The following is a 72089-nucleotide window of genomic DNA, read 5'->3' as shown; positions in this document are numbered from 1 at the left end:
CAGTATATTGCAATATAGTGCATACTGCAAATAGAAAACTACAGTATGATTATACAGTAACTATTTCTAGCATATCTTGGGTATCCTCATGTGAGCTTATGCTGCAGCCGCTCTTACATTGAAGGAATAGTGTTTCTTCGTTAAGCTGACTGGGAAATCAGTCTTCCGTACCCCACAGTATTTAGTATGAAAGGGACAGTGAAGTATACACTTCCCTATTCCTAGAGGTTAGAAAACCCCTTTTTTCAGTTGGAATTCCTTCGAAAAGCAAATTACTATTACTTAATATTGAGGGGAGGTACCAGCATTTGCTTGCAAGGGATACACAAGTATGTGTCTCCTACTATCCCTTTATAGCTTGCTATCCTAAGCTATTCTGTTAAGATATGACTTTTGATTTATTGGTTATCAGTGAGATAATCAATCGTATACTCATTTTGTTTTCCTTTCTTTACAGGAGGAACGCCATATGTCATGTGTTGCAGTCTTCTGCAAAACTAAGAGTAAGTGCTTTTACGGACATAATGCATGCAGGTTTCATGCCCCCTGCAATATTATTTCCGAACACCTGCAGTATTGGAACCCGCAGGCCTGCAAAATATGTCGGGCCCTATTGTCCGAAGGTTTCAAGAATCCCAAGTCGGTGGAGACTAGGGATGCAACTCATTTCAAACTACGCAACTGGGTGAGATGCTTCCATAAAATATCTCCGGGACCTTACCTGCCTAATGACAAGATGCGTAGGTTACTATTTCCAACAGCGAGTAAGGAAATAGTGGTACCCCAGACACGAGGTACATTTCCCGATGGCCAGATAACCTTCGGGAGGGAGGGCAAAAAGCGCCCACGGGAAGAAGGGGAGAATGTCGGGTTGGAATTGTCTCCGTCGCAACAGGCTCATGAGCCAACGACATCGATATCCCCGCCTTCTATCCCTCTTTTAGATGGAATGAACCAGTTATGGGCCCAAGTCAAGAATCTAGTAGAAAATTTGTGCAAACAGAGCACAAAGCAGGAAGCGAAATGCAAGGTAGAGCTTGGTAAAGCTCCACTTGTCGCTCCTAAAGGGTCGTACAAAAGACTCGTAGATCAAGACCTTCTGACATGCTCCACAACCAATCCCTGGAGGTTTGCGGAGCTAATGCCGATTTTAAACGGCAAAATCTACATCTCGGAGAAGATGGGTGCTGTTCCTTTGGACAAAATCCAGTTCTGGCCAAGCTTTGACGCTTTCCCGAACTGTTTCATTAGACTGAAGGATGAACCAACATCAGAAAAAGGAGCAAAATCAAAGGAGGTTATGATTCTTGACAATGATAAAGCACAGGCTATCCTATCAAGCAGCATAGAAAAGGCGGGTTACTCTGTGTCGAAGGTATCCACACCGGGTAACAAGCACTCTTCCTTTCTTGCTCCTGTGTCAATTTCATTCCCCTTTACGGAGAAGGCTTTCGAATATGTCACTGAGGCAATAGAGACAGGTAAACCGCGTCCTACACTCAAGGAGTGCGAGCCTCTGTCACTAGCATTTCCCAGTCAGGAGAAGAACTGGAAGGAGGCCCATTTCACCTTTTCAGTAGGAAGACTTGAGGCGGATGTCGCCAGTCGACAATTTAAGGAAAATCTTCAAAAATTATCTGAGTTTCTCTTACAGGACGAACAAGAAACAAAGGAGAGACTTGCAGCCTCCTTATCTCTACAGAACTACATAGAGTTCTGTTCGGCTCATCAAGATACCCCAGACATGCTTAAGGTTTTAGCCAAAATACATATGGCTACTTTGGTAAAAGACCTTTATGCCTTTATAAAGGCTAGAAGAACATGTAGGGAGTTTGTGTTAGCTAACGCAACGGCAAAACACGATACAAGAAAGCTAATATCTTCCAACATCTGGGGTAAAGACCTCTTTCCAGACGAGGTAGTCAAGGAAGTGATTAAGAACACCTTCACGGAGAAAGTAGGACTTCTCCAAAAGTGGGGCATCCTTTCCAAAAGAGAATCTTCTAAGGTTGTGGGTCCCCAACCTAAAAGAAAGATGGAGAGGTCTGGACATCCATTTCGAGCGGTTCAACAACGATCCACGGTTGTAGTGACCGAGGTGTTACAGACAGATGGTCGAAAAGAGATTCCTACTGATCAGTCGAAGCATAGAAATGCTTCTAGTAGGAGGGAGATTCCTTTAGGATCGCTGGACCTTCGATCCTTGGGTCCATGGCCTAATCAAGATGGGACTAAGTTGAGAGGTGGAGATATCTCTACCACCATTTCCTCTACTCCTCCGATTATCCAAAACCCTCCTGGAGGAGTTTACCTGAGAGCTCTAGAATATACAGGTGGTAAGGAAACTTTAGTCCACCAAATTCCAGGGAAGGCCGTTGTGTGTTTACGAGAAGGACTCAAGAAAATTCAGAGTCATTCAGGACTTATTACCACTCAACAAGTCCAAATAAAACAACGAGTCCAGGAGGTTTCTCCTCCTGAACATAAGGACCCAGCTGCAAAAAGGGTGCCTATAGTCTTACCAGACCTGAAAGTCGTCTATCAGCAGCTTCCAGTCAATCACCCTTTCCCCTCCGATCTAGGATTCAAGTTACGCAAAGTAACGCACTTCCTAGGAAAGATACTCGTCAGACTAGACAGAGTCCCAGCTGCCTTCATAAAATTGGCAGACACAGTCACGCAATATCTAAGCCTAAGAAAGCTTCAGGCAACAATGTTCCTGGACAAGAGGCTGGGGTGGACAGCACCCAAGGTGGCTGGTCTATGAACATCCGAAGAAATGATCCGGTCCCCAGAACATCGTGGATGAAAGATAAATTTCAGATTCCCAAAACGAGAACTGGGAGGAACCCTGTTCTCTCTCCAGTTCGCAATAAAGGCAGGCCCTGTGCTAAGAGCACGGCTGCAAGATGTGCTGGGAACCTGGAGAAATCAAGCATCAAACGCTCAAAGAGGCCTAAAAATACTGATAGCGGTCCTTCCTTAATCGCTTCCCTAACAAAGGTCAAAGCCCGAAAATCCCAAGACCATGTTGGTCCAGTCATGAGTAGGGAAACTCTCTCCAAGCAGATCAGATTGTCTACAGCTGATCTGGGACTCCGAAGCGATAATGAGATGCTGTAATCGACGATGCTAAGAAACGTCTCATACAGTTTAAGTGTAGTTAGCCATCCCTTACCTAAAGGGATGGCACCTGTCAGCAGTTCACATACAAACAATCCACAATGTGATAGTGGATGCTCTATTCAGGCTCAGGCCGATAGAGTTAGAATGGTCCATGGACGCAGACCTATTCTCTCCCAGATGGGAATAAGTCCCCGAACTGTAATCCGACCTCTTCATTACAAGCGCTGTCTAGGAACTACCTTGATACGTAGCCCCATACGAGGATCCTCTAATTTAAATGATAAACATCATGTCTCTGAAATGGAAGGGATAGACTTAGGATTTCCAGTTCATCCCGTCTAATTACCTGCTGAGAGTCCTCAACATGCTGAGATCCTTCCAGGCAGGACAACTCCAGAAGGTTCAGAGATTAATTGCCTTCAATTTATTATAGAGAACCCAAAACCTTCATTGCATGATTTTCTTGCCCTAGCGGTTAAGAAAAGATTTGGGATCTCAAAAGGCAATATAGAATTCTTAGAGGAATACAAGTCTGAGTCAACTAGAAGACAATATGAGTCATCATGGAAAAAGTGGGTTGCTTTCATAAAGACAAAAGGACCGAGAGAGATTTCAGTGAACTTCTGCATGTCCTTCTTTATCCATCTTCATAACCATGGTTTGGCGGCCAACACGATAACTACGTGCAAGTCAGCCTTGACTAGACCTTTTCTATATGCCTTTCAAGTAGACTTGGCGAATGAGATCTTTAATAAGATCCCGAATGCATGTGCGAGACTTAGGCCTGCTGCACCCCCAAAGCCCATCTCTTGGTCTTTGGACAAGGTCCTACATTATGCCTCATCCTTGAGCAATGAAGATTGTTTGCTTAAGGATCTAACCCAAATGGTTATTTTTCTGTTCGCTATAGCCTCAGGGGCTAGAGTTAGTGAAATAGTGGCCCTTTCTAGGGATGAGGGCCACATTCAGTTCTCAGAAACAGGAGAACTGAATCTCTTCCCTGATCCATCCTTTCTCGCTAAGAATGAGCTATCCACTAAAAGGTGGGGTCCCTGGAGAATCTGCCCTCTGAAGGAAGATGTCTCTCTATGTCCGGTATAGTATCTAAAGGTCTATCTTCGTAGAACTTCAGACGTCAGGGGAGGACAGCTCTTTAAAGGAGAAACCTCTGGATCAAATTTATCCCTAAAACAACTGAGGGCAAAGCTCACCCACTTTATTAGTAGAGCGGATCCTGACAGTACTCCCGCAGGTTATAATCCGAGAAAGATTGCTTCATCACTGAACTTCTTTCAGAGTAGTTTAAAAAGAGATACTTTGAGCGTCTTCGTTCATACACTGGATGGAAATCATCCAGAGTGTTTTACAAACACTATGCGAAACAGGTACATGAACTGAAACACTATGTAGTGGCGGCAGGTAATGTATTAAAACCTGCCCCCTAATTACTGTTATAGACAGTCAATGGTTTGGACTTCAAATGTCCTCGCACATATACTGGGTGAGAATCATCCACAGTGTTCTACAAACACTATGCTAAGCAAGTCTATGATCTGAAGCAGTATGTGGTGATGTCGGGTAGAATACTTAACCCACCGTATAATTCTACGATGAACAGCTAATTGACTGGGACTGTCAATTAAAGGGAGAAGATGTCATCCCTCTTAGGGTGTGATCTCCTTTGATCAAGTGTTACCAAGGTGACACTAGCTCTATTCAAAATCCCAGGTGTGGAATTATACAGATGGCACTAGTGCCGGTGTACGTAGTACACAGTGCCGATAAAAGTAACCAGTACAGGAATTATGAAGAGAATTTGTTTTATAATTCTCTTCAATCTGAGAGTGGCACTCATCATTTCTTGCTTTCCAAGAAAGATAATCTCTGTACAGGTTACATGTTTAGTTCCGTTATCATGCTACATTCGTTTTACTTACTAGTAAACGTCTATTAGAATGTAATTGTGTCCTAACTCGCCCGACAATTGCATGTTTATAGTCCAGAGTATGTACTTATATATATTTGTATGCTCACAAACAATGGAATTAAGAAACACTGTTAAGTATTTGGTAATTTTCACAAACTACGAGACGGTTTGTTCATCTGGTGTATTCTTATGTTTGTCCATACAATGTATGCTTACCTTGAGACCCCCTCCCCCTTTCTACCGTCAAGAATGACTTCCCTGTAGGGGGCAGGAAGCACTAACATCGGAGATGATTAGTGATAATGACGGATAACGGTAACGTCATTTGTTTCGATTGATCCAAATTATCATAGAAAGGTTGTCCCAAGGTTAAGGCACTGATGAAAATCCACAGATACATTAATGCTCTGGTATACTTCCATCAGGACGACATGGCTTGAGCCCAAGAAACGGATTTTGAGCGAAGCGAAGAATATATTTTTGGATGAGATCGCCATGTCGTCCTGATGGACCCACCCTTCTTTCTTAAAAGAAAAGATCTTCACAGTTCCCTCCCTGACATTCTGTATCTGTAGCTCCACGCTCAATGCTACAAGGAATGTCTGCCATCCTGGGAAGGGCGCTGGGGTGGTGGTCAATAGTAGTACGGGAACGGGGGTAACCTTGTTACGGCCGCCTTCTATTCTTTTGCCACGTCCCCCTCGAAGCGTTAACGCTATTTGGGGTAGAGATTGCTATGTGACGTGTAGAGAATGCGTCCTCTAATATTATGCGATATCCTTGAGAAAATTTTAAGGATATTCGCTCCAGGAGTTAGAATTCTGGAACCTGAAGGTTAATTCTCTGGGAATATCACTGTAGTATATAATATATCCTTTTGAAGCTACCTTAGGAACTTCCATTAGGAACTTCCATCAGGACGACATGGTGATCTCACCCAAAAATAGATTTTTCACTTCGCTCAAAATCCGTTATGTGTGTGTGTGTGTGTGTATGTTTATAGATCCATCAAAAAGAGAGATGGATCTATTATAACAGCAGAGGATGAAGAAAGGCAACGTTGGAGGGAACACTTTAGTGTGGTCATGAATAGGAGATACTAAGGGAATAATCTGATAGATATACCTGAAGCTGATGAAGACCTTGATGTGTCCATAAAGGAATTATGTGCTTTTGAAGTCGAAGCTAAAATCCTCAGGAGATGGAAAACCCCTGGTTACGATGGAGTACCTGCTGTGGTGATGTTGGCTGAAAATGAAGTGGCTCCCAGAAGACTTAAAAGATTACTTTGTAGAATGTGGCCTGAAGAGTCAAAACCTGATGAATGGGAGTTAGGAGCGTTCGTGGAAATGGCAAAGAAAACTAACACCTGACTGATTGCAATAATTACAGGGGCATCACACTTACGTCAGTTTTCATTAAAACATATAGCAAGCTTATTCTAATATTCTAAAGAGAATAGAGAGAGAGGTTGATGAATAGCTGAAAGATGGACAAGCACGCTTTAGAAAATATAGAAGTTGTACAAACCAAATTTTCAATTTGAGACATGTACAGTAATGCGTAGAATATAGAAATACACTTTTGAGAGCATTTGTGGGCTGTGAAAAAGACTTTGATAGTGTGCACCGACCAGTTTTGTGGAGAATCCTGTTGTATTATGGAATTCCTGTTCATGAGCATCATAAGTGCAAAGTTAATGTTAATGGAGTTCCTGTCAAATGAATTTCCAGTGAACAGTGGCGTACTCCAAGGGAATGGTGTCACCTATGTTCCTCATCCTCCTCGTGGATTTTGAAATGCATAAAACAATTCGAGATGGTGGAGAAGGATTTGGCTGGATTCGTAATAGGAAATTAGCAGGCCTAGATCTAGTATGCTGATGATGCTATCCTTATTATAGCAGAACACCACAGGATTTCCAAAGCTTGTTTACCAGATTGCATGAAATATCACACGAGGTTGGGCTCAAGATATATAGAAGAAAGACAGAGATGATGAGAACAGAATGTGCAATAGAAGATGAAATGTTACTGGAAGGAGAAAGAATTAAAGAGGTAGAATCATTTAAGTATTTGGGAACAATGATCTCCAATACAGGGCTTTAGAATTGGAGTATAATGAAAGATTGAAAAAAGAAAAACTAGGTTAAGTATAATTTGGAAATCAAATCACCTGAAATTACATATAAAAATCAGACAATATATATCAGTTTCGCAAGCCGTAACTGGGAACAATGAAAGAATATCAAAGTTATAATCAATAGAAACACAGAAAGACAGAATAGACTGATATATCATGCAAGGAAAAATGTAAAGAATATAAAGTTTTCAGTAAGCTAATTCATGGTGATGATATTTTCCAAAGACGATATACTGCAGGTATATGAATGGAATAGTTTTTAGAAAATAATGTAGTCTAGTCAATAGTGGATTTAGATGTTAAGAGTAGTTTAAAAAGTTTGGTGTTAAGGGTATTCAAGTTATAATTAAAAAGGGCAATTAGAGATTTCAGACCTCCGCCAATGAATATTACCAACGGCTAACTAAAGTCTAAGGACATCACCTCCCACTTTTGATATACTGACTGTACAGTAGATAGTGAAAAGAGCAATATTGATCCAGAATCATGATCTTGATCCGTATCACCTCCAAAATTTCATGGTTTCTTCCGATGCATAATATCTATCCGTTGTTAAAAATTGGTAAAACTATAATATGTCAAGTTGTTTGACGTAATTCTAGAATTGTGAAAAATGCAAATCCTCATTTAGAATCCGGATCCGGCAACCGATCATCTCCAAAAGTTAATGGACTCGTCTATGGCCTAACATCTATCTGTGGTGGAAATTTCGTCACAATCCGTCAATTTATTTAGACCTATTCTTTAAAGTTGTGAAAAATGCAAATTCGGATGATCCCGATCTCGATCATCTAAGATTTAATGGGGTCGTCCATGACCTAAGTTCTATCTGTGTTGAAAATTCCGTCAAAATACGTTGAATAGTTTTGACGTAACCCTGTCCACAGACACAGATAGATAAATAAATAAATAATGCTGTCCACAGACACGCAGACAAATAAATCGATAAATAATAAATAATCCTGCCCAAAGACTCACAGACAAATGAATAAATATATAATAAATAATCCTGTCCACAGACACAGACAAATAAATAAATAAATGATAAATAATCTGTCCACAGACTCACAGACAAATAGATAAATAAATAAATATTGGTAGTAGGTTGGCCAGGGCACCAGCCGCCCGTTGAGATACTACCACTAGAGAGTTATTGGATCCTTTGACTGGCCAGACAGTAATGCATTGGATTCTTCTTTCTGGTTACGGTTTATTTTTTTCTTTGCCTACACATACACCGAATAGTCTGGCCTATTCTTTACAGATTCTCGTCTTTCCTCATACACCTGACAACAATGGGATTATTAAACACTTCTTCACCCAAAGGGTTAATTACTGTACTGCAATTATTCAGTCTACTTTCCTCTTGGTAAGGGTAGAAGAGACTCTTTAGCTATGGTAAACAGCTCTTCTAGGAGAAGGACACTACAAAATTAAACCATTGTTCTCTAGTCTTGGGTAGTGCCATAGCCTCTGTACCATGGTCTTCCACTGTCTTGGGTTAGAGTTCTCTTGCTTGAAGGTACACTCGGGCACACAATTCTATCTTACCTTTTTTCTCTTCCTTTTGTTTTTTTGAAATGGTGTGTTTGGGCAGGCTTAATAGAAGGGCCATGGATGCCTGGTGGTTTATCAAGAGGTTATCTTTTCCTTATCTGATTCTTTTTCTTCTCAAAACCCTCCTTACTGTCCTCCCTTCGGTTGAAGTGGCTATCCTGGAGGGTATTTAGCCTTGCATGGTGTATTGGCTCCTCCATGTTGACCAGTTTTTCCGACTTTTTACTATAGTCTATGGGTTTGATCAATCACTTCATTAACAGTTCTGTACATATTGTTTTTGTTATAATTCTTGTTAACCTAGTTTTTAAGTATGATGTCTCTTTTTTATTACTATTAATTCTTATGCTGTCTGGAGACATTGAGCAAAATCCAGGACCAGTACGTCCTAGATTTTGTCAATGTCGTCTTCTGTATTGCAATATTCAAGATCTTCATGCAAATATTCAAGACCTTACAGTTGCGTCCAGACAGTATGATATTCTTTTGTGCTCAGAAACTTTGGTTTCTAATATGAGGCACTCATATGAGCTCCTTATATCTGGTTTTAAGAAGCCAATAATGTTGAAACATGATGCCATCCCTAGGGCCAGGGGAATGGTGGCGTATATTAGGACCGAATACCCTTCTTCTCGTAAGTCCTGCTATGAATGTGGATGTCATGAGATTCAGGTAATAAAAGTTAGTGGCAGTCATAACAACTTTTATTTGAGTTCGATCTACCGGAATCCAGACATGGATGATTCTATCTTCGATTGTCTTTTTACAATTATGGCCAAGATACAAGAAGATGATAGAAAGGCTTCTTTTGTCTTTGTTGGTGATTTTAATGCTTACCATGGGGAGTGGTTAAGTTCTATCTCTCCTACCGACCGCCATGGCTTAAGAGCTTTAGACTTTGCCTCTGAATCAGGCTGTGAGCAAATCATAAGTGAAGCTACTCACAGGTCTGGTAATTGCTTGGATCTCGTATACACTGACTCCCCTGTTGTTATAACTAGTAAGGTTGGTTCTCCAGTCCGGACATCTGATCATGCCTTGATTTCATTAGTAGTGAAGACTGAGCAGCCTGTCCCTGATGTATCATATTCTTGTAAAATTTATATGAAATCTCAAGCATACTGGAATGGGATTTTGCATGATCTTTTGTACTTGAATTGATCACAATTATATAGTAGTGTTGATCCTATTGTCCCTTTGAATGAGAATCTAGTCAACATTATTGATAGGCGTATCCCTTCTCGTGTGCTAAGGTACTGAGTGAAGGACAAACCATGGTTCAATGATGATTGTAGACGTGCTTATTTGGAGAAGCAGGAGGCCATCTTTGGAAGAGTAGCAGATCAGATTTGACCTGGAATAACTATACTTAGCTTAGAGATTTTGCTCAGAATGTTTATGCCTCAACTGAAAAGGAATACAATCGAACCATAAAAGAAACTCAAAAAAATAAATGGGGGTCTACCCTTAAATCTGCACTCTTTAGTGTAGATGCAACAGTTCCTCCTTTACTTAAACCAGATGGCTCAGTCACTCACTGTCCAAAGGAAAAGGCAACCCTTTTCGCTAGTGTTTTTTGACAGTAGAAAGAGTAATGAAAAACTTGAACTTCTCATTCCTGTTTTCCTGAGGCTAAACTAACTAGTTTAGCTTTTCGATCTCGTGAAATAAAAGCTTTGTTGATGGATCTTGATGCATACGGAGGTGTAGACCCAACTGGTATTTTTCCTTTGTTTTTCATCAAGACAGCAGATTTCTTGGCTCCAAAGTTATCTGTTATTTTGCGCAAGTTAGCAAGAAGAGGATCTTTTAGCACTTGTTGGAGAATTAGAATGTTACTCCTCTATTTAAATGTGTTTGTGGTAGCTCAGGTCCAATTGATTACCACCCAATTTCCATAACTCCCATATTACCTAAAGTTTTTGAACGTCTTCTTGCAAAACGTCTAAATAGGTTTGCTGAAGGTAATCATCTATTCCTAGTTTGTAATTTGGTTTTCGTAAAAGCTATGGAGCATGTGATGCCTTTCTTACAATCTCCTATTCTGTACAAAAATCCCTTGGTTTTGGTCAGGAAATTCGTATGATTGGCCTTGATTTTAGTGCTGCCTTTGACCGTGTTAATCATGAGGCCCTTGTTTTCAAACTGAAACAGTTGGGATTGGGTGGGCAGTTTCTTAGCATTATTATTGATTTTTTAAGTAATAGATCTCAAAGAGTTGTTGTTGATGGGCACCATAGTGATTATAGGAATGTGATATCTAGGGTAGTGTTCTTGGCCCATTACTTTTCATACTGTATACATATAACAAGTGGTAACAAGCTTGTTGCATTTGGAGATGATGCTACTCTCTTTCCATCGATTCCATCCCTTGAATGTAGATCTGGGGTTGTTGCTAAATCCCTTAATAAAGATCTACCTAAAATTAGTGCATGGTGCAAATTAATGGGGTAAGAAGTTGAATCCTAACAAAACTCAAAGTATGATTGTAAGTAGGTCAAAGACGGTGGCTCCTCAACATCCGGATCTCAGTATTGATAATGTTTCTTTAACTTTGTATGACTTTTAAAATTTTAGGTGGGATTCTCGACAGCAAATTTACTTTTGAGAAACATATTAAGTCTGTGTTTTCTTCTATTGCACAAAAAAATTGGCCTATTGAGAAAGTTGTTCAAGATTTTCGGTGATCAATCTATTCTGAAGAAGTGTTTTAATTCTTTCATTCTACCTTAATTTGAATATTGTTCTCCTGTCTGGTCATCAGCTCCTGATTCTCATCTTAACTGGTTGGACAGAAACTTGCGGTCAATTAAATTTCTTATTCCTGATCTAGATATTAATCTCTTCCACCGTCGTTCAATTATTTCATTATACATGTTGCATAAGATTTTTCATAACTCTGACCATCCTTTACATTCAGGTCTTCCCGGGCAATTCCATCTTGTTTGTAATACTAGGCATTAGTTACAGTAATTCTAATAGTCAGGCCTTCTCCATCATGAGGCTCAATACTACACAGTATTCTAGAAGTTTTATTCCAGCTGTGACCAAGTTTTGGAATGATCTTCCTAATCGGGTAGTTGAATCAGTAGAACTTCAAAAGTTCAAAGTTACAGCAAATTATTTTGTGTAGAACAGGCTGACATAAGTCTTTTTACAGTTTGTATATGACATAGGTTTGATACTGTTTTTAGAATAATTTATTGTTAATTTGTTCTCATCTATTATTTATTTCCTTATTTCCTTTCCTCAGAGGGCTATGTTTCCCTATTGGAACCCTTGGGCTTATAGCATCTTGCTTTTCCCACTAGGGTTGTAGCATGGCTAATAATAATAATAATAATAATAATAATAATAATAATAATATAATAATAATAATAAATAATCATGTCTACGGACAAACAGACATATAAATAAATAGATAAATAAACCGACAAGATTCTAAAACCCCCTTGGCGGAGGTAAAAATAAAAAGACGATGACTAACAGTAGAAACACCTAGAGAAACTTTGAGGCCAATCTTTTAACAACACGCTGGATCTGACCATAGATATCCTATTTTAGATACCGCGAGGCCCATGTCTGCCAATGGTAGCGCATACGTGAAAATCGGCTCCATCTTGCCACGGGAGAGATGAGCGGTGGCTAGCATGGTAATGCAATGTAAATAAAAGTCGCACGCACAGTTTATTGTAAAATATGTGCAAACCGATTCGAGATTTACCTAGCTTCTATTTTTATATGTTACACTGAATAAATCTAAAGCTAGGTAATATCATCTATCGATGTATATATACATTTATATTTATATATATGCATATATAAACATACACATTACCTAAATATTTGTATATTTACGTATATATTTGGAAATCAAATCGCCTGAAATTACATATGAATTAGGTTAGGCTAGGTTAGTAGGTAGTAGGTTGGCCAGGGCACCAGCCACCCATTGAGGTATTACGGCTAAAGAGTTATGGGGTCCTTTGACGGGCCAGACACTACTACATTGGATCCTTCTCTCTGGTTTCAATTCACTTTCCCTTTGCCTACACATACACCCAATAGTCTGGTCTATTTTTTACAGATTCTCCTCTGTCCTCATACACCTGACAACACTGATATTACCAAACAATTCTTCTTCATCCAAGGGGTTAACAACTTTACTGTAATTGTTCAGTGGCTACTTTCCTCTTGGTAAGAGTAGAAGAGAAAAGCTATGGTAGGCAGCTCTTATAGAGGACACTACAAAATCAAACCATTGTTTTCTAGTCTTGGGTAGTGCCATAGCCTCTGTACCATGGTCTTCCTCTGTCTTGGGTTTGAGTTTTCTTGCTTGAGGGTACACTCGGGCACACTATTCTAATTTCTCTTCCTCTTTTTTTGTTAAAGTTTTTATAGTTTATATAGGAAATGTTTATCTTAATGTTACTGTTCTTAAATTATTTTATTCTTCCTTGCTTCCGTTCCTCACTGGGCTATTTTCCCTGTTGGGCGGGCCACTGGGCTTATAGCATCTTGCTTTTCCAACTAGGGTTGTAGCTTAGCAAATAATAATAATAATAATAATAATAATAATAGTGGCGAGAGCGTCGGTGACGTCATAGCTTCTCGGAAGTGTTTGCCTGTTTATCTAGATCTTGCTTCACTTAGGGCCAGCTTCTTTTGTCCAGAGAAATGAATTCCACATGAAAATCTTTAAGACTCTATTTCAGATTTGCCATTACCATAAAAGAAAACCTTTATGGTACAACCCATGAACATCAATGGTGGGCTACCATTAAATCTGTACTAATTGGTGTAAACGTAACAGTTCCTCTTTTGCTTAAACTAGATGGATCTGTCACTCACTGTCCAAAGAAAAATGCAACCCTTTTAGTTGATGTGCTTGACAGTAAGCAGAGTAATGGGAAATTTGATCTTCCTCATTCCTGTTTTGCTGTCACTAAACTAACTAGTTTAGCTTTTTGATCTCGTGAAATTAAAGCTCTTTTGACGGACCTTTATGCCTATGGAGGTCTAGACCCAAATGGTAATTTTCCTTTATCTTCTATAAACATTGCAGCTTTCTTATCTCCACAGTTATCTTTTATTTTGAATAATTTAGTTATAAGAGATTCTTTTAGCACTCGTTGAAGAATTGATAAATGTTACTCCATCATTATTATTATTATTATTATTATTATTATTATTATTATTATTATTATTATTTGCCGAGGTACAACCCTAGTTGCAAAAGAAGGATGCGATAGGCCCGACGGCTCCAACAGGGAAAATAGCCCAGTAAGGTAGTAGGTTGGCCAGGCACCAGCACCCGTTGAGATACTACCGCTAGAAAGTTATTGGGTCCTTTGACTAGCCAGACAGCACTACATTGGATCTTTATCTCTAGTTATGGCTCATTTTCCTTTAGCCTACACATACACCGAATAGTTTGGCCTATCCTTTACATACTCTCCTCTATTGTCATACAACTGATAACACGAGATTACCAAACAATTCATCCTCGCTTAAGGGGTTAACTACTGCAATGTAATTGTTCAGTGGCTACTTTCCTCTTGGTAAGGGTAGAAGAGACTCTTTAGCTATGGTAATCAGCTCTTCTAGAAGGACACTCCAAAATCAAACCATTGTTCTCTGGTCTTTGTATAGTACCATAGCCTCTGTATCTGGTCTTTCACTGTCTTGGGGTAGAGTTCTCTTGCTTGAGGGTGCATTCGGGCAAACTATTTTGCCTTATTTCTCTTCCTCTTGTTTTTTTTTTTTTTAAGTTTTTTATAGTTTATATATGAAATATTTATTCTAATACTGTTACTGTTCTTGAAATAATTTATTTTAATCATTAATTACTTTTCTTGTTGTTTCCTTGTTTCCTTTCCTCAGTGGGCCATTTTCCCTCTTGGAGCCCTTGGGCTTATAGCATTCTGCTTTTCCAACTAGGGTTGCAGTTTAGCAAGTAATAATAATAATAATAATAATAATAATAATAATAATAATAATAATAATAATAATAATAATAATAATAATGATAATAACAATAATAACAATAATAATAATAATAATAATAATAATAATAATAATAATAATAATAATAATAATAATAATAATAGGGAAAAGAATTAATGAAACTACAAAAGAAGTAATTAGAAATTAAAAGCAGATGTTTTAAGAACAGTAACATTAAAAAAAGATTTTCATATGTAAACTTTAAAAACTTAAAAAACAAGAGGAAGAGAAATAAGATAGAACAGTGTGCCTGAGAGTACCCTCAAGCAAGAGAACTCTATCCCAAGACAGTGAAAGACCATGGTACAAAGGCAATGGCTCTAACCAAAACCAGAGAACAACGGTTTGATTTTGGAGTGTCCTTCTCCTAGAAGAACTACTTACCATACCTAAAAAGTCTCTTCTATCCTTTCCAAGAGGAAAGTAGACACTGAACAATTACATTGCAGTAGTTAACCCCTTGAGTAAGGAAGAATTGTTTGGTAATCTTAGTGTTATCACGTGTATGAGTACAGAGGAGAATATGTAAAGAGTAGGCCAGACTATTCGGTGTATGAATAAGCAAAAGGAAAATGAGCCGCGACCAGAGAGAAGGTTCCAATATAGTACTGTCTGGCTAGTCAAAGGAACCAATAACTCTCTAGCGGTAGTATCTCAACAGGTGGCTGGTGCCCTGGCCAACCTACTACCTGGTAGCTCAATTCTAGCTGATTGCCACCCAATTTCATTAGCTCCCATGTTATCTAAAGTTTTTGAACGCCATCTGGGAAAACGTCTAAATAGGTTTGCTGAAGGTAGTCATCTGCTCACTAGTTTAGAATTTGGCTTTTGTGAAGGCCTTGGAGCATGTGATGCCCTTCTTACAATCTCCAGTGCTATACATAAAACCCTTGATTGTGGTCTGGATATTCATATGATTGGCCTTGATTTTAGTGCTGTCTTTAACCGTGTTAATCATGAGGCACTCATTTTCCCACTCAAACAGTTGGGAGTGAGTGGGTCTTTTCTTAGCATCATTATTGAATTTTCAAGTGATAGATAGCAAAGAGTTGTTGTTGATGGGCACCATAGTGAGTAGCTTATAGGAATGTGTTATCTGATATTCCTCAGGTTAGTATTCTCAGCCCATTACTTTTCATACTATATACACATGACACGTGGTTTAGCTAGAAAACAAGCTTGTTACATATACAGATGATGCTACTCTCTTTGCATCAGTTCCATATCCTGGATTTAGATCTAGAGTTGCTGAATCCCTTGTTAGAGATCTAGCTAAAATTGGTGCATGGTGCAAATTATGGGGCATGAAGTTGAATCCTAACAAAGCTAAAAGTATGATTGCAAGTAGCTTGAGGACAGTGGCTCCTCAACATCCTGGTCTCAGCTTTCATATTGTTCCTTTTTAATACTGTATGGTCCTTGTAAATATAATTCTAGGTGAGATTCACGACTGCAAATATACTTTTGAAAAGCACACTAGGTTTGTCTATCCTTCAATTGCACACAAAAAAAATGACAAGTGCTTAAATTCTTTCTTTCTACTTTGTTTCGAGTATTGTTTTCTTGTCTGGTCTTCATCTACTGATTCTCATCTTAATTTTTTGGACAGGAACTTACGGTCTACTAAATTTCATATTCCTGATCTATCCACACACCCTCCTCACTGTAAACATTATAAAGGAAAAAAAAATAATTGAACTACAACAACCATAGGCAGAAGACTTAAAAAACAGTAGGCTAATTTCTATTTCGTGGAAAGAATATAGAAAAAAGATTTTTTTTACCTGATGTGAAGAAAAAAACTGCCATAAAAGAAAGATAAACTAAATCACATGGCCGCCGTTGCAGAGGTTATGCCTTGACCCCTGAAACTCCAGGTTCCACGTTCCTCGTTGCTCTCTCCACAACAAAAGAAATCAAGAAAAGAATGGACAAAATAGAAGAGACTATTGAAGACAAAAAAAAAGAAAGTGTTGAAAAAATAAGATTTTTTAAAGGAAATGGCCCACAACCTTATATCAGAGAAATGAATCTGGATAAGGCATCCCTTGTAATGAAGACAAGATTAAATATCCTAAATTTAAAAGCGAATTTCAGGGGAAAATATGAAAATAATTTGTGTGACCTGTGCAAAGATGAAGAAGATACCACCAAACATTTATTTTTGTTCCCAACATTAGGACAGCTAATGAATGAAGACATAAGTTTAGGTACGCTGAAAAAATCCTAGAAAGGGTCTGGCTGCATTTACAGGTAGGGCAATGCGTATGAAAGAAGAATTTATGAAGTCCAAACTGACCACAATAGGTAGCCAAAACTGATTATAGCAAGGTGTTATCCTATCTAATTTCAAGGTAGAATGGGATAAAAGTAAAGAATGAGAATCTCATTACTATACTAATCTATTTAAGGCACAGGTAATGTAAGCTTAATAACAATAATAAGAACAAGCTTAGAAGCTTTGCACCTTTCTTTAAAGTGATAGAGTGCCCGCAAACTTATTTTGCGGAGTGAGCAATGAGGAACCAGGAACCACTGACTGTGGGCACACTACTAATTGAAGCGAAGTAGGTGCAAAGCGCTGCAAATTTCCTGTATTCTGCAGAAAATTCATTACCATCAGTTACCTCCCACACAGACACACAGCTTACATACTTTTACTTCTAACCTCTAGGACCTTTCCAATATACCGGGCAACCTTTTTAGTCGGGGTTTCTAAATTCCCTATATCTGTGTTATTATTTCTAAATTTCCTTTACTCATTACAATTAAAAATATGCTCAGTAGTATCCTTTGCCTCCTTACACAACACACAAAGCCTATCATTAGCATTCCTGTTTCTATAAGTTTCTTTTAATTCTAGCAACCTGATATATGATAGATTTTCATTTCACTTTCCATAGATTATAATAAGTACTTAGGAACCTCAACATACTTGTAGTTTGGGGATGCTGTAAAGTGTTTCGATAAACTGTAGTTGAAAGACTGTATTAAAGAACTGATGCTAAGCTGTTATATAAATTAAATGAGAAAGCTACAACAATTATTAAAAGTCCTTAAGATTACATTGGAGAACTTAACACTAAAGAAGAATCAGTCCTAATAGTTATGAAAAGAAGGTTGAATATGATAGCATGAAAAGAAAATTATAGCAACAGGAACGAAAAGGATAGGCTTTGTGTGTAATGAGGCGGATAATATGCTACAACTGCGCATTTTTTTAACTGTAAAGAATTGGGAATATTTAGAAGCAATGGTATAGAATTATGGAATTTAAAAACAGCAACTAGAGAAGTTGTCCAATATATTAGACAGGCTTTGGAATTTAGAAGTAAAAGTATGAAAGCTGTGCTGTCTGTGTAGAAGGTAACTGATGACAATGAATTTCCTACAGATTGGAACGTTTTGCACCTACGCTTCTACTCTAGTAGTAGTGTGCCCACAATCATTGTGTTGTGGAGAGACCAACTAGCAACCTTGAACTTATGGTGCATTGCATCATCCACTGTATTTTCATTCGTAATCGTTTAAATTCTAAGGAAAATAGTAAGATCGCTTCTATTTAGTGAAAGAAATATCGAAAAGATAGAAGAAACTTTACACCAGATGTGGAGAAAAAGAAAAAAATATATAAAAGAAATCTAAACTAGAGAACTAGAGGCGCCGTTACAAAGATCATGCCTGGACCCTTGAACCTGATGTATGCTAAATTTTCGTTTCACTTTCCCAATATTTTGTTTTCTATTGTTCATTGTACCGTCCACTGTATTTATATTCGTCATCGTTTAATTCCGATAAGTTATATCAACTCTTCGTTTTTCTTGGCATTTATTTTTTTATCTTATATAAAGAGTCCAATTCACTGTCATTCCCGCATTGTACAGCATCTATTTTTGCAGTGTTTTTAAGTCTGCAAATGTTGTTTTACTGGCTGTATATAGTTTGATATGAATGAAGTTATTTGATTTCTTTAGTTGTCTAAATACCTTGAGTCGACGTTCGTTAAGTCTTCCGCGTCGTTTATCAGACGTTGACTATAGACTATAGGTGTTTTAGCTTTTTATATTTTTGCTTTGCTTTGCTTTTATTTCCACAATTCCACGAAGTCAATCATCTGGCTTTTGTCTTTCGTTACTAAATATACTTAGACAGCATTCCATTTCGCTTCTGGATGTATTACACCCAGAAGCGAAATTTATATTCATATTTGCTGGTCTATATGGCACTCCGATAATATTTTCGCATCGGAATTCATTCAGTTAATTTTTGTCTATATTCTTTTCCCTCATATAGATACTGATTTAATTTCCCCACGTTTAGATACTGATTTAATCAAAATTGTTAATTACAATTTAAAACTTAATTAGCGCGTTAGTAATCATAGACAGTTGAACTGGAAAATTCACAGGTCTGGTAATTGCTTGAACCTCGTACACACTGACTCCCCTGGCATTATAACTAGTAAGGTTGGTTCTCCAGTCGGGACATCTGATCATGCCTTGATTTCATTATTAGTGAAGACTGAGCAGCCTGTCCCTGATATATCATATTCTTGTAAAATTTATATGAAATCCCAAGCAGACTGGAATGGGATTTTGCATGATCTTTTGTGCTTGAATTGGTCACAATTATATAATAGTGTAGATCCTGTTGTCCCTTTGAATGAGAATCTAGTCAACATAATTGATAGGCGTATCCCTTCTCGTGTGCTAAGGTACCGAGTGAAGGACAAACCATGGTTCAATGATGATTGTAGACGTGCTTATTTGGAGAAGCAGGAGGCCTATCACCTTTGGAAGGGTAACAGATCAGATTTGACCTGGAACAACTATACTCAGCTTCGAGCTTTTGCTCAGAGAGTTTATGCCTCAACTGAAAAGGAGTACAATTTAACCATAAAAGAAACACTTTCTGGTACAACCCAGGAACATAAATGGTGTCCAAAGGAAAAGGCAACCCTTTTGGCTGATGTTTTTGACAGTAAACAGAGTAATGAAAAACTTGAACTTCCTCATTCCTGTTTTCCTGAGGCTAAGCTAACTAGTTTAGCTTTTCGATCTCGTGAGATTAAAGCACTGTTGGTGGACCTTGATGCTTATGGAGGTGTAGACCCAAATGGTATTTTTCCTTTGTTTTTTTTATAAAGACAGCAGATTTCTTAGCTCCAAATTTATCTGTTATTTTGCGCAAGTTAGCAAGAAGAGGAGCTTTTAGCACTTGTTGGAGAATTGGTAATGTTACTCCTCTATGTAAATGTGTTTATGGTAGCTCAAGTCCAACTGATTACCGCCCAATTTCCATAACTCCCATATTATCTAAAGCTTTTGAACGTCTTCTGGCAAAACGTCTTAATAGGTTTGCTGAAGGCAATCATCTACTCCCTAGTTTGCAATTTGGTTTTCGTAAAGGCCTTGGAGCATGTGATGCCTTTCTTACAGTCTCCAATGCTGTACAGAAATCCCTTGATTGTGGTCGGGAAGTTCGTATGATTGGCCTTGATTTTAGTGCTGCCTTTGACCGTGTTAATCATGAGGCCCTCGTTTTCAAACTGAAACAGTTGGGAGTGGGTGGGTCGTTTCTTAGCATTATTATTGATTTTTTAAGTAATAGATCTCAAAGAGTTGTTGTTGATGGGCACCATAGTGATTATAGGAATGTGATATCCGCTGTTCCACAGGGTAGTGTTCTTGGCCCATTACTTTTCATACTATATACACATGACATGTGGTTTGGCCTAGAAAACAAGCTTGTTGCATATGCAGATGATGCTACTCTCGTTGCATCTATTCCATCCCCTGAATGTAGATCTGGGGTTGGTGAATCCCTTAATAGAGATTTAGCTAAAATTAGTGCATGGTGCAAATTATGGGGTATGAAGTTGAATCCTAACAAAACTCAAATTATTATTGTAAGTAGGTCAAGGACGGTGGCTCCTCAACATCCGGATCTCAGTATTGATAATGTTTCTTTAAATTTGTATGACTCTTTCAAAATTTTAGGTGTGATTCTCGACAGCAAATTAACTTTTGAGAAACATATAAGGTCTGTGTCTTCTTGAATTGTACAAAAAATAGGCTTATTGAGAAAGTCGTTCAAGATTTTCGGTGATCAATCTATTCTGAAGAAGTGTTTGAATTCTTTCATTCTACCTTGTTTTGAGTATTGTTCTCCTGTCTGGTCTTCAGCTGCTGATTCGCATCTTAATTTGTTGGACAGAAACTTACGGTCAATTAAATTTCTTATTCCTGATCTAGATATTAATCTCTGGCACCATCGTTCAATTAGTTCATTATGCATGTTGCATAAGATTTTTCATAACTCTGACCATCCTTTACATTCAGATCTCCCTGGACAATTCTATCCTGTTCGTAATACTAGGCAGGCAGTTAACTCTAATAGCCAGGCCTTCTCCATTATGAGGCTCAATACTACGCAGTACTCTAGATTTTTTATTCCAGCTGTTACCAAGTTGTGGAATGATCTTCCTAATCGGATAGTTGAATCAGTAGAACTTCAAAAGTTCAAAGTTGGAGCAAATGCTTTTTTGTTGACCAGGCGGACATGAGTCTTTTTATAGTTTATTTATGACATATTTGTTTTTGATGATGTTAATAGTTTATATAGGACATGTCTGTTTTGACGTTGTTACTTTTTTTAGAATGATTTATTGTTAATTTGTTTTCATCATTCATTTATTTCCTTATTTCCTTTCCTCACTGGGCTATTTTTCCCTGTTGGAGCCCCTGGGCTTATAGCATCTTGCTTTTCCAACTGGGGTTGTAGCTTGGATAATAATAATAATAATAATAATAATAATAATAATAATAATAATAATAATAATAATAATAATGTTTTGGATTTGGATTTTGTATTCAGTGTTTCCAAATCTAGCCTAATTTTATGCTTTTAGCGTAATTTGGCCTCAAACTAAGTGTCTAGCATCTTTTCTATCATAATTCTGCAGTGTTTAACATAATTATAGCATAATCCTCTTGACAAACTCATATTTCATAATTTCCAACTTTCCAGCTTAATCAGAACGTTAAAGAATATTCAAATGCATTCATTCAATAAATGCAGGTTATTAAGTAGCCTAATTGACATCAACCATACCATACACCGCTGAATCAGTTCAATCACAGGACTCACACCTTCCTCCCCCCCCCAAAAAAAAAAAAACTAATTTTGTTTCAATTTTGAGAAATGCTGAACCTGCATTTAAGGAGAATTATGATATTTTTTATTATTATTATTTTGAGGAATGTTTGTGTAATATTGTTTTACTCTACCATACATGTTTTTTTTATTATATTATTATTTTAATGATCAATATCAAAATGCCAAATAACATTTATTGCCGTTTTAATTAATCACTACCCTTTTAATGTTTAGTCGACCGGTAGTCTAAAATCTGGCATAATTCTAGCATAAATTAATGATAAATCTAGCATCCTTTTGGCCTATTTAGTATAATTTCACAACAATTCTAGCATATTTTCTTTCTGAAGATTTGGGAATACAGCTTTGTAAGTGGCGCCATCATTTTAGTGTGGTTCGCTCTTGAAGTTGGCGGCGGCGGCGGGTGAGACTCGGCGTCTGTGTAAACGTTTTGCTATTTTACCGGTCCAAGTTTCCCGGCATCTTGTATTTTACATCGTGGTAATCCAGCCACATCCATCAATCAAAATGGTAAATATTGACGCAATTTTATACTAGTGTTATCCAAGATCAAGTTTTTCATATTAAGAATAAGATATAAGAGTTAACACTTCTTAGCGCGAAGTAAACAATGAAAGGCCAAGAGGCCCAACCCTAGTAGAAATGAATTCTTTTCAAATTGCATGGAATTCTAATTTATCATTTTATGCATTTCTTTTTGCATGACATTTACTATAAAGAGGTTGTTTGTAGTTCATGTTTCCTGGAGGCTCTAGTTAACCTGATAAAGCTACCTCATATAACTTCCTGGTTGGAGTTAGACCAATCCCAAACATGTTTAGGTCTGTGTTATTTATTTTCTTATCTACGCATTAGTATTTTGTCATTTATGTTACTTTGTCTTATATCAATAGTTGTTAGATATTGCTTAGAATAAGCCTGTTATAAACAGTCTTTTGATATAATAGTTTGCCGGTAGAGGTTGTTCTCTGGTAGGCTAAACCTTCCAGGTTTTATTTACTTCAGGATCGATAAATTATTGTTTTAATACAACAGTAATGATGAAAGTAAGGGGTTCGTAGTGTATAGACAAATTGAACATGTAAAGACAATTAGTGGCTATTTGTCAAGTGCAGTTATTTTGTACTACAGCCATTGGAGCATTTGTATATCAGCGGCCAGTTCCTCACGCGTTCATTAAAAATGGAGGTAAAATTACAGTTTCAACCATTATGGGGAAACTGGTATAAAAAATATATTTGTTGCATCAGAAATAGTGTAGTTCCAACGGATTCAACAAAAATCAACTAAGCCAAACTTTACCCCCTAACCTAACCTATAAGCCGTCCTTACCTACTAATCAGAGGGGATGGCTAACGCCGGTAAAGCTTTACAAATCTACAGGGTATCATTTCGAACAGAAAATGTTTTCCTGTAGCAAATAACGTGATTTAATCGAAATTGACCTTCATTTCAACCGCAAACAAACAGAACAACCAGTTCGACTAACTTCAAGTAGCCGAACAGGTTGTTGTTGCTGTTGAAGTGAAGGTGGAAACATATATTTTCCGTTAAAATGTTTAGATATAATGGCCCTTGTTCGATCGCCAGTAAACAAAAACACCAAGCTTGTATGTACTGATAAGCGGTAATGTTGAGCTGCGCTCGCTAAATATAATGGTTCTTGTTCTGCCACTGGCTTGCTCCTCTCGCATGAATATAAAACATCAAGCTCGTATGTACTGGCAAGCAGTAATGTTGAGCTGCGCACGCTGAAAAAAAAGTAATACTTAACACATAAAAATTAAAGAAATTAATGACTAACTCTCATGACCGGGACAACGAAGATTGTTGGTCATCGGGGTTCTGATTGTGACACTTAACTTCTGTGGCGTGAATATCTTTCCTGTATGATAGACAGGAACGGCACTTGTGACACTGTAAACGTTGGGGTATTACATTATGAAATTGAAAAAAATCATCAATATTGGATGACGTATCAAAGAATTCAACATGAAATTTAGGAAGTGCTTTTAAGTACGGAATACTGCAGCTGCTAAGAGTTTCTATAACTTCCATCGCAGAATATTCAAAAAGACCTCACATGCATTAACAAAGAACTGACTTGGACAAAGGTTTCCATGGAAAAGGATTTGTTGGTAAGGGTATGGAGAGACCACTTCAAGAGATAGGGGAAGGCTGGTGGGAAATATTAACCCCCCTGTGCAAACATTCCATACGTACAGGTTTGTAATTGGTTAATGGAAAAACAACGGAGTCTAGAGAGTAAACATGAATGAACTAGAATGGGAAAGTTGTCCAGAGTAAGTATTTATGTGAAGTTTTGGGTGTGAGAAGGTAATAACTAAATTTATAAAGGAATAACAAGATAAAATGAAGTGTATGATAAATAATATTTAATGGGAACATAAAATGAGGTGATTTTATAAGATAATGGATAATAAAACAAGTAATTTTTGGGACAAACGTAATATGTATACAGTATGGGGGTATTACAAAAAAGGAATGTTATACTGTAGCTGTACTGGATCAGGTAAAATACTTGAAAAACCGGGCGAAGTAGAATACTTTGAATGTGCTTGGTATAATGACGTAGGGGGAAAATGGGGAGGGGTTATAAGAGAAGTAATCCTATTGGTGGAGGCGGAGGTTATGCGCAGGTAGGAGGAGTTTTTGTGTATAAGATCGAAAACTGCTATGAACTAACGAGACCCATACAACCGACCCATGAAATGTCAACAAATAAATGAAAAATATAGCGTTAGCAAAGGATATAGATAATTAGCGTATTTTTTCATTGGTTTATTATACATCCAGGAAGGTAATGTATAGAGAAGAAAAGGATTGTTTTACCATTATATACCGGTTCCCCAGTATGTTTTCCCCACCCAAAACCCTGAGTTACCACCGGGGGTCCCACATTATCGGCAGGTATAGATATATCTATTGCTGAAACTATTCTTTTCTGGCAGGAGCAATTGTCATTTTTGGAGAGAACGGACTTTTTTCTAAAGAAAAATGTAGTTTTTTTCCACTAGGTTACATTACCCTGTAATAAAGTTCAATAATACCCTAATGCCCCCCCTGCGATCCCCTCTTACACTGCCTTATTCCAAGTTAGACATAATAATACATGCATGGGGCAGCTATCATGCATACACTCCCAGCCATTTTTGCATGAAAACAAAAAAAAAAAAAGATTTTTTTAATCGTATTCTGATTTCGCTAATGTGGGAACCCCATGTGTGAATGAAGTTCCTGTGGTATTAACTGAAAACCAATGAATTATGTAAGATAACAGCGGAATACAACAAGATAACTAAGAGAGATCAAATTTTTTCTTCCAGAAATAAGAGGGAAAAATAGCCTCCTTGTGTAGGTGGTTTGATTACCAGGTTTTTTTTCCTCCAAAATTATTGGCTGACGCACAGTGCAACACGTACTGCATGCCAGAACAGAGGAGCAGTGAAATATGTTTAATTGTGAGCGTATCAAATCACGGCAGAGCGAACATTATATGAATAATTAGCTTTAGCTCATTAACGGATATACTTTTTAGACACAGGTGACGATGATATAGGAAGGAATTGTTTTATGAGGACAATAGGCCTGTTAACCCAACGATCTTCACACATACCTTTTATTGAATGCAACCTTCTATTTTTAACATGGTCTGATTTTAAAAGGGAAATACAGTTTACATAATAACACCAGTTAACTTCACCTGCCCCACCTAACCTACCCCCTTATATAGCTGTATACTTAACTTAGGCTTAGTCTGAAATGACTTGCATTAATAGTTGGAGTACAAGTACTGTAATCCGAATCAGGTGTAAAAAGAAGTCCACTGTTTTAGCTTCAAAATATCACATGTCCCTAAAACTAGCTTTTTAAGTGCTCACATAGAAAATGCACTGGACATACTTCTTAGTTTTGGTTTTATAGCTTTGCTGTGACACTGCCTGTAATGTCGATATATCACCTGTACATAGAATGCATTTGTGCATGGCATGGAGCCCTTTATTGCTGTTGGAAAATTAAACTTTCTTCATTTTTAGGTAAAAATGGTGTAATTAATTCTTAAGGAGTATGTTCAGATGTTTCGTGTTCAGTAACCATGCCTCAACTTGATAATTTTTTTTGGAACAGCCAGGTTTTCCCGCATGTGTAGAAAACGGGAATTTATTCCCATTTTTTAGCTGATGTAAGACGAGGCCGGTGTACTATAAAAGCCGTTTCGGGTGTTCTGCAAAACCTCTGATAAAGAACGGCCCCTCCTAACCTTACCTACAAGTCGTGTCCCTACTTATTTGGGCGGCTGATGCCCCCTGCAATCCCCATACATTGCTGTATTCTTAGTCTTACACCTAATGGGGCCATTATCCCCTTAAACTGCCCTATTCTTAGTTGGCCGTCATCATACGTACATGTGGCCGTGATCACTCATACAGCCAATCCTATTATCAATCGACCTGATAAGTAGGGTGTTGGGACAACTTTTTTTTGTGGTGAGTTGGATGGATGGGCAATTAGCGGAGGAGTAGGGTGTGGGACAGACCAGGACTTTCGGAATCACGGGTATTGAGCTGGTAAACACGCTTAACTAATTCCAGGAATGCCTTCAGTTTACACCACGTATCCTTCAAATAACGTTTTTGAATAATATACATAGTAAAATAGCTATCGCATAAATGTTTATGGGTTCCGAATTTCGGTAGTACCGATCTTTTTATAGTACAGTACTCAATACAGGGATACGATGGTATTGTTGTGCACAAGGGGATCATTCAAACTCATAAGTTAATGCTATGATTAACAGTGCGGTGTTGAAGAAATTTATCCTCGACATGACTATAGACCTTCCAACAGTCTAAAATTATTGTACTGTAGTTTCTGGATGGACAAACTAATGTCAGGAGCAATGTCTTTTCTGAACGATCCTCGACAACCTTGAAAAAATTCTCGCGTTTCTTGGTAAATTCTGCCGAACACCCATTTGCCATCGACCTGGCTGCCAACATTATATTTCCTCTTTCCGTGTTTACTTTTGTCTATATCAACGATGTGTCCCGGTCCGCCAATCTTTGTTGTCCATTAAAATCTCTGTACTCACATCGCGGCAAAAGTTGTACCAATCCACTAGCATGTGGGAGGCAAGCTTCTTGTACATGGGGCGAATCAGGTTCTTTGGGAAACCATATACAAAACTTGCTAAAATAATAAACACATCTTTGCATGATAGCTTTGAGCATGTAAAAAGCTTACTATGGTTAGGAACAATCTTCTTATGGCAACGCCAAAAAACGTAGGTCTGCCATTTCACTGATTTTCCGTCGTATTCATACCTCATATCACCAGTACGACATTTTGCACAAATGTGGGAAAGATCCAAGAGTATCATTTTATATAAATACGATGTAAACTCATTTTTTCTGGAAAAATCACAATCCTATTTATACTAGGATTGATTGAATTAAAAAAAAGATTCACAGGTATCTTCGCACTGATTAGTTGCCATCTTTGCGCTGCTTGGGTAATGCTGATATTACCCTGTTTGTATTTTTGAAATAGGGGATTCTGGTTGAATAAAAAAAAAAAGCACTCCGGCTATTTCCCAGGTCAAGTGGGGTCCGATTGGGTCGTTTAAATTGCACCGACCGCTGATTAGTTTAGTATTCGCCGCCAAGGCGCTGTTGAATTGATTAAAACGTCATCTATAGGAAATTCCAGGAACTAAGGTAGTAGGTTGGCCAGGGCACCAGCCACCCGTTGAGATACAACCGTCCTGGGTTAGAGTTCTCTTGCTTGAGGGTACACTGGGGCACAATACTCTATCTTAATTTCTCTTGTTTTGTTTATTTTAGTGTTCTTACTGTTCTTAGAATATTTTTTTTCCTTGCTTCCTTTCCTCCCTGGTCTATTTTCCCTGTTGGGCCCCTGGGCTTATAGCATCCTGCTTTTCTAACTAGGTTGTAACTTGGCAAGTAATAATGATATGGTGGTGAGAAACTGCGTGGCAGCGTACAGAGCTCGGTTGACCTATAAAATTCACGACAAATTAGATGGTTTATAAAATCGTTGTATATCGATCTGGTAAGTACTGTACTTACCAGGGGGTTTGGTATTTATAACATTCTGAACAGTGTTTATTCTATACAAGTTTCCGATAAAGTTGAAAATAAGGTGGCTATTATACATACATCCATCCCAATTTTTTATTTGAAAATCATCTTATGAACTGCATTTTTAATGTAAATGATGAAAATTCAATCAAAGGGAGCGATTGAAATATACTTGGATTCTGATTGGCCAATTCAAGGTGACGGTCGTAAAAAAAACAGGAGAGGGAAGCATTAGCACAAGGCTTACCTGCTTAAGTAAAAAATGCGCGCCAAAATCTAATAGCCAATAGTAATGCATTAAGAGAAGCTGCGGCGTTTCCATTGGAGTACTAAGATCAGTGGGTGAAAATTGAAGCTGTGAATTGAGGTGTAGTTAGAAAGAATAGCAACAAACATACGAACATATTTTTTCTCTTATGCCTTTGTGCAGATGTGTAATGAGAAGTGTTTTCGTTTTAATTTCTTTACCATATAAAAATATTAATTACAACAAAAGTGGTGTGTGGAGTCTTAACGAAGTTTAACCATAATTTCAATTATAAGATTCTATGACTGAAAAACCAAGGGTACATCTAGTTACAGTATATAGTAATTGATGTTATAAGAGTCGGTGCATGTGCGCATCTTTGGATCACCATGCCTGCCACTCTTAAGAAATGAGAATTCTTCCTAATCATCATATATGTCTTCACCTGAAGAAATTATACAGTAATCCTTCATAGCTATGTTTGTTGTTACTTATGCTAATTCACTTTCTTTCGTAGCTTGCTTCTTATGAGTTGTATCCTACTTCATTATGTAATTGACGTAAGGAGGATACCTAAGATTTGTACCCTACCTCATTTTATAATTAAAGTAAAAAGGCTCCCTAGGAGTTGTACCCTACTTCATTTTATGATTAAAGAAAGAAGGCTTCCTGAGAGTTTGCCCCACCCTTGGCTGGTGTTGTAGGAAAAGATTCTGAAAATGGATTTTGTCGTCTTGATAGAGTAATTATGATAGTATTCAGTATTTTAGTGGTGTACATCATGCTGGCCTTAGGTCACCCTGGTAGGCTGAAGCCATGGCCTGCTAGATAGCCATGTATAAAATGCTGACATTTTATTACCAGTTACTAATGTAAAGGAGTCTTGTGTAGAACTGAGCTTTGCTTACAGTAACTTGATTGTACAAATTTTGCTGTGTTGATAACTGAAACTTCGGGTCACTTACAATAATGGTGATTTTTGTGTATGAACAAATCACAAATTTTTAAAGTAATTTGTGTTTTTCCTAGCAACCTGAGCCTTTTAAGTAACAGTTCCTGCCCAAACCACCCCACAAGGTCAAAGTTAGTTGCTACAGTGTACTCAGTGTGGTGGGCTTACCCCTCATTTACCAGTAATCACTGACACCCAATTATAAATTTCAAGTTGAATATGCTGAAAACACTCGTAATAAAAAAGGTTCAGGACTGTAGGAAAAAATTTAAGTTATTTTAAAAGTTATTTTTTATTGCACCAAGTTGCTTTCCATGTGTATTTTTTTTTTACATTATAATTCAATGGGCAGCTGGATAAGCACAGTAACAATATTGTATGTTGGAATTTTCTTTTTCAGACGTTCTCCAAGAACAACAAAATGCTCAATCATATTGGGTATAGAATGAAGGTCACTATGCAAGACAGCAGGACATTCATTGGCAACTTCAAAGGTATGAAATTTTTAATGTAAAAGTTTTTAAGAATAAGTACCACCAGAATTTAGCACTAAATAGACTAGGTCTTAAATTTGTATCATAACATCCTCTTACCATTTATGCAGTTTGTATTCTCATCCATGAAATCATGTTAATTAACACTAGTACAAATGTTTGGTATTTTTGGGGGGCATTTGATATTGCATTTAATATATTTAAACTAGAAATGATGAAAGAATGCTAATGATTTAAATGATTTTAGTCCCATCACTTTGAGGGAGCAGATTCCCCTTCAGTGGCTGTGTACGAGATTTGTCACCATTGGTTATACAAGAACACTATGATAATTTACATTTCCATGTTTATTTGTTCTGCCAATAACTAAATTTTTCCAAAGTTCCCTTTAATTTCTTTTTTATTTTACTTAACTGAAAAATTCTTTCCATTCATTTGAAGTGATTACAATTCCTATTTTGTATTGGTAAACTAAACTCATCAGATTTTTCTCATTTATAGGAGTGTTTTATTTTATTCTGTAAAATTAGTTTGTTCTAACACAAAACAAACCTTTTTGCTCTTTACTTGGATTGTATTATTTGGAAAACTAGCCATGAACTTTTATGGGAGGTATAACAATGCCTCAGTTATTTACGGGGAATAAACCAACCACCCCGCTCACACACTCGACGAGTGTATCACATCGCTTTTAAGGTTTGGCTCAGTGGAGGAGTACGTGTCCTTCAACCGTTAACAATGAACTGGCTGTAAACCTAAAGTATTCTCGGGCGAGTTGGACAGTAGGCAGCGGAAGGTAACCCCAAAAGTGATTAGTCTCCCTCATGGTTTTCCCCGACGGAGATGAATTCATCACATTTCTCCAGCGCCTCGTTCCCTCCACGGTGTCTGCTCCTTCCGTCTTCTGAGGACAAATAAGCAAGTGTTAAATGTTGACTCCCTGGGTAACCCTTGGTTTTGGAGAGCCCAGCTGCTTCTAGCAAAGCTGCATCACCTATGACCACAGGGGAGTTACTCCTGTAACCACTTTCGGGACTCTCCCCTAAGGAACGGCTCTTGGAGTTGCAGACTTGTGCCACACAGCATACACATCTACCTCCTCATGGGTCGGCTTCGGCTTCCCCCTCCCCCAAGTCTTTGAAGGGGTTTTCTCTCCAACAAGTTTCATGCCCCTCACTGATGCGTTCTTCGCAACTCCTAGGTAGCTGAGGAGTTAGTGTAGAGTTCTCCAGGGAGTAGGTGTCGGGCCAGCAATCCCTTTGTGGCGGCCCTTCTGAGCTTTCTCAGTACACGAAGCGCATCCAGCAACATGAGTATGCTCGGAACACTGGATGCCTTCAACAGGAGAAGCTTTGTTTTTCCTCCGTTCCTCCTTTTTTGAGGAGTCCTCCGCAACTCTGATAGCAGAGTAGTTGCTGGCAGGCTCTGCTCGGATTACCGGCCTAGCTTATGATCCCCTCGTGGTGAGCATGCCAGGTGATCTTGATTTAGCCAGCTTGTTGCATTTAACAGCCTGAGTTGGCTTAGTGTGCCGAATTCCCTCCGCAGGAGAAACGTTCGCTGTTTCTCAGACGTATAAGGCCATTGTGAAAGGGCTTCTTGCAGTTTCTGCCTCATCTTAGTGCCTCCAGTGCTCAACAAGTCTCGGAAGCCTTGTCCTTTTGTGGTTATTATCATGATCTCAATGAGAGTCCGAAAAACTTTGTTATAAGAGTTGTTTGCTCATTTCAACTGATTGTGTGCACGCCAAGTTGGTCGTGCGCTCCAATCCGATTGTTTGCGCCCGCCAATATGGTCGTGCGTGCGTGCCAAATTGGACGTGTGCGCCAATTTGGTCTTGCACGCCCGATCATCTGTGCGTGCAAAAGGTTGGTTGTGCGCGCCAAACCGGTCGCGCGCGCAAGATCCTTGTGTGGTGAGAGTACTCACTACTACGTTCACCCGAAGGTTCACGATAGCCTGTGTTGTGTGAGCGCGAACGGTGAACACAACGAGAGCCCGCACTGTCATATAAGTATGGCTATGGTCACGAGAACCCAAAGGTTCAGCGTGAACTGCGTTGTAAGACCCCGAAGGGTCAGCGCAAGGGAGAAACCGAAGCTACCTTGTCACTAAACACTGAAGTGTCAGAGTGACTAAGTTACGAGAGCCCAAGGGTTCAGCGTAACTAATGTTACGAGACCCCGATGGGTCAGCGCAACGAGAAACCAAAGTTTCCCTGTCACAAAACACCGAAGTATCAGAGTGACTAAAGTTACGAGAGCCCAACTGTTCTGCATAACTAATGTTACGAGACCCCAAAGGATCAACGTAGCGAGGAATCGAGATTCCTCTGTCACGAGACCCTGAAAGGTCGGCGTGATTGATGGCACACGTTCCCGAAGGCTCAATGTTACCATCGTTACGAGAGCCCGAAGGTTCAGCGTAACTGAAACCCGAAGGTTTTGAGCGTTCAGGACTACTACTGTCATGAGAACCAGCAGGATCAACATGACGAGAGCCCGAAGGCTCAAACGATCATTCCAAACCAAAGGGTGATCGAATGAGACCCCGAAGGATCAAGGAGAACCAGCAGGTTCAAAATAACACTTCCGCATAAGAGGTTTGTTCTCCCGAAGGAGAAAGTCGCTTAAGAGAAGGCTCTCGCTCCGCCCCTAAAGGAGAACCATAAGCGTAGGGATAACCTGCTTCGGAGAAAGCTCTGCCACCGCCCCTGGTGGATCAGCAAGCTCCTACAAGTTATTTCTCGCGAACGAGAGGGAAGTTCTCCCTAAGGAGATCGCCTAAGACAAGCTTTCTCCAGCTCTATGGGAATATAGTGTAGGCGTAAAATCTCTCTCGCGAACGAGGGAGAAGTCCTCCCGAAGGAGGACATCGCCGAAGACAAGCTTTCTCCCAGATCTATGGGAAAAAAGCGTAGGCTTAATAATCTCTCTCGCGAACGAGAGTGAAGTCCTCCCGAAGAAGGACATTGCGTAATACAAGCTTTCTCCCAGCTCTATGGGAAAAAAGCATAGGTGTAAGAAACTCTCCCGTGAACGAGAGAGAAGTCCTCCCGCAAGAGGACACAGGCAAAGCTTTATCCCAGCTCTATGGGGAAAAAGCATAGGCGTAAACAAAAATCATTCTCTCTCGCGAGAGAGAAGTTCCCCTTGAAGGAGGAACATCAAGTAGAAGGTTGGCAGCGAATGCTACCTCGTAATGAGGGCAGCTCACGAGCTACCACATGTGTTCTACGTCGCTGTTACCTTACGGCGAAGGCAGTTGGATACGATGTCAACAGCACTAAAGTTACACGTATCTAACGACGTATATTTCCATTTATACATATATACACTCATATATGTAAGATAAATGAAAACACAAGAAAACCCCCCAAAAAAAAAAAAATATAAACGAAAAACATCAAGGCCAGTCTATGTGGAAGAGAAGGGCAGCATGTCCGTTCTCTACATAGCCAAAAAGTAAAGTGGTTACTCGGCCGAGAGGTGTGAGTGAGCGGGATAAATGAAAACACAAGAAAACCCCCCCCCCCCCCCCAAAAAAAAAAAAATATATATATATAAACGAAAAACATCAAGGCCAGTCTATGTGGAAGAGAAGGGCAGCATGTCTGTTCTCTACCTAGCCAAAAAGTAAAGTGGTTACTCGGCCGAGAGGTGAGTGAGCGGGGTAGCCAGTCTACCCCACCCCCCACCTGCTAACTAGCGCATGGAGTAGTTATCCCTCACTAAAATTATCATGGCTCGTCTTTCAGCTGCGCCGAAAGTAATACCCCCTACTATAAATAGCGAAGGTTTGTATCAGTGTCGGAACAAGTAGTCTTTAGATATGATTTAAAACATGAAGTAACAGAAATGACCATTTTTAGGCATTTTATTAAGGAACATTATGGTAAATAAGTTTTACAAAACGGAAAACTATTTGTTCAATATTGGCATTATTTTTCATAACGTACATACAATGTTCAACTAGAAACATCAGCACCATACATTCAACAATTGCTATCTACACGCAACAATTGCAACTTCAAAAAGCAGCAGAAGTATGCAAGGTAATACATTTAAGCATTGAGTGATCATAGAAAGAATTAAAGAAACAGCAGCTAAAACTGCCCCAATTAATATGTATTATTATCATATATCGTAGTCTCATGAGTGCACAAGAGGTTTACTCTTATGGCAGAGTTTTCGAACTCTCGTCCCGTGAATTGTTCGCGCGCGCCCATTTTCATCAAGAGTTTTACTCTGATGACTGAGGGATGCCTGCTGCCTAAGGGTTTACGAATCTCTACTGGTAACTATGACACAGTTCCTTGGGTCCTGGTCACGTAACACGATTCCTGGAAATGCCATCAGGAATCAACGAGAGTTCCTGCTGGTTCTTGGCACAACATCCCTTAAGGTCGTGAGAAAGGAATTCACAAATAGATTTTAAACCCCTAGATTCTCATCCGAATATCTCTGTTCCCGCGATCCAGAGTTTTCTGAAAACTCTTTGGTCGAACCCCCCACCCCCCCTCTCTACGGGATGGGTCTTCCAAAGGTGTGACTTGATATGCCACTCTACACTCCCAGCTGATTACTATATCAGCTAGTTTGGTTTCGCCAGCACCGATCCTTTTCTTTTCGAACGAACCACCGTCATCTTTCCTCCACCTTCCCATTTCAAGTGGTTGGGTTAGCAGATGGAAATGAGCGGGGAATGAAAATGCTTTACATTGCAGTTCATTTCCCCTGGCAGGCCTTGCCTGAATTAGACGGTAGTTTTCTAACTATCGAGAAAGCGTTAGATGGCAACCTCTTTAGGTAAGCGGTTGATGGCAATTATGTCTGGCCTTCTTGAAGCAAACCCCACATATGAGATTTCACTCTTTCGGGAGACTCGTTCCTGAGAAGTTTTTACAAAACTTCAATGGGTGTTAAAACTTCATGAAGGCCGTAAGCCTTCCCGGAGCATGCACTCTAGCCAAGACAAAACCGCAAGGTTATGGTCTTGAACTCGGTTCTACCGTTTGATGGAAGCAGCCTCCCCCGTGATTGTACCCTAGGTATAACGACTTGCCTTTTTACACGATAGGCTTCCGAGACTCAGACTTGCCTTTTTACACGATAGGCTTCCGAGACTCAGACTTGCCTTTTTACATGATAGGCTTCCGAGACTCTATTCTTTCCTTACAGGGTTATTGTTTCGAACAATTAGTCCCGAAGGAACATTGTTAGCCGATGTTAAAAGAACGATAGCAACAGCGTGGGCATCTTTTAATTACGTTACAAACGTTTCACACACCCACAGGTAAACAGACATCCGTTTCTGTGTAATGAACACTGGCTAGCCCCCTCATATAAAGAGGAGGGGTAAACGAAATGGGAAATGATTGCCTCTATAACTGTATACAGTATTTTTGTTTGAGAACATGTCTGCTCTCATTCAAGAAAATATTACAGTTAGTCAACGATCAAAATTCTTTTGGCAATAATGTTGCGATTCGTCGCACATACATTATTCCCACAACCGAATTCATTGCAAACGTTTCCTGGAGGCAGAGAATACACATGCGCTAGCGCAAATGGACAAGTACATATATGCGTGCAAGCGATCTTTCTGCCAATTAGGGCTATATACATCTTCCAATTAGAACTCCGTTTTATCAAGTTGTATATATATATCCCTTACTGAAACCAGGTTATTCAGTACATTACTTGGCTACTTTTCTGTAGCCAGACATACAGCATTTACGTTCTGTCTCCTTTTAGGCATTTTTTCCTTACTCCCGATCGGAAGTCTTAGTCTCCTACAAAGGCTTTGGCTGGAAACTTCTCAGAAGCATTTCTGTTCCCTAGTTGGGAACATTTAATATAAATGCTAGTTTACTGATTGGAGACGGAGAAGTACGAAAGTTTTTGTTCTAAGAAGGAGAAACCTCCGTTACGAACGTTTCCAATGTTCTCCAACTGAGTTCCGGACACAACTTTTAAGTCGGAATACGCATGTATACATGTCATGCGCACAGTTCGGTGTTACTACTCAGTAGTACACTTATGCTTTCTACCCACCCAACAATAGATTGAAAATACGTCTCAATCCCCTCTTGGGTTTGGTTGGATGCGTTCGGTGATTACCGTACAGTCTCTTGTCCGGAAAGCGATTTCTATGGAGATTCGCTATTATAACATAATCTGTACTGATTAACTGGTTTACCGTTTGGTATCGGTCTTATGCGGCCAACCACACTGGATTAGTGGCAGTTGGAGGGAAAACACTGTTCCCCTTCATTGCAAGAACGTGCAGTTGGTTACACGTCTCTACATCATCTCGATGTGTGTTTATTGCTATGCATTCCCCCCCCCCTCACTGCTGGACAATCTGCGGAGGATGGGTAGCAGACGAGAGCTTCCGCAAAGAGGCGTGTCTTCCCGCCGGACCTGATGCTCTCTATAATGCATCAAAAGAAAGAGGGGGGGGGGCGTCATACGCCATACCATTCCATCCTCGTCTGTTGGTCCGATTCAGAAAGGTACTGGCATTCACCTCTCTTAGAGAACCATCTAGCAGTACGAAGCCTTAGATGAACAGAGGATAACTAGTTGCCCCCATCTGCTCGCGTCATTCCTGGTACAGGAATGTGCTTGCAAAACCACCCAGATAGTGGGCTCCTAGTGTCTTGGAATTATCTTGTATCCAACAAAGTCTTAACTTTGTGGGGTCCCCGCCTGTGGTTATGCTTGCAGCGGCCCTGATCTTCAGGCTCCCACTTGACCGTTCCCCAGGATCTCAAATAAGATGTATTCCAAGGTCAGTGGGGCAGCCTAGAGGTGTGCCTTGTTTTTTTTTCCCCCCATTCGGACTGGTGAAAAAGTCCTCTGCCAAGTCAGGATAAGTAGGATCTTATCAATGACTCCAATAGCTTCGCTATGGCATCCTGCAGAATGGTTCCCAGACCTTCTGCAGCTCCTAATGGAGCTCCAATAGCTTTGCTATGGCAACCCGAAGAATGGTTCCCGGACCTTCTACAGCTCCTGACGGAGTTCCGAGGGATCTTCCTCCACGGCACGATCTTCCAAGCAGCCACATGCGAACACTTCCCTAAGCCGTAGCTTTGCTTCAACTTCTCGCCAGGGACGATCCTAAACCACCCCTCTCAGAGAGGCCTTTTGCAACAGGTTACTGAAAAGAAGTCTAGGCACCTCAGACACTTTTCAGCGTCGGTCTTCCAGGCGAAGTGTTCGGTCCTTTGCGACTGATGTCGCGGAAAGGGATTCTCTCCCATCGATGCCTTTACTTATGCAAGTGTGAGGTAACATGTCCCCCGTCGGATCTCAACCTCCTGGGAACGCGGTTTGGGTCCTTCAGTCTCTGAAGGCCCCTCCTACGAACCGTAGACCCAGCAGCAGATCGCTTCCTTACACGGAAGACGCCCTTTCTACTCACTTGGGCTTTTGACCACGAGAGTTAGTGTTGTACAATCCAACCTCTGATGTCTCCTAGCCTAGGAGACGGGGAGAAGTAATCCTCAGCGGCGTCCCTGAGTGGATTGCCAAGACTCAAATCCGAGTGTGCTGTACCCTAGGTGCAGCCCATTTCAAATAAAGTCTTCGTTCGGTAACCGGAAACCCATCAACTGTGGTTTTACCCAGTGAGGAGTCTGTGGGGTTACCTTAAAAGAATGATACCAGCTCGCCCCCGTGTGTCGGCACTGTTGACCAGCAAGGGGAAGGTCAAGAGGAGGACCTCAAGGATTTCCTTCCCCTCTGGGATCGAAAGGCAATTGAGGTTACTCTTACTCTAGACTCTCCTCCATCCTAAGACCCAGAGCTCATAACGTCCCTGGCGTTCAAGAAACTACTCAGTGGTGCAGATACTTCAAGTGGGCATGTGGAAGCGTCAATCAACCTTCACGGCCCACTACTTGCAAAGATGTAACCCACAAGAACATGGAGACCTTTTCCATTGGTCCTGTGGTGGTTGCACAACAAATGGTCTAAACACCTCAGGCTCCTTGATGGACAAGTAGCAGAGGGCTGAGGCTACCCGGATTAGTTTGGGGCGAAGGAGTAAGAATGTCTGGCTCCTTTCTTCCTTTTACCTTCTCCCCTCTAGGGAAAAAAGCTCCACAAGCCTCATCATAACTGACCTCACCTCGCTGCAGGTAAGACCCATTTCCCTTGTGCCTCCTAAGTATAGAAGAATACTTTGTTACGTCCCCGATACCTTTTAGAGGGAGGGTATTGGGTAAGTCTTTAAGAACAATAGGTTCTGTACTCGAGGTCCTATGTTAAAGACAAGCCACACTGTTAGTTCCACTCACACACAAGCTTCTGCAGGCCGCTATCAGTGCATTACCTCATATCGGCGCTGATTTTAGCTAGGGTAGGGTCCCTTCTACTATCGATCACAGATCGAAATAGAGAGAACCCCGGGTCATGACCAAGGCCAGTTGGTGAGGGCTTCCTCCCTCCTAAGAGTAAGTCGCCCCATTTTAGATAGCGAAGGGTTGTATCTGTGTCGGAACAAATCACAAATTTGGAAATAATTTGTATTTTTCCTAACACAAACCTGGAGCTATTTATACCAAATTGGCCCGCCACCCTGTCCCCCGAGAAGTCCTGCCATAAAGCAAAGTGGTTACTCAGCCGAGGGGTGTGAGTGAGCGGGGTAGCCAGTTTACCCCACCCCCCACCCGCTATCTAGCGGATGGGGTAGTTATCCCTCACTAAAATTATCATGGCTCGTCTTGAAGCTGCGCCGAAAGCAATACCCCCTATTATAAATAGCTCCAGGTTTGTATGTTAGGAAAAATACAAATTATTTACAAATTTGTTAAATTATATTATGAAAACTTAAATTAAAAAAAAAAAAAGTAGCCAAACTTAGCTGTGCTGAAGTCTCACAAGTGGAAATTTCATTTTAGAAGTCTGCCATTTTCAACATCCAAGGTGACCTAATTAATTCTGGCAACATTGTTTATGAGATTCTTTGATTTTTAAGTATTCCAAATATGTATAGTTTATAAAATCACCCCCAAAATCCAACGAAATTACACTAGTGACCTCACTAATGCCTTCTGACTGCAAGCTGTTGCTGTCTCTCACCTTGTGCCCCAGGGCATGACTCGTAAGCCATAACCCTTAAGGGTTATTGCCACATATCTACTACCTACGAAATAGAAAATTCTTCGGACCACCCTCATGGTGATGCCTGCTGTCTGGTTGCAGTTGCTGCCTCTCACCATCGTGCCCCCAGGGCACAACGAGAGTTTAGAGAGTCTTATGATACATAATCTTTTGGAGTTACTACCTCACTCCTCTACCTCTACGGGGAATGAGCTCTTTGGAGTGCTCACATGGTTAGGCCCCTAGCCGCTTGCTGTTGCCGCTTCTCACCATTGCATACCCTGGACACAGGTATCGCAGGATGTTACCCTTTCGGGTTATTGCCCCAGATCTCTACCCCTTACAGGCCAGAAGTAGTTTTTGTTATTCGCTGTTCACAGACAGGCCTTTTTGCCTTGCTCGTTACAAACTGAGCGCACTTCTGCAGGAGCACGCAACGTCCAGCTCTAGCAGGTCTATTGACGAGTTTTCGCTCCCCCATTCACGATGCTTTGGCTTTTGTACAAAAAGTACCTAGTTGCGCAGGTGAGATTTGTTCAACTGCACTCACCCATCCACCACACGTTGGTAAGGTGGGCGACAGCTCTTACCGTTGACAAAGGTCTGTTCTCTTCTTTGAATGCACACTCACTTCGGTACATTTGCCCCAAGAAACATATTCGTCCATAAGGATTCATGTCTGGGCGCTCTGCCAACTGCATGTTCATGATGGTATGGCTTGTGAATGACCAATTTGTTTTGAGGGATGACCTTTCATGTCGATGCAAAAAAAAATTTCCTGCTAACAACTGCACGAGCTACCCTGCTTTGCCAGTTACATGCACTACCGTACGAACGCATACTTCTGTGGAGTAGCAAGAACTAATTATCATCATGCAGAGCCTACGGACATCTTTCTTTTGCGAAGGACACCCTTGAATTCAATCATTTGAAGCCTGAAATCAGGCCCATTCTGACCCAATGGAGGTATCTCTTTGAGGGAAATCAGGTTCTCCAAAGAGCCCCTACCTTCCTGTAGACCCTAGGCATAAGTCTGCCCTTAAGTGGGCTCCTTCATCCCCATCAGTTCTTCCCCAAAATCTCCGGATCATTGTATAAGTATCGAAGGTACTTGACTCCGAAACATTTCAAAGAGAGTCTGTTACTTTGAGGGGTAACAATCAGAGCGTATTCTAGTCAATCCGATCGTGACGTGCACAAAACTATCTTCCTGATAAATGTGATTGAAGATACATTTCAATCTTGTCCTTTGGAAGTAGTTGCATTCGGCCGATTGTCTGCTTGACTGCCATTAGCTTGGAAGGTTTGCTGTAAAACTGATAGTGGGTTACTCTGGTGTTTGCCTGACGGTACACAAAAAGTTCCCATCCTAGTGAGGGCAGTTGGAGGACAACATTTCATCCGTCCTCTTTACAAAAACAGTTACGAGCTACCGATCATTCTTCAGACTCAGAGGGTTGGTCTTTTTTTTTGGTGGTCGAGTGACTGTTGTTAGTGTCAGTTGAATCATCTGATCCTTCGAGTTTCTCAACAGATACAGTTCCTGGGTGGTGGTACTGGCCACTCCACTGAGTAGTTGGCTTATTAGGTACCCCAAGAACTGCAGGGTTTCAGCGAGTAATCTGTCGTCTGTCCTGGTTTCTTATAGTGTCAGAGGGGAATACTAGTTTTCACCTGAAAATTTTGCTTGTACAAACTCTGGTAATTCCTTGAGCCATGATATGAGCTCTACCATGCCGTGATCGTACTTTAGGTAGGAAAGACACTCGCCACCTGCACTAAGGAAAGAGTGGAAAATGTGATTGCTTCCGCTAAGCAGGGTCATCCCCGCACCTTACTTGTCAGGTAGGAGGATGCCATGGAAGTTGGTGATGGAAAAGAGACCCTGGCGGTCCCAGTCCTCTGGGCGTGGTGACACATCGTACTACTTTTTCTCTTTCCGTTCACTCGACATTTGGTGTTGTGGACAGCTGGTTATTACTGGAGGTTAATTGGCAAGGATGAGCCTAGTCATCCTTAGAGAGATGATTTGCCAGTATGGGGTGCAAGGCTCCATTATATGCTCAACCCCTCAAGTGTTCACAATAACGTTCACTATAGTTGCAAACATGATCAATGTTGATAGCATCCGCCTACCTCGTTATAATCGAGTTGTTGATTATAAGAGACTCAGGAGAGAAGCTTCTTCGATATCGAGTCAACCTTTTGGGTTATGCCTTATTCAGTGGTTTGGCATAAACAGCTAGAATTCATCCCTGCAACCTTCATGAAATGGGGCCATATCTAGAAAGGCAAATAACCTCTATGAGAGACAAAGTTGCTCTATTCAATCAAGAAATAAGAGACTCAGGGAAGCGGCATGTCCCTTCCTCAAGCGAGACTTCCTATTGGCACTCTGACGGCTGCGCTTAATGGGTCACCTGAACTTCAGAGTTCTGGTCCCCGACAAACGTTGTTGCTTTAGTCCTTTCTAGTGGCAACTGAAAACCTTTTGGTATTAGGGATTCTTTGGACTTGCGAATCCAGTAGGACCAGATCAAAGAGAGACCTGAGATGGGAGGTAGAGTTTACCAACCGCCTAGGTTCTATGGATTTGATGCTCCTGGGGGATGCATTAAAAGAAGAGGTAGCTCACTTTTGTGACACATGGCCACTGGGTTACGTTCTAACAGCGATCAGCTGTGCTGTGTAACCTTTCTTTGCTTTTGAGTGCAGTAATGTTCTTATCAAAGCACAATGGTTGTAGAATACCTAGACAAAGTTATTCTTTGCATGGCTGCTTTACCATCTAGCCGTAAGAATATGTAGTGGGATGAGAGAGAACTTAATTTCCTTTTTCGCCCCCTATTCATTGTAAGCCAGAAAAACTATATCGGCCAATCTGAGTAGGCTGACTCAGTGGGTATCGAGGGACCTTTCTCTCCCTCGGCCATCCAGTCCTGACCATGGCAGTAGCAAAAATGATGGCTGGCTACTCTCGTAGGTCGTCTTCCACCTTTTATCAGGCGAAGTAGTCTTTCCGCTAAGGTTGGTGTCGCGGAAAGAAACCTCGTGCTGCTCGATATTACTTTTCCCTAGAACAAGGATTCTCTTGCTTGGAGAGTAAAGACTGCTCAGTCTTGGCCGTGAAAGGCTACCGCTCGGCTTTGACCATCGTCTTTAGATTGAATGTGGTTATTTCTTCGCGAAATTCTCTCTCCACATACGGGATCGAGCTTGCCGGTCCTCAGTCAGAAGGTAGACCAGTTCCTCGGAACGTAGTTCTTGTCCTATGCTCTCAGAAATGAGCGCTTCATACTGCTGGTCATTCCTCAGATCATGTCTGGTTTCCTATCTCACTTTGGCCTCCGCTATGAGAGCCAGCGAAGGATATGGTCTATTCTATGACATAGCCAAACAAAGGGAATGGAGGGCAGGTAGCACTCGACATCTTCCCTGAGTTTGTTGCCAAGATTTGGAATCCTGGAGCGAACTCTAGCTTAGGCCCGTTCCGAATGGTGTGTATCATGTAGTCTGTGGTCTCCTTTCAACAGTTAATTCATTCAAGAGTGTTTAGGCAAGATCTCATACAAATAACTGGAGCTCGCCCGCGCATCATATGCCTGTGTGTCCGCATGGGCAGTGTCAAGAGGAGAATCATCTAAAAGTTGATCTCTGCAGGGTTCACCAGGTCGTTGTTCAGGCTTTGTAGATGGACTCTCCTCAGCGCGAAAGTAGACCCAGGCGGGTCTCTGGTAGCGCTAAAACAACTTTACACCTCATTACCTGCAAGACATAACCCACAAGACCCTGGCTACTATCTCCATAGGTCCTCTGGTGGCAGCACAACAAGTAGTTTGAGCTACCTCAGCTCTCTTACAGGACAAGTAGCAGTCGATCGATGGCAGATGTTACCCTGTGTCTTTTTCCTCCATCTTTCCCTCTTGTGGTGTACAGCATCTTGGTGACTGCAAGCTCGCCTATTTCTTGACAGCTGATATACCCATTTCCCTTCTGTAGCCTGAAATGTGTTACATATTTGTCTGTCCTTCCTGCGAGTGAGAGTAGGGTAAAGCCTGGGTTAAGTACATAAAGTGTACTGCTCCAAGAATCCTTTGATGGTCAAATCACAGGGGCTTTGTTCTCTCACATTCACACTGATTGTCCAGGATGTCAGCTCTCGCACATATTCAAAAGTTTGGGAGGGGCCAGGGTGCCTACTCATACCCTGGGTCAAACTTCCAACTAGTTGAGTTAGGACATCCGGCTACCTAAGGGCTTGTCTTTGTAGTAAAGAGCAAAGGGGTTTGTATCGTGTGTTGGAACAAATGACAAATTTGAAAGTACTGTAATTTGTATTTTTCCCTAACCATACAAGCCTTGGGCTCTTTAATCATTCTTGGTCTGCCAGCCATAAAAAGTGACGTGATACACCTGGTGAGTGAGTCTAGTGGATGACCCCACCCCCCCCACCCCCACCCCCACCCCCCAACCCCCAACCCCCAACCATCGACTAGTTTTACCTTGAGTGAAAAGTTATGGCTAGTTTTCCAGCAATTCTAAAATGTATCCATAGCAAAGAGCTCAAAGTTTGAATAGTAAGAATAAATACAAATTACTTTCAAGTTTGCAATTGTTTTATTTCTCAGATCTAAATAAAATTTTGCTTCTCCATTTTATGGTCACTTAACTTGAGCTTGTTTAGTACTGTTTCACCTCTATCTTTAAGAGCAAACTTTACATTATTCAAGAATTCCTTTAAAACTTTTTATAGCAAAAGTATTTGTTGTATTTTATTTTAGTACTGAGAAAATTACTATAGTTGATATAACTTTTTACTGTAATTTATTATTAACTAGACTTTAATTATTATCAAGGACTTACACATTGCACTTTTTCCAGCTTTTGATAAGCACATGAATGTGATATTGGCTGACTGTGAAGAGTTCAGATGCATCAGGGGAAAGAAAAATAAAGAGGAGAAACAAGAGAAGAGGACCATGGGATTACTCTTGCTCCGTGGTGAAACAATTGTCACTATGACACTGGAAGGACCGCCTCCATCTGATGTAAGGGGTTTTTTTTCTTCATTTTATTGATGTTATCAATTTCTCAAGGGTATAATTAGTTTAGGCAATTATTATCCCAGGTTTTGTTGTAATGCGCTGTTGTATTGAAAAGTTACTAGTTAAGGAAACAGTAACTTCATATCGGTCTTTAGGGCCATCACTACAGTAGTTCTGACCCAAGAATTTTATACTGTATTCCATTTAATACAGCTCCTCAAGAAAGGCAGCAGAAGGTTTAGTATAGATTATGGTTGTAACTTTAAGACACTTTCTTCTGTGGTTAAATGTCTATACTATGTTATGTTAACAGTTGCAAAGTGTTGAAATGCTTATTCTTCCGCAAATTAAAGTTCCTGTTAAGTTGTCTGTTAATGTATAGTTCAGGAATACATTAAAAAGTTTTGACCTTACCTAGACACAGGCAGGAAACAGCAGCGGGGTTAGAGTTTTAGTAAATACTTCCAGGCATTGATATAGCTATTTACGAAGTATTAGCTGGCTGTACTGAGATTCATTATGATAGAGGTAGCACTGTCATTTAATTTGTCATGGCTAGCCTTATGTGGGGTCTATTTGAAATTCTGTCCACATTTTGTGTTTGGAGCCCAACAAAGATCGTTCAAGTAAAACAATTATAAGACTATTCATCTAGACATTTAGGGTCTGACTGTGTAATCAAACCTAGGGGAAAGAATAAGGATATGGGTATATTACTACCTGTATATTATATATAGTTAAATGATGAAAAGGGAGATTGGGGTACGTATGAAGTTTTAGGGTTCCGGTAAGATCATTATAAAGGATGAAATTACCCATGTCCAAAGGCTAGGGAAAAAAATGTTGAATGTGGCATGAAGGTTTAAGGAGTAGTTGCCAGAAAATCCATAAATGTGGAAGTAGCTTGTGGGATGAAAACCTATCAGAAAGGTAGGCAGTCACAGAAAAGGGAAATAAATGCTTATATCTGGTTGGAGTTCTCATAAGTGAGTTGAGAATAAAGAATAATCCATGTAAACCTTTGAATGATTTAATGATGAAATTGAAAAGCAAACATGCCCTAAACTAGGTCAATCCTACAGCTACTTCCGGAACTGCTGATGGATAAACATTAATGTTATGTAAAGAAATGGTCCCTTATAGAGATGAGCTTTGAAGGTCTGAATAACTTGAAATGGGGCTTAACCCACTTTTTAATGCTATGGTCACTTTTAGAGTGGAGTATACCTTCTCAAATTAATGCAAATCAGCTCTTGGTCTTCAACTTGAAAGAGTATTCCTGTCTCAGCCCCACTCTCACCTAACACATGCTTTTACTTCCTTTGTAGAAACTTTTCACTTCTTGCAACAACCTTTTATTTCACCAAATTAAATGAAGCTTCTGTAAAAATAAGCTGGATTCCTGTTCTTGTGGGTAAAAATGAAAATAAAATTTTTTTTAAAAACAGCCAAAGCTTTATTTAAAATTATCAATTTTCCATGGAATAATAATGATATTCAATTGATGTCCATGTTTTCTTTTTGAGTAGATATGTTTTAACCACAAAGTAATTGATGGATCACTACTTGATTGAGGCTTTGTAATTTGATTTTTGTATATCCAATTATTTAACATTCTAAAAACAATCTAATAAAAATTGCAATAAATTAAGGGGACCGTCCGCCATGATGTTTTGACATGACTTTCAGAAATTGAAAATCGCTTTATTGCTTCTATGTATGCGTAAACATAACGTACATGCTCTCCAGAAGTTTCAGCCCCAATTATTTTTTTACAAATAACGAAGATATAGCGGTCTTTAAATGACGTCATCCTTACTTTGTCGTCTGCGTGACTGAGTTTGACAAAATAGTCTTTGTATTTATTTTTGCATATTTATAGCGATTTTTCACTTGTGTTTTGAAATATCGTACATCTGGCAGAAATGGAAGGCATTGGTAGAGCGTAGTTGAACGAAATCTACTCCTATGAGAACAGCAGCCAGAGTATTTAAAGGCGTATAGAAGTTATAATGCATGTGTTTGTTTACTTAAAGTTCGTATGTACATTGGGTTTTCACAATGTCCTCGGGAACTTTATAGCAAGGCCAATGTTATCTAAGGCCATCAAAAGAACAAATAGTCAATCATTCTTTCAAACAATGAAGATAGAGCGGTCTTTAAATGTTGACGTCACCCTTCCTGCGTCGCCTGCATGACTGAGTTTGACAGGATATATATCTCTCTCTCTCTCTCTCTCTCTCTCTCTCTCTCTCTCTCTCTCTCTCTCTCTCTCTCTCTCTCTCTCTCTCTCTCTCTCTCTCTCTCTCTCTTTTATATAGTTTTACTAACACACTCTCTTATATAGTTTTACTAAATTTTTCACGATTATTTTGCGCTAGACAAAAAAAAATAATTGTTAAAAGAAAAAATAAAAATTCTGGTTGACAGAATTGTTCGGTTTATAAAGTAGTTTTGATGGTATTAGATTCAATACAATTTGTGTTGTATTAGTGTGGAAAAATGTACTGAAATTTTTTTTAATATGATTTTTGCTAATAAATCAGAGTTTTTGATCAAGTTACTTGAAATTTTTATATGATGAAGGTATCATATAGGTAAAGGTGTATTTTGGATCATTAGAAAAAAAAAATGGCGGACGGTCCCCTTAAAGAAGTCCTACAGTCTAACTCTATAAGAAGTGGGGTTTTAGTTAGGTCCTATTAAAATCTTATATAACCTTGGCAATATTGTTGCTCAAATGATTCTTAGCCATCCTTGTTTCCTACCTACCTAAGGTTTGGAAATGTAGATTAAAGGCATTGGCTACTGAATGTTAACCCCTTTGCTACATTGACGTTTGACGTCAAAAGATGCCTGGTTGTACAGACGATGACGTCCGGTTACATATGCAGGTTAAAATTACTTGTATAACTTGTATATCCTACAAAAAAGTATAGCACATGGTCATATGTCACACAGTTCACTCAGGAAATTTCGCTAAAAAATAATCTCCTCCCCTCCCTAATATTAGCCCTCCTCTTTTCTTTAGCCAACCACAAAGTCTGATTCTAGCCTTTAGTTTTACTTGTGCAAGAGCCATTTTTATATTACCATATATACAGTAATCACACCACTATCTACGACATTCCCTATCAGAGGAATTACTCGACACCCCTAGCTTGGAGATATAGGTATCCTCACATCTCCCCCACCACCAACCAAAATGCTTGTGATTCTAGTTCTTATTCATTATTATGTAAGGTCTGTTTTAGCATAATGCTATGTTATCATACATGTTCAGATCACACTGAAACTACTACTTAGTTCTTTAAACATTCCCAGTTCTCCTCCTAACTCTAACAAGTCCCACCCATGTCACCAAAATGTTTGACCGGTAATGCAAGTTGTGGGCACACAAGATTTGTCTTTCTTATTGCATTCCTTTTTACTCAAAATATCTTCGTCATATATTTCATATTAGTATTGTTCATTGCTTTCACAAGTAAAAGTTAGCCTATTGTCATTATTTCCATTTATTGACATCGTAATCAGTTAATTAAACTTATTACTAAAGCTTCTATTGAAATTTTGTTGGAATGGGTAATAGAGGGTTAAAACCTTATCACTGTTACTTAGCACTTAATATTTTCTGGGATTAAGTAAATACTGAACACTTACAGGAATTTTGGCTATTTTGTTATGTGTTTCGTATATTTTTAGGAAGGGCCACGTGTAAACTTGGGATCTGGACCAGGGCCGGGAATGGGCAGGCCTGCTGGACGAGGCACGGGGGCTAATTTACAAGGACCTGCAAGAGGCGTTGGAGGTCCATCTTCTCAGATGATGCAGCCTGCTGCTCGTGCAGGACCTCAGCTGAACATGCCTGGGAGAGGGGGTATGCCTGGTATGATGGGTGGTGGAATGCCACCACAGATGGGTCGTGGTGGGCCAATGGGTCCTCCAAGTGGTCCAATGATGAGAGGTAAGGCAGAACTTAATGTGTAGTGTTGGTTTGTTATGAAGCACAAGTGAACTGTAATTTTCATGATTTGATTAATAGTAGTAGTAGTACTGTACTGATTAATTCTTAATTGATAGAAATTACCATTTTCCCATAATTTAATTTAGATTTGCCGTGGGAATTAATTTAATTTTTATTTGTTCTGAAAGATAATCCCCTATTCTCTCATGTAAAATGGATTAAGTTGGTTAGATAGCTATGTTATTCCACCTACTGACTAATTTATAGAAAACAGCCTCCAGTTTCAAAGATGGAATAATTTTTTATGTAATATTAAAAAATAATTATGTTCATTACATTGATATAAAAATGAGTGGTAGACTCCACCTAGCATGATGCATTCAGTGCTCTGCGGCTTCATTCTATTATGTTACTAGATTTGAACAGCTTTCTTCTATTATTCAAGATCAATCGTATCTATATCAACACTAGCCAATTTTCTGTCCGTGTGAAGTCTGGGTGTAATATTGAAAAGATACAGGTGATCTTATGAGCTGTTTATATTTTATTTGCTTTGTTACTCGGTAACGTTTGTATGTAAATTGAAATTTGTTGCGTTTACTATTTTTACCATCAATGTTCCGTAACCTTTCAGTTTCACTCCAATTTCATTATAGGCATACTGTAATTAGAAATTCCTGTATTGTCTATTTGTCCTTAGACAACACACAAACCATTCTCTTTATATACATTTGTCAAAGCTGAAACTAGCCGAAGATTTCAAAAACTCAAGTTTTAACTACCCATCGCTAGTTAGCATGGTAGGTTAACCTCCCCGCTCGCACCAGCGACTAGCCGTCACTTTTTAATTTGGCTCGGTTTTATGATTATCATTAGTAACTAGCCTTAATCTTATTAAAACATTCCTTCAGTGCTGCCTTCCCTGGGACCCATGGGTTCCCCATACAAGGTAAGGTAGCAAGAGGTCTTTGACCTCTACCTCTGCAACTTGCCCAACACTTTGCCTCGGCGGGTGGGCGTGAGCAATGGCTGACAAGAACTCCTCGGAGTGACTTGTTTGGTAACCCTTTGTTTTTACTTCACAGGCAACACATGATTTTTATTTCACAGGCAACACATGATGTTGACCTTCAACTTGAGGAGGGAAAACCCTAGGTCGTTGACGGGAAGCAGAGAGTACTGCCTGAAGGTTCGCCTCCAGGTCTTAGATAATTTTCCCTTTCAAGGTAGAGTTAATCTCCACCAGGTGTTGAGCAACTTTCTCTTCCAAGGAAGAGAAAGTTGCAGTCATGTTGCGATTCGTCGTACATACATTATTCCCACAAACGGCCTCAAGACTTCAAACATTTACCCGGAGGCAAAGAAGTTACGCTTGCGCATCAAAATACGGTCATGCATATATGCGAGCAAGCGATCTTTTTGCCAAAAGGGACTATAGACCATCTGACAGTTGAAACTATGTTCTAATAATCATTACGGTCTATTAAATTTCTTATTCCTGATCTAGATATTAATCTCTGGCACCGTCGTTCAATTAGTTCATTATGCATGTTGCATAAGATTTTTCATAACTCTGACCATCCTTTACATTCAGATCTCCCTGGACAATTCTATCCTGTTCGTAATACTAGGCAGGCAGTTAATTCTAATAGCCAGGCCTTCTCCATCACGAGACTCAATACTACGCAGTACTCTAGAAGTTTTATTCCAGCTGTTACCAAGTTGTGGAATGATCTTCCTAATCGGGTGGTTGAATCAGTAGAACTTCAAAAGTTCAAAGTTGGAGCAAATGCTTTTTTGTTGACCAGGCGGACATGAGTCTTTTTATAGTTTATTCATGACATATTTGTTTTTGATGCTGTTAATAGTTTATATATGACATGTCTGTTTTGACGTTGTTACTGTTTTTAGAATGATTTATTGTTAATTTGTTCTCTTCATTTATTTATTTCCTTATTTCCTTTCCTCACTGGGCTATTTTTCCCTGTTGGAGCCCCTGGGCTTATAGCATCTTGCTTTTCCAACTAGGGTTGTAGCTTGGATAGTAATAATAATAATAATAATAATGGCTAATTTTTTACAGGAAACCAGGTTATGCATTACTCTTCAACCTTCCTGTAACCAGACACTTTTTGTGGTCTGCTTTCTTCCCAGGCAGTTCCTTCCTAACTTTCCGATCGAAGGTCTTAGTTTTGAAAAATACTTAGATCGAAAACTTCACATATGCTATTCTGTTTCCGGGAATTAAACATAGAAGCTTATGCCAGTTTTGCTGATGGGAAACAAGAAATTTAAACTTTTTCGTCGTTCATAGGAAGGAGCAGGTCTCGATTACGAACATTGATCAGTGTTCTCCAAAAAAACACAACTAATAGTTCGGGCTACACACGTATGTTTGTCCGTCTCCCCAGTCTGTGTTACTGGCTCTTAGATAAGCATACATTACCTGTCCAACAATAGATTGAATTTGTCTCAATCTTACCTTTTGGAAGTAGTTGTATGAGACAGGTTTCTTGCCTGACAGCGATCACTAAGGAGATTCACCTTAGAACATCTTCCTCCAGGGAATACTGGCTACCCCGTTTTACCGATATGTAAGCATACTTACCACTTTATTTAAGACAGTTGGAGGATAAGTTCTTCCCCCCCCCCCTTTTTTTTTTTTTGGACAGCAGCTTTAGATATTACTTGCTATGAAATATCTTGGTCTTGGAGTAAACTCTTGAGAGCCTAGGTACCTTGTTGAACTCATTGGAACTTGCAAACTCTTAAGGGGGGAACAACAGTCACAATCCCTGAAAATTGTTGACCACCCTATTGGGTAGTTGGTTGCCCAGGTAGTCCAGAGCCTCTCCCAATTTTCCAATGGTCTGAGGGGAAAAATTTTCCTCAGCTGAGTTGCTGGTACAACCCGTTTCCTGTAGCTTAAACAGCCTTTTACGAGCAATGCCTCCTGTAGGAGTGCATAGCGCTACCCACCAGACTGCTGCGGGAAACTATTAGTATGAAAATACTCTGGTCCATCCTACTTGAGCGTGTACACAGACCCCGAGTGTCGCAAGGAAATCTTCCGCAACATTTTGCACCTGTTCACCGAGCACTCGGGAAGTGGGTGGGCGAGTTCCTTCGCCTATCAAAGGTTTTTATGCGATCTAGGTGACCCGTCATTTTTGTAGTAGAGGTGGATTCTTCACAAGGACTGAACCTCGGTCGGTCTTCACACTCGAAAGGGATACATCCTCCTCAGTAGTTCGTCTGAAGACAAGTATTCCGCAGCATGACGCACCCTACCACCTGACACTCATACCAACTATGACAAGAGTCCTATGCGAGGGACCAGGACCTCTTGGCCAAAAGTCAGAGAAAGACGCTCTCCAAGAAGTTCCGGGAGGGTCCTTAGGCTTCTACAGTTACTTATTTCTTGTAGAAAAAGGATCTTTAGGCTGAATGAGTTTGTTCAGCAGACTCCAGTCAAAATGGAGATGGCTCAAATGGTCAGATTTCATAACTTCATGATCTTGTTGGCCCTTTATAATGCGTACTTCCAGATAACAATACATCTGTATTAGGTCTGTACAGTGGCAACTGAAGACCTCTTGGTCTCAACACAGACCTACCGAGTACTCCTCCAAAAAATTTGGTAGTCTTAACAGCCCGCTTCCTCCCGGGCAAGAAGAATGGGCTGGCAGACAATCTGAGCAGGACTCGGATAGTTTGTTCCGAATGATCCTTGAATCTACTGATAGCCAACTAAACGTCGAAGAGTTTGAGGTCCACCGAAAGTAGACATTTTTGCGACGTCCCTCAATCGGATACTTCCAGTACCAGACCCACAGCAGTTTTGGCAAGACACCTTCCAACACATGTGGGACATAATGGACATCTTTGTGTTCCCCCTTCTGCCTAATAAAGATGCTATTAAACAAAGTAAGGGCATCGCAAGACCTAGCAATGACCCTCAAAGTTCTGCTCTAGCAACATGCAGAATGGTTTCCAAACATACGCAGAGGCACAGGGAGAGCTACCTCCACTTCCTGGTCTACTCAGGCAGCCACACAAAAAGATATTCCATCGCTATGTCTTCATTTTTATTCAGCAACTCCTCGTAAGGAGAGGCTTTTCGAAGCCAGTCGCAAAGCACGTGGAGTCATCTGCAGTACATTAGGCGAAGTGGTCAGTTTTTAATGGTAGGTGTCGTGGACAGGGCATCACTCCTGTTTGTCTATTCCAACAGTAGCAGAGATTTTACTGTATCTCGGGGATGAAAAACTATTTGATGTTGGCGGTAAAACGCTTTTGCACGGCTTTGAGCCTGGTCTTATAGCTGAATGGAGTTAACATTTCCTCCTCGTAGAAATTGTCACTCTCTCTACGGAATTTTAAGCATTCTTTCCCCCCTACGTTCACAGAAAGGCTCCTTATGAACCATTACGGCAAGTCTCGGATAAGGACTTGACCTTGAAGATGGTTTTTCCCAGGGCCCTGACTTCTGAGCAGAGTCAACAAACTATATGTTCTTTCGTACGACATCGCCCATTCAAAGGGATTGGGCCACGTCACACAGTTTCGTCCCTGGTTTTGTTTCAAAGACTCATAATCGGGCTGTGGCGGATCTTTGGTTAGACCCTTTCGCATTGAGATCCTCCAATCTGTATAGATAAATATTCAAAAAATTTTATTTGCGAATTATTTTTCTTTTCATTTCAGTATATAAATAACAGATCGTAACATTTTTCCTTTTAATCTCCTGTTTATTTATTTACAATTTTATATCAATTTTCCATTTCAGTACGCTACAGTATAAATAACAGATTGTAACATTTTTCCTTATCTCATATTTATTTACAGTATCAATAAGTACATTTTCAAGTTGAAATACGCAGTGAACATTAATGTAGCAAAATTTTTTTCTTTCATTTTGGGAGATAGATAACAGATCATAACATTTTTTCCTTTTAGTCTCATGATTATTATTTATTCACAGTTAATTTTATTAGCAAATTATTTATTTACAGTTGATTTTATGGCAAGTACATTTTTAGGTTGAAAAACACAATGAACAGAACTGAACTGTATGTACTGGCTGATTGAAAAGGTAGGATGGGATGGTGGTTGCCAGAACCTTGATATTTCTTCATTGGCCATTACCAGCTTTTTCCAGTATCTACCCTTATGAAAGGACTGACATTTGTATAGTTAGGCAAAATACAAATTATTTTTAAGATTTGTCATGTGGTGTATTTAAATTAATTTGATATAATTTCTTTCTCATTGCAGGTCCCCCAACTGGTAGGCCATACTAGCTTTACAAGAACACTAAAGAAACTTGTCAGTCAACTTAGTTAATTTTAAGGAACCATTATTTTACAAATTTTTATTTTACTCTTGAATAAAGGATACAAGTATTATGCTTGCTTGATGTATAATTTTCCTTAATTTGAAGTACATAAATGCTTTATGAAGAGAAGGAGATTTTTTAGTTATGATTTTGTGATGTGAAAGAATGAGGAACATTTAGTCACATATACCATAAAGTAAAATGACAGTGGCCAGAGAAGGGCCTGTAGAAAGGACAGTAAAAATGTGACCAAAGTTATTGATAAATTCATAGCTTGCTTGAGAGATCATTTAGACGAGGCTATGTCCCACAGACTTGCGGGAGCATTGTGACAGTGATGCATGTTATTCGCCAAACGTACTCTATATTCATGATTTATGCTGAAGGCAATTGGCCAGCCTCTGCACTGGGTGTTTCTTCCACTCCCAGATTTTTTAACTGCTCAAACTTTTGGTCGCAGATGGGAATTCATTCGTAATATATATTCGAATTTCATATTTGATACATTTTCAATTCAAAGCTATATATCTACTGTTATTTGCTGTGTCTAACCTTTATCTGCAACTTTTGGATAATTTTGTGTTGATACTGTAATGGGAGTGAATGTATGTAAACCGAATGTGTAGTGTACTTAACGCATCCGTAATACGAATTATAAGAATGCATTCCAAATACAAAGCATATAATTTGTGAACTAATAATGGTAACCCAAGATCTTTTGTAAAAGTGACCCTGACCCAGAACTGGACTATCGTCAATTGCCATTCAACATAACGTATTTGCGAAAGGGGATACAACTTTCGTGTAATGTTCTCAGATGCATTTCCATAGCTGTCCAGGTTGGAAGTATCATAGCATATTTAGTCTTGAGGAATTCAATATTTTCATCGTTCATTAAATACTGAAGTTAAGTAAAACTGTTTTCGTTGTATTTTCAAGTTGAAAAAATACAGTCGACCGTCCTGTATTGGGGGTTCTTTCTTTGAGGTTTCAGTTTTACGTGACTAAGAACAACGCAATACCTATTGAATGAAAATTATTCCTAATAAAGTTCATAGTGCGCGATGATTTCAAATAGCTCGCACCCGTTTACACACGGAGTCCTTTGCTCCACTACCTATCTCTCCACCCACCTGGTCTTAGCACAGTATATCCATTTACTGTGGTAAAAAAATTACTTGTTTATTTGAAATATGCCGGAATTTGAGTTGTTCCACTTGACTGTAACTAATAGTAATGCATGTAATATTCACATTTTAATATCTTATTTATAAGTAATAGATCCCAAAGAGTTTTTAATGGGCACCATAGTGAGTATAGGAATGTGATTTCTGGTGTTTCTCAGGGTAATGTTCTTTGCCCCTTACTTCTCATACTACTGTATATACACATGGCATGGTTTAGTGTAGAAAACAAGCCTGTTGCATAGGCAGGTGATGCTTCTCTTTTCATCAATTCCTTATCCTGAATGAAGATCTACAGTTGCCAAATCTCTTAACAGAGATCTAGCCAAAATTAGGGCATGGTGCAAATTTTGGGGTATCAATTTGAATCCTAGTATGATTGTAAGTAGGTCAAGGACCGTGGCTCCTCAACATCTGGATCTTGTCATTGATAATGTTTATTAAACTTAATATGACGTAAAATTTTAGGTGTGACTGGACCGCAAATTTACTTTTGAGAAACAAACTAGGTCGTCTTAAATTGCACAAAAAATTGGCTTTTTTAAGAATCTATATTTGAATTGTTTTAATTCTTTCATTTTACCTTATTTCGAGTATTGTTCTCCTCTCTGGTCTTCAGCTGCAGATTCTCATCTTCATTTGTTTGAAACGAACTTACCGTATGTGAAATTTCGTATTCCTGATCTAGATATTGATCTCTGGCATCGTCATTTAATTGGTTCATTTTGCATGTTGCATAGGATTTTATATATATATATATATATATATATATATATATATATATATATATATATATATATATATATATATATATATATATATATATATATATATATATATATATATATATATATATATATATATATCTATATATATATATCTATATATATCTATATATATCTATATATATCTATATCTATATATATCTATATATATATATATATATATATATATATATATATATATATATATATATATATATCTATATATATATATATATCTATATATATATATCTATATATATATATATCTATATATATATATATATCTATATATATATATATATCTATATATATATATATATCTATATATATATATATCTATATATATATATATATATATATATATATATCTATATATATATATATCTATATATATATATCTATATATATATATATATATATATCTATATATATATATCTATATATATATATCTATATATATATATATCTATATATATATATATCTATATATATATATATATCTATATATATATATATATCTATATATATATATATATATCTATATATATATATATCTATATATATATCTATATATATATATCTATATATATATATATATATATATATATATATATATATATATATATATATATATATTTTTGACCATCCTTTACATTCAGATTTTCTAGGACAGTTCCATTCTGTTCGTAATATTAGGCAGGCAGTTAATTCTAATAATCAGTCCTTGTCTATCATGAGGCTCAATACTACACAGTACTGTAGAAGTTTTGTTCCATCTGTGACCAAGTCGTGGAATGATCTTCCTAACCTGATAGTTGAATCGGTAGAACTTCAAAAGTTCAAACTTGCAATAAAGGTTTTCATGTTGAACGGGCTTACATAAATTCTTTTATAGTTTACATATCAAATATCTATGTTAATGTTATTTTTTATTAAATATTCTATTTAAATTTTTCATTACTACTTATATCGTTTATTTATTTCCTTTATTCACTCGGTTGCGTTTATTTATTTCTTTTATTCACTCGGTTCAACTTAAACATCTTGCTTTTCCAACTAGGGTTGAAGCTTAGCTAATGATATTAATACGTTTTGAACGTATTTTTACTAAACAATGTTATAGCTTGTGGTAAACCAAGGCCGTAGTTATGAATCTCATGATAATGGAAAACCATGTTTAGGCTACAATCATCTCCATATTAAAAAAGGTCAATTTATTAAATAAGCGGGAAAATTTATTTCCTTGGTTATTGACATAGACCTAACCATTTAGGATTTTTTTTTTTTTTTACACCAACTGGTATCTTATTTATGTTTCATTTAATTAGATGTTAAAGTTTATTCATCAAAATAAATCATGATGAATCTTAACTCGATATTATGCTCTAAGAGTAGAGAGTTAATTTACAAATCACATTATCATTTGCTTATACACTTGGAGCCTACTGCCATCAATGGTAAAAATTGATATCACATTTTCGCAGATATGTTTATGATTTTTTTCTAATAAACAACTAATCTTCTGTGGTTCTACATTTAATCAGTGACACTACATATCAGATATGATCATGACAATATAGGAATAAGATATACTAACTGGCAACTCCACCGGGCACTTGGTGGCAAAAAGTTCTCTCAGAGATCATTGTGTTCATCCGAATCTTGGAGACCTGGTGTCATAGGTCCTGCCTTAGTAGGCACCGACTGGCGATAAGGATATCAGGGCGAATTCCCCCACTTGTAGGCCATGGTTGGTAATTCATTAGTTGGGTAAATAATGTAACGTTTGTATCGTGGGTCGAAACCGAGGGCAAACCTGAAGTAGAGTCCGAAGGGTCTAAATAAATGCGAATATCAGAATTACTAACTCACCGAACCCCTCTGTTGAATTTACGTGCATTCACGGTTGATTGTTTAATGTTACGAAGATTTTCCCTTGTATATCTGGTTCAGGTTCTGGGGTGAGGCATAGCCTTTACAACGGCGCCTCTGTGTCTTTTAGTTTTGTGTGTTCCTTATTTTCACTAGTTTTTCTCTTTTCATCCACATTTGTTGTAGTATACTTTTCTTATTTTCAATAATCTCTTCACAAAAAAGGAATTTTCCAACTGTTTGTGCACTATCTTCGTATGGTTGTTGAAGCTCAATTGCTTTTATTCTTATATCACTAAACTGTGGACAACATAATATAAAGTGGTTAGCATTTTCTTCTACATCACAGAATACACAGTTTATATTTCCATCTTGGTGTCTGTTTCTTATATTCAAGCCCAATGAGTTTGTCCTTGCTCTGAATAATAAAATTGACGAAAATGTATTGTCATACACTTCCTCCTCCTTGATTTCACTTTTCCAGTTTTTATATAAAATTAAACTCTCCTTACACTCCATTTCACTCTTCCATTTGCTTGTGTCCCATTCTCTTGTTCTCTTCTTTATGTCCTCTTTCGTACATCTCTTGACTTCTCTCATCGCCATCCCACATTCTTCAGCATACTTCTTCACATGCATTCACCACTTCCTCTCTTTTTCTTCCATATCATTGACTATTGGTAAGTAGGTCCTTTTCTCCCTTAAAAATGCTATTAAGGTACCTCAGCTTACCATCCATTACCCTTGTTTTCATAGCAGATGCTCCTACATCCCCTCTCAAGGCTACAATTGCTGTATTCTTTACAGCCCCTAACATCCTTCTATACACTCCATTCTCTATTCTCTGCAACTTTTCTATTTCCGTTTCCGTTAAGCTAATCACATTTGTTCCATGTAATATAGAAGGTAGTGCTACACTTTTCCAGTATGTTTTCCCTATCAGTATCTTATTACAACTTTTTTCTATGATCGAGTATGTAAGATTAGCTAGCTTTTGCGCCTTAACTATCATTTCACTTTTCTGTGTTTTGAACATATTCCTACCATCATCTACCTTGATACCTAGGTATTTAATATTGCTTACTACTCTTATTATCTGGTTTCTCCTTCATATAATATATAAGTACGCTACTTTTGTCTCTATGTCTAAACCACACTGCTTTCCTATATCTATCACTTTCCTTATGTTTAATTCAGCATCCTCTATATTCTCAGCAAGCACTAGGACATCATCAGCAAAAAATAATACTACTAGCTTTATAATATCATTTTTAAAACCATTACCTTCCTTTTCTACTTGTTTTATAATCTGATAAGTAATTAATTTGAATAATGTTGTAGAGGCAGTACAGCCTTGCTTTATTCCACTACTTACGCTCAATTTTTGTTCTACTCTTTCCCCTATGTCTAACGTAGTCGAGTCTCCCACATACACTTCAGCTATAGAGTTAATTATACTAGTATGTACTTTGTATTGCTTTAATGTTTCTATCAGTGCTTCCCTTTTTATGGAGTCGAAAGCTTTTCTGAAATCTAAAGAGGCCACTATGAGTTTTTTCTTATTTTTGAAAGTTTCTTCGACCATGTATTGTAAGATGAATATATTATCCTCAATCCTTCCTCCTTCTGTAAATCCCGCTTGACTATCCTCTATGGCATTATTACTTTTTAAATGCCTTTCTATTTCATCCTTGATAAAAGCCATGTATATTTTATATGATACATTTGTGAGAGCTATAGGTTTCAATTCCTTTGCTGTTGGCTTGTTTTTCTTTTTTAACATTTTTGTTCTGGATTCTTTCCAGCTTTTGGGTTTTTCTTTGCTGGCTAGTTCCTCTTTGTAGCAGTTCACTAGTGTATTCTTGCATATATCACTCATCATCATTGCTTTGTAGTAGTCTGGCTTTAGTCCATCTGGCCCAGCTGCTTTACCTTTCTTTAGACGTTTTAAGCATTTTTCTAATTTACCTTTACTCATTTCAGCGGCGGGCATGGGTTTAATTATTCCTTCGACATTAAGTACAGCATCGTAATGCTCCCTTAGATGTTCAGGTATACTATATTCATTTACAGTTATAATGTCGTTTTCTCTTCTCAAATTATCCAGGTATTCACTCTCCTCCTCCTCATTCCAGATCTCAGTTATTCTATTTTCATGTGTGTTGTAGACTGTTTTCCAAAATTTTACTAATTCTTCTTTAGCCTCTTCATTTGATAGTTTATTTCCTCTCTCTCCATATAATTGTATTGCCTCGCTTTTTATTTCTTTGCTATTTCTTAATTTGTTTATGTTTTCCCATAGTTTATTGTTTTTATCATCTCTTATCTCCCTGGTCTTCTTTTTCTCATATAACGTTATGCTCTCTTTCACCAGTATTTGTACTTCTTTCTTCTTATGATTGTATTTTTCTTCTAATTCTCTTTTTATCCTAATATCTTTTTCATTTCTCTTTTTTCTATTAAGTTCCTTTCTTTCCTTAATCTTTCTTCTTATTTCCTCGGTTACCCAAGGTTGTTCTTTGGTCTTCCCCTTCATTTGTTACCCTTCTCCTATATGTTTTAGCCAAATTTTCTTGTTTCATTTCTGCCATTATTATGTTTAGCTCATCTATGTTTTTTACATCCTTGCTGACAAGTTTTCTCTCTATAGATTTCACATATTCGTCTATATCTTTTGCGTCACTGCTATAATATGTAATTTCTTCCCACTTCCCTTTATTGTAATTATTTTCGCTATTTGTTTTTGCTTCCAATTCTACTGTTATTAAGTTGTGATCTGATATGTCTAATACTGTTTTATCTTCATCTATTTCCATACATTTAAATTGTTTATATAGCATATTATTTGCAAGAACAAAATCAATAGCACTATGCTGATCTTGTCTATTCCACGTGTATACTCCTGAGCACCTTTCATCTCCATTTAATAGTGTTAGGTTGTGGTTACCCATCCAATCTAGCACCATTTCCCCATTTCTGTCTACTCGTTGGTGCTCAAGAAATCCCACGTGGCCGTTAAAATCCCCCATAACTAGCAAAGGTGTTGTTTCTCCTGCTGTTTGTATTAATTTTTCACATTCCACTTTCAATTCTTGATCTCTTTTTCTATCTTCTTCTGTATTTCCTGCTGCGAAATATACCAGTATTATCAGGAATACTAAGTAGTGGATTTTGCACTGTACCATTATTATATCGCTATGTTTGGTTTCTATTTCCTCTACTTCAGTGATGTTATTGTTTTTAAAAATTAACATTAACCCTCCACCCTTTTTGTCTTTAAAATCCCTTCTTTTTTCTAACTTTAACAGACCTTTACTCAGCTGTATTTTATCTATTTTTTGGTGCGTTTCTGTCAAACAAAATATATGAATTTTATTTGTGTTCATCTTGTTTTCTATTTCTATTAATTTCTGCTTGGTTAGTGCTTGGATATTTAACAGGCATATTCTTATACATTGGCTAACTTTTTTGTCTAAATTTATACCTTTCCTAATTCGCTCTGCTTGCGTTTGCTTCTTGACGAAAATTCTCGTTTCTTACTAGTTCTCCTCTCTTTATGTACCACCCTGTTCTCCATTTTCTTTTTTTCTCCCTCAATTCCTCTAGCAACTTCCTTTCTTTTTCCCTTTCCCTAAAAGTGAGGTCAGGTGCAATGAAAACTTGTCTTAACTCCTCTTTTGTTGATTTCCTGAGGTGTTTGCCCCTTGCAATTATTCCCCATTTTTCCTTAGTACTTTTAAGCTTAACTAGCAGGGGCCTTGGTTTTTGTCTTTGTCCCTGTTCCTCTCTCTCTTCCCTTGGTTTGCCCACTTCTTCAATTTCCACATCATTCATTCCTAACTCGACATTAATCAAACTCCCACATATATCAAAATCATCTCTCAGCTTTTCATTATTATCAACTTTTGTACTTTCTTTTATATTGAAAATTACTATGTTTTTATTTTTCTCCTTTTCCCTTATTTCTATCATCTCTGCCCTGACTTCCTCCCTAACTTCTTCTCTTGTCAGCTGGCCTGTTCCTATCATATTATTATCCACCAAGGACCTAATCTCCTTTTTTTAACTCATCTACCGTATCCTGCAGCCCTATGAAATTATCCCTGAGCTCATCATACTGTTTCCTAAGTTTCTTGTTTTCTGCCTTCAAGTTTTTGAAATCCCCCCTGCACCTACTACAGAACCATCGGGCATGTTTAGATTCACTGATTTTCTTAAATTCACTCCTTTCTAATTGACCACAGCCTATGTGAAACCATACATCACACAAATCACATTCTATCGCTTCTTGGTTTGATCTTACCCCTTTTTTTGCACCATCCGCAGTCGTTTGGACCAGCCATCCTTTCTTCATGGTCAGAGTCACTTGAATATTCTTCCTCTCCTTTTCCCCCTTTCACTTCCTTCCTTCTCACACTCACACCCACTGCACCTTTCACTGATTCTCTCTTAGGCACCATGTTTAATATATTTTGAGCTTGGTTATGTTATGTTATTCTAGCGGCTTTCTTAATGATTCTTGCATGGATTTATGCATCTTCGCTAAAGTGTGGTAATTCCGTGTGATATTAAGGATTTATTTCCATATTGGCCTTGCTTGAAATAAACATAGGTAATGTTGGTAATCCTGTATTAAAAAAAAAATATTCAAAATAGTGTTGTTTTCATAGTTTGAAGTAATTACTGTGCTTTGAAATAATTAGGCCTACCATTAGTTTTTTTTTTATGATTCTTAAATATATAGGTTTGATGTTTGTGCATCATATGTTAGCTGTATTTTGTTTGATAGAGCTTTCAGTGTAAAAGAAGAAAAAAAGAAGTTTTTGAGATATTCGATGTGGTGAACGAAATCCTCTTGAGATTTGTTGCAAGTTTTGACGCCGTGCATAATACATCATAATTAAAAACTAATGAAATAGTTTACCATGAAATTTTTATGGTTTTCTGTAACCTAAATAACGTTTTCTTTAAGTTATTTAAAGTGCCGCACGAGATAAAAATGAATACGACCCACGACAGAAGTGTTAAAACGCTATTGAGTATTGGTACACAATCCTATTCCACAGGTAGAGTACGTTATTATGGATAAAGTCGAATTCTATCTTATGAAAAGTGCAGTTGGATTGTATTTACGAATTAGGGCTAAATATCCTAACACTGGGACCCGTAAGGGCATTCAGCGACCACGAGCAATTGAAGTAAAGTTAGAAAAGTTTAAAAAGCAAGAAAATGGTAATGTTAAATTCTTTTACATTACTTTCCGATATGCTCCTAACCGTATCTCAGATAAACACATATGCGAACTAAACACTTTTCTATCCACTGAGTCACTTGGGACAAAGGAGGTCATACCTAAACACTAAAATTGAAAAGAATTGCAGTAAGGGAGTACAAAAAAATAACTTTCCACACCCACCCCCAAACCTTTTTCCAGCCATTGGCTAAGTGGTTTTGTGAAATTGGGTCATATCAGCCGATGTATGGTCCTGGTAAGCCATTCACCACTCAAAGGAACTGGAAGAAAACAACTATTGTACTATGAAGTACAGGTTTAGATGTTGGACAGCAAGATCGAAGAAAGGAAAATGGTACGGAATTATAGTAAAATAATACAGCTAGGGGTCGAAGGAAGGAATGCTGCTAAAGCCGTTGAGCAACGTAATGTCTACAATACACTGCGCGAAGTGCACTGACAAATATTCCTGGTTGTGTGTTATGATGAGATACTGTATCAGAAGTTTTTACGTTAACAAGCTAAACTACAGAACAGTCATAAATGTCAAAGCAGAGTAATTTTGCAAGTATAGCAAAGCACAAAGAATACATTAAGGATGATAATTTCTCGCCCCTACTGTGCAAACGCGAAGGATTCATGAAATGTGGTAACTCGTGCGGCAGAATAAATACTAACATTATTTCAAGGCAATTGAAAAAAGTTACCCAATTATTATTATGATGATGATTATGATTATTATTATATTATTACTAGCTAGTCTGCAACCCTAGTTGGAAAAGCATGATGCTATAAGCCCAAGGGCACCAACAGGGAAAAATAGCCAAGTAAGGAAAGGAAATAAATAAATTATATTAGAAGTAATAAACAATTAAAATGAAATATTTGAAAAACATTAAAACATATTTCATATAGAAATTATAAAAAGACACGTCAGCCTGTTCAGCTTAAAAAGATTTTCTGCAAGTTTGAACTTTTGAGGTTCTATCGATTCAATTACCGATTAGGAAGATCATTCCACAACTGGAATAAAACTTCTAGAGTACTGTGAGCATTGAGCCTCATGACGGAGAAAGCCTGACTATTAGAATTAACTGCATACCTAGTATAACGAAGATGATGGAACTGTCCGGGAAGATCTGAACGTAAAGGATGGCCAGAACTATATAAAAAAAAAAAAAAAATCTTAAGCAACATGCACAACGAACCAATTGAATGGCGGTGCCAGAGATTAATATCAAGATCAGGAATAAGAAATTTAATAGACCGTAAGTTCCTGTCCAACAAATTAAGATGAGAATCACCAGCTGAAGACCAGACAGGAGAACAATACTCGAAACAAGGTAGAATGGAAGAATTGAAACTTCTTCAGATTAGATTGATCACCGAAAACCTTAAAAGACTTTCTCAATCAGGCAATTTTTTTGTGCATTGAAGAAGACATACCTAATGTATTTCTCAAAAATAAGTAAGTTTTAATGGAAGATGAATGTGACATCCATTTTAAGGGCAACAGATTACTTAGGAGACGATAATAATCTCTCTCTCTCTCTCTCTCTCTCTCTCTCTCTCTCTCTCTCTCTCTCTCTCTCTCTCTCTCTCTCTCTCTCTCTCTCTATATATATATATATATATATATATATACATATATATATACATATATATATATATATATATATATATATATATATATATATATATATATATATATATATATATATACATACATATATATATATATATATACATATATATATATATATATATATATATATATATATATATATATATATATATATATATATATATATATATATATATATATATATATATATATCAAATGCAGCCGTTTCTAGTCCACTGCAAGATCGGCGAGTTTTCATCATTACGCTGGCCAGTGGTGATTAGTGATTGTGGGGGATTTTCGTTTGATTGCTCATGACAAACCAACTTGTCGAGAATTTACTATTTTTATTAGTGAGTCGGAAACTTGTTCCGGGAATGTCTTCATAGATTATGCAACAAAGATCAACAGGGAAGGATTGGAGCACTAACACTAGCCTTAATAAGGTAGTAGGTTGACCAGGGCACCAGCCAACCGTTGAGATAATACCACTAGTGAGTTATGGGGTCTTTTGACTGACCAGACAGTACTACATTGGATCCTTCTCTCTAGTTACAGGTCATTTTCCTTTTAGCTACACACACAGAATAGTCTGGCCTATTCTTTACATGTTCTCCTCTGTCCTCATACATCTGACAACACAGAGATTACTAAACAATTCTTCTTACCCCAAGGGGTTAACTACTGCATTGTAATTGTTCAGTAGCCTCTTTCCATTGCTGAGGGTAGAAGAGACTCTATAGTTATGGAAAGCAGCTTTTCTAGGAGAAGGACACTCCAAAATCAAACCATTGTTCTCTAGTGTTGGGTAGTGCATAGCCTCTGCACCATGGTTTTTCACTGTCTTGGGTTAGAGTTCTCTTGCTTGAGGGTACATTCGGGCACACTATTATATCTTATTTCTCTTCCTCTTGTTTTGTTAAAGTTTATATAGGAGATATTCATTTTAATGATGTTACTCTTCTTAAAATATTCTATTTTTTGTTATTTCCTTTCCTCACTGGGGTATTTTCCCTGTTGGAACCCCTTGGCTTATAGAATCCTGCTTTTCCAACTAGGGTTGTAGCTTAGCAAGTGATAATAATAATAATAATAATAATAATAATAATAATAATAATAATAATAATAATAATCTGCCTTCCCCCAGGGATTGCTGCTTCCTCCTCAACTTCTGCAACCTCTCTAGGCTTCTATTTCGTCTCTTGCTCCTACTGGAATCTGGATCCGTCGATGTACAAGGGGACAAGCTGATACATGGGGTGACAACAAGGTGCATTTGCCTTGCAATTGTCATAATATTCAGGGGTAACTGCCACCCTGTGAGACAGGAATAATAGCAGTATGCGGTCTTCGTGGGAACTTGTGGATTGAGTGGCAATTTACGCTCGGCCCACCCATTTGTCAGGTGCAGCAGGGCTGCATAACTCCTAACTACCTCACCAAGAGAAGGGAAATAAGCAAAGCTTTGAGTTTGCTTTAATCCGGGTAAACCGAGCAGCCCGTTAGCCAGGATGGTCCATGAAGCCACAAGTTGCACTTGAAGATGACTTTGGTGGCTACTCCCCGCAACGCCAGGTTTGCGTAATTGCACGACATGGGGACGTGCTTGAGAAATAATCGACAGTTCGACAAGATGCGGTTTATCTCCTCGACCCTATTGAGGACATATATATGGGGATATGCTCTGCCGTGACTAAGTTATTAATTGATGGTCTACCTTATCTTTGTCATTCTAAGCCACCTACACTCTTAGATTCTATTTGAGATCCGTCCTAATTACACCAGTGAGAGTTGGACAGGCATTTACGTTAATATAAACAAAGTCAATGGATAGGAGTAAAAGTAAAGTTAAATGTGGATCTTTACCTTCAAAGCACTAAGTTAAAGAAGCTTACACTCGCTTATATCAACTTACCTGGCAGTAGATTACTCTCTTCAATATCTCAGGCACAACTATCCCGAACTGAATTATTGGTTTGTTTAGTGCATAATCATTCAAATAAAGGGGTTAAAGATCATGGATGTAGGAGTAGGGGAGGCAGGAGTTACTATAGCTCCCCTCCTCCTTTGCTGAAAATATACTTTTCTAACTTCTACTTCGGAAAAGATTAGAAGATATTCAACTTCATAGATTTAGTCATCAGGAAAGATTGAAAGATATCAAATTGCAGATATTTAGTAACATTCTTCACAACAATGATAATTCAAAAGTAATTTCTCGAATAGAAGGTTTTCTTTTTTAACATACATTTTCATGTTAGAGTAAGGAATTATTCTACCTACACACACACACACACACACACACACACACACACACACACACACACACATATATATATATATATATATATATATATATATATATATATATATATATATATATATATATATATATATATATATATATATATATATATATATGAAGTGGTTCCCGGAGTTCTTACAAGATTATTTTGTAGAATGTGGCATGAAGAGGCAAAACCTGATGAATGGGAGTTAGGAGTGTTGGTGGAAATGGCAAAAGAGGGAAACCTAACTGATTGCAATAATTAGAGGCATAACACTTACGTCAGTTATGAAAATATATAGTATGCTTACTCTAAAGAGACTGGAGAGAAAGATTGATGAAAAGCTGAGAGATGAAGAAGCAGGATTTAGGAAAGGTAGAAGTTGCACTGACCAAATTTTCATTTTGAGATATGTTGTATAGTAATGCGTAGAATATAGAAATCTCCTTTTGAGGGCATTTATGGATTATGAAAAAGATTTTGATAGTGTGCACCAGCCAATATTGTGGAGAGTCCTGCATTACTATGGAATTCCTCTTAAATATGTAAATTTTATTAAGTCTGTTCATGAGCATAGCAAGCGCAAAGTTAATGTTAATGGGGTCTTATTAAAGGAATTTCCAATGAACAGCGGAGTACTCCAAGGGAATGTGTTGTCACCTATATTGTTTATCCTCCTCATGGATTTTGTAACGCGTAAAGCAGTCAGAGATGGTGAAGAAGGATTGCACTGGATTGGTGATAGGAATTTAGCAGACATAGAATATGCTGATGATGCTGTCCTCGTTAGCAGAACACCACAGGATTTGCAATGCCTGCTTACTAGAATGCATGAAATATCAGACGAGGTTGGGCTGAAAATAAATTGAAGAAAGACAGATGATGAGAACGGAGTATGCAATGGAAGATGAAATAGCATTGGAAGGAGAAAGGATTATTTAGGTAGAATCATTCAAGTGTTTAGGAACTATGATCTCCAATACCGTGTCTTTAGAATTAGGGTTTAGTGAAAGTTTGATAAAAGCAAATCAGACAAGGGCTAGGTTAAGTAAAGTATGGAAATCAAATTGTTTGAAATAACATATAAAAATCGGACTATATATCAGTTTAGCGAGATCGGTGTTACTCTATAGATTTAGTAGATTTGAGAACAAAGCCCTCAGAAGGAAATTTGGGAGTTAAATGATAGGACAGGATTAGAAATGAAACTATAAGAGAGATTACTCGAGTGCCGTATGTGGATGAGATCATGATGAGGGGTAGAGAGAGATGGTTTGGGCATGCTCTTCGCACTCCCCCAGAGAGATTAGTTCACCAAACGTTCAGCTGAGCTCCACAAGGTAAGAGTTGGAAGACCCAGGCCTAGATGGCTGAGGACTATGAAGCGCGAAGTAGTAGATGAAGAATGGAGAGGTATTGAATTAAAAGCTCAAGATAGAGACGTCTGGTGAAATCTAACCGAGCCCCTTTGCGTCAATAGGCATAGGAGGAGATGATGATGATGGTATGCAGTATATATATATATATATATATATATATATATATATATATATATATATATATATATATATATATATATATATATATATATATATATATATATATATATATATATATATATATATATATATATTATGAAGTCTATGAAGTACTTTTCTGTTTGTGAGATTTTCATTTTCATACCTTATCGCCATAGCTTAAAACCAAAGACAAATAAAATAATTATCAACTAATACATTAGATAATTGTCTTTCATACACTAGTAATTAGACTTTAAAATTTAAAGATAGAATTGGGTATGAAAAACAAATGATATGCTTAGAAAACTGATAGGCCTAATTTGATTGACATTGGGAATGAGTTTATAGAAAAGATACAACATCATTATTATGCTTTTGGTAAATTCATCAAGTAGGCCTACAGGTATTTTATGATAATCCCGTATACAAATTGTAATTGGTCACATAAAAATCGTCCAAAAATATAATTTCATGGTTGCTGCAATTAGCTGTCAGATGCCAGGAAATCGCATCTATTGGTGTTCCCTCATAAAAACAATTGTGGGGAAGGACCCCCTAGATCCCCCGTCGTCAATCACTTCTCAAACTTTAGCCGCCCCCCTCCCCGCCCCACCCTCCCAAAAAGACGCTCCTACGGCCCTGAAGATACCAATGTCTACAATCTATTCTAATTTCTTTAATTACAAATTACAGTAAAAATGAAAACCAAAGTAACTCAATAATGGCTTATTCAAATGGCAACATCAATAAATGAAGAAATGTTAACCACAATTTACCACAAAAATTAACACTGTGAATAATAGACCGAATAAACACGTGGGGTTAACCCTTAAACGGAATAAATAAAATAAAAATATTATGGGAAATAATTTCATCCTAACTCAAGCAGTAGATTACTGTGGAGTCCAAACACGTGGTCAGTGACCCGAGTCAATTAATGACAAATTAAACAAATTTACATTAAATTCCAAGACCACAGCCTAAATCACGTAACGCCAAACGTTACCTGAACTTTATTTAAAACAAAACGAAAACGTACCTAAAAGGGGAATAACCATTAATTAAAATCACAAGTAAGATCCTGTTTGCCCGTGTCTAGAGAATGGCGGTCTTGAATTCCGGCCTCATTAGGCCTACTGCTGGGCCCTTTAGTGGAGTCAATGCCCCTTCCAACACGCCCCTAGAATTTATCTGCCTCCTTCTCAATGTCTGCGAGTCTGCGACCTCTCAAGGCTTCTATTTTGTCTCTGGCTCCTACTGGAATCTGGATCATATTTACTCTATAGTGTCAGTTCCTAGCCACTATATTATGTTTTGCAGATTATAATTAATCTCTATGCATATTTGTATATTTGTTTTGTGGCCTATGCATACCATTGTCTAGTATTAAGTCACATTAATGTATCAATCATATTTAATCCATTGTGTCAGTTCATAGCCACTACCTCCAACATTGTCAATAAACATGATTGTAAATTGATGATGAGTTTATACACACACACACACACACACACACACACACACATATATATATATATATATATATATATATATATATATATATATATATATATATATATACATATATATATATATATATGTGTGTGTGTGTGAGTGTGTGTGTGTGTGTATAAATATATCTATATATATATATATATATATATATATATATATATATATATATGTGTGTGTGTGTGTGTGTATATATATATATATATATATATATATATATATATATATATATATATATATATATATATATATATATATATATATATATATATATATATATATATATATATATACTAGCAAATCTGCATATTGATATCGTTCGAAAATATGTGCTGAAAATTTATTTACATATGGCAAAGTACCAAGAAAAATGTTAAAACAGCGCAGTAATACATCCAACTGCTCGTTTGCTCACCACTCCATATTATACATACTAAGTGCACAGAAAGGGCGTTGACTTCAAATCATGATACAAATGTCTCTATTATCAAGAAGTTCCTTTTGGTTATAGAAAAGAAATTATCCAAAGACACGTCATAATCTCAAATTGACCATTTAGGAAACTATTATGGTATATTAAGATAACTGATTTCATTTCCGGAATCAGCTGTTCATTTCAGATACATTTGGAGATGAAATAACAAACATAATACAAATTAGAACAAATGTAAGGTGATTTGATTATTCATACCATAATGTCAAAATTACACAAGTTCTTAGATTAGGGCTAGGCTGATTACTCTTCTGTTTTGTCCTAGTCTATCCTGCCAGTGTGCGCACATGAACTTTGGCATTTGCAGAAAAGCATAAAGTGCAATCCCTATATACAGCGCTTACAAGGAACCTTACAGTCAGTCTTAAGGTGCGTCCACACTGGCAACATCATGTGTACCGATATATCAACAACAAAGTTGGAAACCTTACAGTCAACACCGGTACACATATCGACAACAATGTATGAAACTTTGTCTGCTACAATGTCTGGCAACATATTGGCAACACGTGTCAACTTGGTGAAGCCGTCCACACCTCATTCTAGAGAATTGTGTGTCTGTCCGGGTATCTCCAACCACATCGACTCGTTCACACCAGGGTTGCCAACATATCACCAATAAATCTCTACCAACATCTTGACAACAATGTTTCGTCAACAGTCTAAAAATTTGTTACCTACAAAGTTGTACACCGTGTTGTCGAAATGTTTTGTCGCTAGTGTGGAAGCACCTTTACACTTTTAAAAGACAAGCTCTGACAAGTTCTTCAAAATGGTGGGAGTAGTTGTGTAACTGGAGTTGGTGCAGTCTAGTGGTTCTTTCTGCCTTCCCATTCTGTTAGGAATACAGGAGCTGTTGCTTTCACAAGTGCACTATCCTACATGTGTCCACTCTGAAATGAGAAGATAATTATGTTGCTGATTAGAGAGAACATTTAGATAGCTAATAAAATGTGTGAGATTCAAGTAATAAAATGATTACAGCAATCTTGGGCATGATTAGTCTCCCTATAGAAGTATATTTATTTATCTGATATGCAACTCTGAGAAGGTGCTGATGCAGGGCATTGCTGCTTGGAGGCATGTGCTCGAAGTCTCTTCCTTGGTGGAAGAAGAGGGACTACCTACACAATTGTGATGGTCTCCTTAGTTACACCAAAAAAGCAACAAGATACATCTTTGAACCACAGATGTGTAACTGTTGATAGTTTCCAGGGTAGAGTTAAGGCTTGAAAGTAGCTCAAAGGCAACGTGCACTCAGGAAGGGACTATCATACTTTTCAGGTACTTTTCTTGCCTTTACAAAAGATTGCTGAGGTTGTGCTGCATCCTCTTAATGCATGAAATGCTGGTAGTGCCTTTGCCTTAGATGGTCCAAGTATTTTTACGATGTCGTGCACTAGAATGTACCTGTTAAGTAAAAGAGTGATATGGTCTTCTATCGTACTTTCCAGGCACTTTTACCAAAGAATGATGAGGTTGTGTCGCATAATGTTAATGTATGAAACCCTGGTGGTACATTTGCTCTATGTGGTTCAAGTGTGTTTATGATATCGTGCACTGGAATGCACCTGTTAAGGAATAGAGTGATATGGGTTGTCTTCCTCATCGATAACCTATTGGCACACACTGAAGGTATGTGACTTTGAGAAATTTATAAGTGAACTAACCTACAGTTGCGTTTCCTTCCAAAGCCATTCCAAAGTTAATCAATCCTCTGTCTGATTTCAACAAAGGAAGAAATGCCCAGCACTACTACCGTCACTGCTGCGGACTATCACTCGATGATGACCAGCAGATGTAATTGCGGCTTCATGTAGAAATATCTGAATGTCGGCTTCCTCATGTGTGCATGGGGTCACTGCTCCAACGTCCCCCCACCCCTGCAGCTGGTGGACTCTCACAGTCACTGAGAATGGGGGTGAAAAGTTGCTTGCCCTGAAATGAGGAAGTTAATGTAATTGAGCATATTATTATTATTATTATTATTATTATTATTATTATTATTATTATTATTATTATTTTTGTTGTTACAAGCTAAGCTACAACCTTAGTTTGAAAAGCAGGATGCTATAAGCCCAAGGGCTCCAACAGGGAAAAATAGCCCAGTGAGGAAAGGAAACAAGGAAATAAATAAACTGCAAAGTAATTAATGAACAACTAAAATAAAATATTTTAAGAACATTAACAACATTAAATTAGATCTTTCATATATAAACTATAAAAACTTGAAAAAAAGAAACAAGAGGAAGAGAAATAAGATAGATAGTGTGCCCAAGTGTACCATCAATAAAGAGAACTCTACCCTGAGACGGTGGAAGACCATGGTACAGAGGCTATGGCACTACTCAAAACTAGAGAGCAATGGTTTTATTTTGAGGTGTCCT

General features: G+C 38.3%; 1 protein-coding gene across 1 annotated transcript; it reads left to right on the top strand.

Moving 5' to 3' along the window:
• The first annotated feature begins 22283 nt into the window (after positions 1–22283).
• On the top strand, positions 22284–53282 carry SmB (small ribonucleoprotein particle protein SmB). Its single transcript, XM_068378760.1, has 5 exons — positions 22284–22447; positions 29659–29752; positions 43747–43913; positions 47613–47874; positions 53152–53282. Exons 1-5 carry the CDS (start codon positions 22445–22447, stop codon positions 53175–53177), a joined length of 552 nt encoding a protein of 183 aa, XP_068234861.1. The 5' UTR covers positions 22284–22444; the 3' UTR covers positions 53178–53282.
• Positions 53283–72089: the final 18807 nt, after the last annotated feature.

This window comes from Palaemon carinicauda, chromosome 8, assembly GCF_036898095.1.
Source record: "Palaemon carinicauda isolate YSFRI2023 chromosome 8, ASM3689809v2, whole genome shotgun sequence".
Taxonomy (NCBI): domain Eukaryota; kingdom Metazoa; phylum Arthropoda; class Malacostraca; order Decapoda; family Palaemonidae; genus Palaemon; species Palaemon carinicauda.
Note: the sequence above shows the minus strand (reverse complement) of the source record. Positions and strands in the feature narration are given on the sequence as shown.

What these genes read in the sequence shown, in the direction of transcription:
- SmB (XM_068378760.1), top strand. An exon ending in AAGGACCGCCTCCATCTGAT is followed by an intron (nt 43,914 to 47,612) that starts GTAAGGGGTTTT and finishes GTATATTTTTAG; the next exon opens with GAAGGGCCACGTGTAAACTT. An exon ending in AAGTGGTCCAATGATGAGAG is followed by an intron (nt 47,875 to 53,151) that starts GTAAGGCAGAAC and finishes TTCTCATTGCAG; the next exon opens with GTCCCCCAACTGGTAGGCCA.